A 64158-nucleotide genomic window follows, 5' to 3' on the forward strand; every position below is an offset into this window, starting at 1 on the left:
CACATCTAAATTTTTTATGATTTAAGATTTTCCTATATTTTAAAATTAACATATATTATATAAAGTTTTTTAAATTTTCATATAAACTAAATATTGTAACTTAAAACGAGTCATTTCTTCTAAAATTTATTACTTGTAAAAAAAAAATGAATTTCAAAATTTAAAAAAAAAAAGTCTTTAAAGCATATATTTAGTGGATCAAAATATTATTAAATTCATACTTTGTAAATAATATGTAATGTTTTAGAAGAATTTTTTTTATAATGATTTTTTTCCCATTCGATGCTTGAGAATTAGAGCCAACGGGTACTCGTGATGTTTGGTGATTCTGGTTTCACTTATTTTAAGACCGGAACTGACCCATTGATACCCCTAGTTACGAGCTTGGATTTGTAGTAATTTTAAATACACATGGCATCATGCCATTGATTCATCAGTTTAGCATAGAAATTCCTTAACAGAAAATTCGTACTCCCGAACAACAAGAAATTTTTGCTCACATCCCAATAACCATTTGAGAAAGTTTCTCTTTGCTACCCGTACATCCTCTACCACAAATTTTAATTTTAAGATTTCAAATCTTAAAATAAATTGTTGGGTCATATAAGCAATCCAACACCACAACCTTTTAAATTTTATGAAAAAACTCATATTAAAAAAAATAAAAAATTTCGAGCTTCCATTGAATTGAAAGTGAACGGCTACTGAGAAACCAAATCTAAAAATAAATTTCAATGGTGATTTGTTTTTTTTTTTTTTTAAGTTCATAGAATTTCGTTCTCTACAACCTCATGGCATCGAATCATATTTTTAAATGCCAAAGGGTGATCCGATTAAGAAATTTTCTTTTTCTCCTGTTGGGAGGAGAGATAAATTTTGAGAGTTGCTATTTATTCCACACCAATTAAGGATATAGACACATTCATTAGGCCTCTTCCCACTGAATGATTTTTTGCTCAGAGGACCGGGAGAAAATTTGCTCACCGCCCAACAATCGTTTTACATGTGGTGTAATTGACATCAACAATAGAGAGAAAAAATTTCAATTTTACGATTTAAAATTTTAAAATTAATCATTGAGACCACATGTATTATCATATTGTCAATCTAACACCATAACCTTCTAGATTTTATGAAAAAAAACATATTAAAAGAAAAATATTTTTCAAACTTGATACATAAAATTGAAAATGGATGGCTACTAAGTACCCAAACTTAAAATTAAAATTCAACAGTAAAAAATAATTTTTTTTTTCTTTTTAATTTAATTCATAGAATTTCCCCTTCCACAACCCTATGACATTAGATCGTGTTTTTTAATGTCACAAGGTGATTCCATTAGGAAATTTTCGTTTTCCACCGTGAGCAGGAGAGAAATTTTTTCTGATTTGTGCCACATGTCTAATAGTTGTTGGACGGGAATTGGATCCTCTGTAGCGCCATTTTTATTACCTCTGTAACTCTTGTTCTACAGTCCATAAAACATCAGATTGAATAAAAATAACTAGTCAATCTTCTTTTGCTCATGGTTTAGATCAGATTTGAGAAAATAAATCTATTAAAAAAAAAAAAAAACTTTTTTTTTACGCCTATTCAAGTGTTTGAAAATCGACGCTCAACATTCGTTTAATTTTAACGACTGGATGTAACTGTCTTGCTGATATGGCACATCCTCCCCCGTTGATGAAAGCTACAGAGAGCTAAGAAAAATCCGGGTACAGATTATCTGCCCCACTATTGGATTCGGAGCACAAACACTAATGCTGGAGTAACATTAGATTTATTGCGAGTTTTACATTTCTGACGTGGAGGTACGCATATAACCGTAGATGTGTAAACTCGTATCGCGAGGAACTAGAATCTACGGTTATGTGTGCACCTCCACGTCAAAAATGTAAAAACCGCAGTAAATCTAAAGTCACTCCAGCACGACTCGAGCAAAAAAGCACTCTCACGCACACGTGACACGTGGCCTTTCACTCAAAGAAACTCCTCGGCGCCATTTCTCCGCGTATATCGCCTCTCCATGTGTAACACTGTAAGACCGTACATATAGAACTAAAACAGAACACGACCTCCTCTCTCTCTCTATAGTCTATATGCGATTTCACAGAGTTTCTATAATGGCGGATATCTTTAATCTGCATCGCGGAACAGAAATCTAAAGTTACTGTATTGCTCTGTCTAGAAGGTAAGATTTCTACTAAAAACGCTCTCTCCATTGCTGAATCTTCTATCAATTATTAACCGATTTAAACTCTCGTGATTACTGATCGAATCGAAGTTCGTTGTTGATTTCTGAGTTGATCTTGTTTTTTTATATATGATTGTTAATTTTTAATTGAAATCTGATCATGTATTTGTAATTTTATTTATTTATGTAATTTTGATTACATGTTATTACTCGTGATGTTTTCTGATTTGATCTTGTTTTATATGTGATTTTCGGATTTTTATTTATTTGAATCTAATTATCTATTTCTAATTTTATAAGGTCTCTATGTTATTTTGACTAGGTGTTAGTTATTCGTGATGTTTCTAGAGTTCTAAAGAGATCTTTTTTTAAAGATTAGTTTTCCAGATCTTAGTAAGCATTTCTTACAAAGGAAAGAAAGAAAGAAGAAAGAAGAAAGAGGTTTCAATTGGACATTTTTACATCAAAATTAGACATCAATTGTTGTTACAAAACAGCAGAAGGGTTCAATCCCAAGTCTATATTGTCTTGAATTAGTTTTTGATCATTTTGTGGTAATGTTGCGAAGAGCTGCTAGGGATTGGCAATTGAGAGTTCAGTTGTTGCAGTATGATTGGATATCACATAGCATTTTGATATGTTTAGTTTTTGTGCTTAAGTGATCTTTCCAAGATGTTTCAATTCCAACAACCAGTATATGTTTATATTTCCATCCTCTCATATCGATAGGACCTTTGATTGTTATTTTCAAATGTTCTTCCAGCATTAAGACCAATGGATTCTGAACTGGTTGCTGGTTTGAATGAAAGTGTCCAAAATAATTTTTGTGGAGATGAAACATTTGGGTCGGAGGATAAAGTCCATCGTAAAGTACCTTTCATAATTGGTAAGTTTTTGCTCTCGTTTTTTTGTTTTTATGGTACTTGTGTTGGTCGTGTAAAAGAACACGCAAGAATGAACTCGCATTCAGCAGAGAATCCGTATTATTATAGTTCTTTGCCATCCCCACCCACTGTGCACAATAACTATTATTTCATTTGCAAGTTCATTTTGTTCTCCCATTCCATAATATTTGTTTTTGAATCCTCTGCCAGAAACATTTTTCTAAATCTTGATCATTGCTTCTTATTATACCAAAATTTATTGGCTCTTGTTAATTTTTTTAATGTATTTACAGGTGTTTGTGGTGGCACTGCATCTGGAAAGACAACTGTTTGTGATCTGATTATTTCTCAGCTCCATGATCAACGGGTTGTTCTTGTGAATCAAGTAAATCTCTTCTTCTCCTTGATCCATAGCTTTATCTGGAACATGTATCAATTTTAAAATTTAGTGGACATAGCACCAGGGCATGCTCTGATTGCTTTTTTTTTTGTTGGTCCCATCAATGTTTTGATGAATTTCTGCTTTAGAAGAATTTAAGAAATTTGAAAAAAAAATAAAAAATGGTTCTGTCAGAAATTGCCAAGGTCCTTGATTCTTGAAGCACATTGTCATTGTTGTTGATAAATGCATTGACCTGGTCCTAAATTGAGTTGTCACTGTACCATTTAAATTTTTGCCTCAACTTTTTGTGCTAATAATTCTGTTCCAATCAACCAGTTAGTAGTCATAGAACCCAGGAAATTCCATCAGGAGAGCAATTTCTGAATATTGTAGCTTGTGTATGACATGTGCATAAAATCATTTCCATTAGGAGATCAACTTATATATGCTGTCTAATTTGTTTCTTCTTTACAAATGATGAATTGTATGTGCATAAAAATATTTCCATTAGATACTGAGAAGCACCACTTATGTGAATAGTATCACATAACTATTTCCATTATAGATTTGCAACCCAGGACATATGCCAAAGGAGCGTATATGTAAAATATTTTCAATATTCGAATGGGACCCACCAAGAAATTGAGTGGGTTCACTCAAAGGTTCCATGAAGCCATCTTGTCCATAGAAAATTGTTTTGTTCACAGCAATTCATCATCATTGACTATCTTTTGTTGATATGTAACAGGATACCAACACCAATCTTTTCGTACGCAAATCTTCAGGCGGTTGTGAAAAGAATCCCCCACAATTATATTATTATTTCTGGTCATCTAAGCATTACATAGTTTATATTTAAAGAATTTACTGTAACGTTACGTTCGCGAGTTTTGTGTACCATCCTGTCTTGTAAAATTTGTTTGTTCCGTCAACTTATCAATAAACTAAATGAGATAGGCATAAATAACATTTAAAATTACTATATTTACAGGACACTTTTTAATTGTTGAGTGTTGAAGGCATGCACCTAAGGACCACATAAAGATGGGAGAAGCATATTTAGCACTTTTCTTTGTCAAAATGATTTTGTTTTTTATTTATTTTCGGTCCTTAAAAATATCCCTTTATTTTCTTAAGTTCTTTTACATTGTTATAATGACAATTTGGATTCTTTCTCTTACTCATTAAAAAACATACCTCAGATTATATGATGCTTACGATGATTCTTCTGCTCTTCATGGATCTATAAATGTTTCTGATTTTGTAGGATTCATTTTACCTCAAGTTAAGTGATGAGAAATTAGAACAAGTTCATGAGCACAACTTTGACCATCCTGGTAAGCATCTCTTTTACCTCTTATACTGTTAAGAGGTGGCGAATTTTTAGAATGTCTGCCAACCTGACATAACCCTCCTTTATCCGGGCTCGGGATTTCCAATGTAGTGCAAAAGAAACACTACAGGTGGATTTTACCTCTTAAATTGTACACCTTAAATTTCCAATTAAAATATCTCATATCTAGTATAGGGTACCAAATACAATTGCTTTACAAAAAGTGTTCAAGCTATTTGTTCATGATGTGTTTGATAGTAGCACTAGCACATGTCCTCAATTTTCACCATACAATTCTATCAGGGTTAATCATGTCTTTGAAGCATCTAACCAATTCAAAATGGCTTTAAAGATGCTCCAGTGATAACAAAATTTATATATTGTCATCCAAGAATGAATTCAGCTGTCATGAATTACAGGTCTATCATATATGTTGATTATTGTACCGATGATAAAATTTTAGTTGGAAACTTCTATTTCTTCTTGTATTTTGCAAAGGAGGAATTTCAAATGTAATATTTTATGACCTTTGGATGTGTAGTTTTGTAAACTTCATTATATATTCTCAAATAGCTTAAGATACCAATTGAACAATTACACAAGGCATGGTCTTCTCTATCATCATTGTCTACACTTCATCCCAATTCTATTTCACCATTTAATCCTATATATGGACTTCAGTAATTTTGACTTACTATGACAATAATTTAATTAGCAAGAGCTTGAATTTTTTTTAACAAGGTGTTGGATGTAAGCAGTTTAGTAGGCTTGCATTGCCAGGTTGGGAGCTGATATAAAACTTGTTCCAAATTTTTTCTCACGAATCTTAATTTGTTCTCATACTATCACGGCACTACTACTTATTGATGTGCATATTGGGATTAAAATATTTTTGTGTTTGTTCGTGGATTTACAATCCTACAAATGCTTCTTTTCACAATTCACCAAATTATATATGCTTTATTTCTGCATTTTCTTCAGATGCCTTTGACACTGAGCAGTTGGTTTCTTGCATGGAGAAATTAAAACTTGGGCAGGCAATTGATATCCCGAACTATGATTTCAAGAGGCATATGAAGCTACCATCCCGCAAGGTACTAATACACATTTAATGGACATAGGTTTTCTTGAACAGATTTGGAAGAAATTACCATGATGACTTTCTGACTAATTATTTCATGAAGTTCTTGAGACTTAACTATTTTAAAAGCTTTTGTAAGGTTTTTCTTTTTTTTAACCAAGCACTGTCTTCCATCCCTCTACATTGAGAAATTTAGACATTGAAACCAAATACTGGTAAAATGATTGTGCTCTATCTTATTATAACTTGACCTAATTTGTAAATACTTCAATGTGAGTGTTGACATAGTATATTCTTACTCCAATATTGTTATTATTTCCGGTTTTCTGGGTTTTGTTCTTGTTCCACACCCTTTCTGCTCTTAAGAATTTACTGATTAAAAAGAAAGCAGCTGTTAAACCTTACCCCAATCATGTTCTTTGGATACCCTTTCCATCTATGCAACTAGATTCTCAACAAATTGCTGAGTTGTACCCATAACATAAAATTTTATCCGATGCAATTGGATTCTGGCTCCCTATTTTTATATGGTTTTGTGCTATGCTGTTGCAATGTTTCTTTTAGTACTATTTATTATAGTTTTAATGAAGGAGCTGCTTTGATTCCAATTAATAATCTGCCGATGTTGAATATATGTAGGTTAACCCATCAGATGTCATAATTTTAGAAGGAATACTAGTCCTTCATGAACCGCGTGTCCGTGATCTTATGAACTTGAAGATCTTTGTTGATACAGGTTCTGTTCTTCAATTTCCTTCTGTTTGATGTCATTTAAAGAGTGCATAGCTCCATGACAATGAATTTGGCAAAATAGTGAGGAAGAAAGTGATGAGGAATTTTTTCCATGGGTTGGCATTATAATGATGCTTGAATTATTTTAACCTTGTCTCTAAAAATGAAAAGTTATGAAAGAATCAAATCAATATCATCCTAGCTCAAAGATGGCATTGGCCCTTCTTAACCATGTAAAACATTGTAGTATTGGAAACTATAGATACATTCTGTCTATTGAACATGGTGATCGAAATAAAATTTTAATTTCTTGTGAGATATTTTTCAAAATACCCCAAAGAGTAACATTCTATTCTTTCTACTAAGTTCGCTAAAAATAGTCTTTTGATTACTTATAATTCCTCTTCTTAATTAGGGGGAAAAATCTTTTGGGAAGCTTGGACATTTTCTGAAAAGAGAAGTGTTACTCTCATTTAAGTCACCTGTGTATATAGCCTCTTAACCTGAATATCATATTTGTTAATGAGTAAATGATTGGTCAATATTCTTGATCTGGAAGTGATACTGATGAGAATATTCGTAACTTTGCACCAAAGGAAGATGAGATATGATCTTTCTCCATTTGTTGTCAAAATTCATAATTCTTTCTCAATTGTTTGCATTAGTGGATAAGGTTGAATTTGTAGTTTGATTCCATCATTAACCTGCTCATTTGTATTTGGGGCCTTCAAGTGTGGACCCTTACCCTGATAGTCTTCGTGAACAATTCTTCTAGTGCAGATTCTGATTTGCGGCTGGCAAGGAGGATAAAGCGTGATACTGTTGAGAGAGGCAGAGACATTCAAGCTGTGCTTAACCAAGTTAGTGGACTTTTGAAAGTTATTATTATTGAATAAAAGATATAGTAACTTAATCTTATGTTCTTACAAATTTTTTGGTGAGAAATATAGCTAAAGTTTCACAGTTAGTGTGAGGTCCTGGATTATTTGGCATTCCTAATTTGTTATATGAAGATAATTCATACACAGTAAATATTGCAATTTTATATTTCCGCAAGAAAAAAACGTTTTATATCTGAATATTGAAAGTTCCTGCAGTAAATAATTACTTTGTTTCTTGCAAAATTATAACTAAATATTGTTTTTCGACAACTTTCTCTATTTAACACTAATTATTACAAAAAATTATTTATGAACCATTTGTATGGTTATTTTATACATTGTTACTTTATACCAAGTAGACTCCAAAATTGAAATTTATACCTCACTTTGAGCATGTCGTATATTTAAATGACTATGATATTATTTGTTTATAAATGTTTTTTTTTCCTGTGATCTGCAGTATGCTGAGTTTGTGAAGCCTGGATTTGATGAGTTCATACTTCCATCAAAGAAATATGCGGACATCATCATCCCTCGAGGGGGTGACAATGATGTTGCAATTGACTTGATAGTGCAACATATTCGTACAAAACTTTGTCAGCATGATCTATGTAAAATATACCCAAATGTTTGTGTTATTCATTCAACGCTCCAGGTAACTTCGGCTTCATACTTGCTCGCGTACCATTTTTATGTTCTCTTATTTTTTTTCTTCTCCTGGAATTACTATTGAGTATCCTTTTGACTTTATGTATTTAATATGTTAGCCTGCAGTTTTCTGGATAATTTACTTCAAAAATTGTCATCCATACCTTCAATGATGTTTTCCAGTTTCATCCAGATACGTGAAATGCATACACGTATACGTGATATTAGGACAACGAAGCATGACTTTGTCTTTTATGCAGACCGACTGATACGCCTGGTATAACTCCGTATGAGAAGAATTGTAAAGTAATGTTTGATTTTTTTTTCTTTTTTTCTTTGCCCATATGATTGTATGATGGTTCTAAATGTTTGTAGGTTGTGGAGCACGGTCTAGGTCACCTTCCATTTACTGAAAAACAAATTTTCACCCCAACAGGTAATCATGCCAATTTCATTTGTTTCTCTGTGTATCTGGGATTTTGCTGGTTCTTTTGAACATAAACCAGATACTTGTGTTTTTTACAAATATTTGAGTACGTTGTTTCACGAACCCTTCTGCTCACACAAGGAAGCAAGAGCAACCAACTCAGAACCACACAACAAAGTGCTATGAAACATAGTTGAGAATTGTTATCCTCCACCAATTCCTTTGGAAATGCATTAATACATAATTCTTGAGTCCTCTTGGTTGCTCCATCCTCCATCATTGTGCCCACAGAGAGAGAAGAATTACATGGGTAAGCAATCAACAGAACAGTTTGGAATATTTCAGGAAGCAACAAGCGGAACAACAAACATGACAAAAAAAAAAAAAAAAACTAATTAACTAAATACCATATATATACTATAACATCAGAGTGAATAATCTTTAAGTACAGCATTTTATTTACCTTACTATGGAAAAAAGTCTGCGCTTTCAATTGAGTTCGTCAATCATCGACTATATATTTATTTCTTCTATGAACTGCAGGAAATGTTTATACTGGAGTGGCTTTCTGTAGAAAATTATGTGGGGTCTCAATAATTAGAAGGTAAATATTTTTTCGGGGGGTGTGTTCTATGTAACATGTCAACATATACAAGATGACTCCATCTCCGATCACTTGACATTATAATGAACTTCTTAAATTTCGTATTTCTAGGGTTGCATGCATGCATGGATGTGTGATATTTGTTTGTCACATTCATACACAACACCAGTCCATAATATCTCTTTTAAGTGAATACCTGTCCTCACTATAGTTTCTCTGCATATGTCAGTGGAGAAAGCATGGAGAATGCCCTAAGAGCATGTTGTAAGGGGATCAAAATAGGAAAAATCCTTATCTATGGGGTGCATAACAACAGTAGACAGGTTCGTGGGGTTGATTACTATATCCCATGTACCATTCACTTTTGCCAAACCTTACTTTCTTAGAATTTCGCATATGGTCACAACCTACTGCAGCTATTATATGAGAAGCTACCCACGGACATTTCAGGCCGTCGTGTGTTATTGCTTGACCCAGTTCTCGCAACAGGTTTGAAACATACACCAAATTTATAATTTTCTCTAAGAAAATATACCTAAAAAAAGAAATTCTACCATCTTATAGGAAATTCTGCTGTCAAAGCTATATCTCTACTGGTCAGTAAGGGCGTACCGGAGTCAAACATCATCTTCCTTAATCTTATAGCGGTAAGGTAGTATTGACGTGTTGTTTATTAGTGTGTACTCTTCTATTCTTTGTTTGATTGTTTCTGATAATTGGTTTTGTAATGCAGTCTCCTGAAGGCATACATAATGTTTGTAAGAAATTTCCAACACTTACACTTGTGACATCGGAGATTGACGTCTCATTGGACAAGGAGTTGCGTGTGATTCCTGGTATGGGTGAATTCGGTGGTGATCGTTACTTTGGCACAGATTAGAATGCCATCACCATAACCAAGATTACAAACTTGAGGAGAACATTTCCTTCTTCTTCAATCGAGAACACTTTGTATCCTGCAGCCCAGATAAGTACTATTCAAATTTCAGTTTAATTAGTACCTAATAATCCTCTTCATTTATAGGAGAATCATATGAAAAAAAAAACATGACTTGGATGAACTTTTCAAAAAGAAAAATAAGATTAAGGTAGAATTGCCACAAAGGATTTCAGCTGAAGGATAATTCTCAAGGCTGCTTGGTAGGGTTAGTGGTTAGCATAAGGAGTTCAAGAGGTATGAACCTAAGACCTTTGTACAACCTCCACAAGTTCTTACCTCTTAGCTAAGTTTATTGGTATGATTGCACTCAAAAAAAAAAAAAAAAAGTTTACATTCCTTTTAAAACTCAATTCAATCTAATACTATTTTATCTTCTTTAGAAATTGCACTCTTTCTTTATAAGTTTAAATCTTTTTCACTACTTGAGATTGGTGCAGTAAGTAAGAGAGAGGGTAATAGAAGTGAGTTGCAATTGATAGGGATTTTAATAAGAGAAATTTGTCAAAATGGACAACTTTTCAAATTTATTTACCAAAATGGAATACTATACATCTTATTTATCAAAATGGTAAAAATAGTAATTTCCAAATTTTGCTATTGAAAATATCTTTTTATCGGGAGGAACGTTCTAACATTATATAAAATACATTCTAATCTCGTATTCGAAAGATCCTTCTAACATTGTATAAAATACATTCTAATCTCATATCAGAAAGATCATTTTAACAAAAAAGATATTTTCGATAGCAAAAATATGAAAATTATTATTTTTACTATTTTGATAAATAAGATGTATAGTGCTCCGTTTTGATAAATAATCGAATGTTTTGGTAAACTTGCCTTTTAATAAAATATTTTTTAAAGATTTGAATGCAACCAATGACTTGTAATTTGTAAGCATGACTTGTAATCTGTAACTAGCCTGTGTATAATAGCATCATAGCCCAATAATTTTAGTCATTGCAATTCAACCACAGGAGGTTTTTTACAAGGAAAAAAAATTATAAAATCAAAAGGTTGAATTATCCAATATAATATATATAATTTTTGTCGGCACGCCAAGAGAATAATTATATTTTTCTATAATGTCTATGAGGGACGTAGACTCAAACTCCGCACACAAAAAAAAAAAAAACTTGATCGGATTCCAGATAAATGTACCTCACAGAATTATAATAATAATAAAAAATTGTATTTTTCACTATTAATCAACATTTTTTAATTTGGGAGTTCAATGACTCAATTTTTGAAGTCTTTGATTAGGTAAGGAGAAGTTATCCTAAAAAGATTATAATAATAATTAACCATGAACTCTAGATGGTTGAAGGCTTGGAGCGTCAGTTGTGTTAAATTAGATGAGACGCTTCAAAACGTTTAGGGAGAATTACTTAAAGGACCCTGATGAAAGGATTTATTTCTAAGTAGTCCCTAAGTTTTGCACGATAACTTGATAGGACATTTAGTAAATTTTTATTTCTTAATAGTCCCTCATTATTGGTAAATTCACCATTTTTTATTTATTTTTGAACTCAGATGCTTTTTAATTTAGTGTCAAGTTCACAATTTTTACTATCGAACTCACCACTATTTACTGTTGAGTTCACCACTTTTTATTTATTATTGAACACTTTTTTATTTAGTATCAAGTTCACAATTTTTATTGTCGAACTCACCACTATTTATTGTTAGTTCACTACATTTTAAATAAAAAGTGATGAACTCAACATCGATAAAATCTACCCATTTTCAATTTTTGAATTTTTTCGACTAAAATACATGAAAAGATCGACTAAAACTTGAGATAAGGACTTGTTTAAATGATTTCAACCCAAGAGAACCATTCTTAATTTATTTTTATCAAAAATTAAGGAAAAAAAAATCTTAATTTACATACATCTTCAAAATATTTGAAAAAATCCTTAATAATGGCCTCTTCTTCGTTCTTAAATCCTTTCTAACGGAGTGGAGTCTTCAAAACTCGATCAAGATGTCAAAAATCCAATTTTTTTTTTTATGAAAAATGATGAATTCAAAAGGTTAGGATATTCAATCGTGATAAATATGGGAGATGAGGTCTAGGGACTGTTAAGAAAAGAAGAATTTACTAAATGGACTATTGAGAGACCGCCCAAAATTTAGAGACTATTTAGAATAAATTTCCTCCACCAAGGTCCTTTAAGTAATTTTTCCAAACATTTATCTCGTCTAAAATAAGGGCAAAAGCATTTGGGGCTGGGGAAAATATTTCCCTCTAATATTTGGACAGTGGACATAAAGATTAACAAGTCACATGATTCTGAAAATTGGATTTTGAGATTCTCAAAGTCTGATTTCTGTTTACCTTTGTCAAATCTAAAAATTAAAAAATAAAATATTTTATTTGAGTCACATGTAGGAATGATATTCTTAACATGACCAAAAACATGGGATTTTATTAACATGTGCCCTAACGGCACACGTTAAGGTGCATTAAGTACACTTTGGAGCAGGTGCCAACTAGTTTAGTTAGTAAAGTTTTAGGTGATGATCCTAGAGACTTGGGTTCGAAACTTCAAATCCCGCTACCACCGAGTTACTGAATTTATTAAAAATAAACTTACCAATATATATACCTTGAAAATAAGCACTTGAGAGTATTTGTTGTTAAAAAAAAATTGAACATCTTTTGAGGGTATTTTTGGTAGGAAATTGAATTTCTAAGTTATTTAATGCACCTAAACATGTCTCCTTAGGGCACATGTTTACAAAACCCAACAACACAATGTAAGAGGGTTCAGATGGAGTTTAATTGTGTTCCGATCATAATTGTGTCAATCTGTCTAATATGATTATCGAATGGGATTTATTTAAATTAGGGACATCAACTCATTTTAATTTATTTAATTATTGTATCATTAATACATGTTAACCCATGTATAATTCATTTAAATCATCAAACATAGGAGCTATCCCAAATAGTAATAAGTATTTGATTTTTTTTTTTTTTTATTTAATTTGGTATTAGTTTTGGCGGATATTGGTTTACAGTTGTGTGACTTGTACCAATGGTATTTTGTTTTTGGTTTTTGAAAATGAAAACTTTTTTCTTCCACTTGATTAGAAGTTTATAGAGAAGTAAAAGAAGATTATAATCGTGTCATATTCACATGTTAGGCATGTCAACTTGAACATGACACAACTCAACCTATTTATTAAATGAGTTTGTGTTGGTTTTTTTTTTTTTTTTTTTTTTTGGGGGGGGGGGGGGGGGGGGGGGGTCATGCTAGAGTAACATTGAAATGTACATCATGAGGGGATATTTCTGACATGAATGTGTGTCAGAACCATATATACTTTCATTGAGATACGAGTAGTGATAATCTGACTTAGGCACGTGACATATTCAATCGACACCTTTGACATGACAGGATCAAAAATCATAGATCTGCTCTTCTTAAGATACAAAACTACATCTTTTTATGGGGAATCGTAGTTTTGTATCTCGAGGAGAGGAGATCTACAATTTTCGAATATGTCACTTCAAGGGTGTCAATTGAATATGCCACGTGGGTAAATCAGATTATCATGATTCTTAATAGTAAGGTCGGATTCAAGTCTAAGGTTTTGACACAAACATTAAACTTATGAATAATGATTTTCTAACTAGAAAGCCTTCACTCCATCAATACTCGTCTAACGTGGCATGGACACGGAATCATATGGAGATATATAATTGTGTATCTCGAGAAAAAATATACATGATTTCAAATCCATCCCACATCGGCCGAGTATTGATGGAGTGAAGACTTTCTTGTTAAAAAATCAGCATTTTAAACTTATTGAGTTTAATTTGGGTAAAGACTTATAGTTTTTCTTGAACAAGACACAACATGATCCGTTGCCATTCCTACTCACACATATAAATCTTTGTAATTTATGGATAAAAAAGATGCAACATGTCAAGATACACGTGGACACTTGTCAATTTTGAATTTCTATACTAAAATATGCCCACGTGTAATCTTTTTGTGTGATTAATACAACTTTATGATATATGATGGGAATATCTGTCATTTAGTAGGGGTAGAGTGGTCCACCTGGTTATACAATTGAGAATTTAAGAACGATTATTGATTTTTTATAAGATCCAATTACTCTCTAAGGGATAATAAAACTTACCAAAATACCCTTGCCGAGCCTCCTCGAGGCAGCAACCCTTTACTTTTCTTGTTGGCATGTCATGACTAATCAGTTTGAGAAAACAGGGGTTTTCTACATTTTTTATCAAAACGTGGAGGGGTGTGTATAAATAAGGCAAAATTTAAAAGATTTATACACGTGTCAATATCTGAGTATCTGCGATTGATAACATCCATGAACAGCCTTTCCGTGCCATAGCATAAAACGTACACGTATAGTCCTCAAAAGATTGTGACGTTTTTTCTGTTTTTTTCCTGAAAAGGACTAAAGTTAATTTGTCCGAAAGAGTTGTGATAGATGGCCAATGATTGGTCCAAGTTTGCCACATCAGCTAGCAAAACTGTCCACTCCACGATATTTGTGAAATTTTATGATAGATTTACTGACGTACGGCCATATTCTTTGGTCATGGGGGTATAAATAAAAAAATAAAAAAAAATAAAAAAATATTATTAAAAAAAATTAAAATTAAAAAAGAATGTGAAAAATTAAAAAGTGAATTAAAAGAATAATATAAGAAATATAGTAAAATTAGAGAAGATGATGAAGAAATGCATTAAAGTGACTCTCACAAAAAAATTATACTTAGATTAGACATTTATCTCCCAACAAAAATATAGTTGAAAGATGTTTATCCTAAAAAAATTGTAATAAACATAGACTCCACAATTGTGTTTTATCATATAATTTTTAAGTCTTAGTACAACCTTTTAAATTTCATCAAAAAATTCAAATAAAAAATAGTCAAAAAATAATTTTTTGAATTTGATATAAGGGTTTGAAAATGGATGGGCATCGATCTTCCAACTAACTCCAAAATTTAAAATGAAAATTCAATGGTAAAAATAACATTTTTTTTTTTTTTTTTTTTTTTTTTTTCTGAAAGTTCATAGAATTTTGTCTACTACAACTCTAAAGCATCATTGGATCATGTCTTTTGATATCACAAGGTGAGCCCAAGGACCCTTAGGAGGGTGAAATCATTGCTAACTTAGTAAAGTTAGTCGGATTCAAATATAAAAAAATGGAATTTTGAGAAAAGTATTCTTGATTTTCTATCAAAGATTAAGTTGAAAATGTCAAGTCGAAGACAAGGTTGAATAAGTTAAAAAAATACATATAGATGTTAAGGGACCTTGAAGATCTGATTTTAGATGGAAAACCTTAATTTTGTCAAGAAAACGAGATTTTTTGGCAAAAATTTGAAGGTGGGGGTATTCATATTATTTAATATTCTCCTATGAAATTTGATCCTGACAAGTTAGTTTCAACTAGGACCGGTAATGAACCAAGTATTATTCGGTATCCGATCCAAAAAAATAGGATTTTGATTGAGAATTTTGTTATTTGGAATGAAATATACAAATCCAGGAAATTTTAATTCGGTTGCTGATTAACCCCAGTCTAATCAGATGAATATTCATCCGATTTTAAAATATAAATTTTATTTTATATAAATCTCCTCAAATCTAATAAAGAATCCCAAAGTTTCTTCTACAAACCCATCATCTTTCATGGTTTCTTCCCCAAATCCATCTTCTTCAACATCCTTTCTTTAAAAAAATTATCCTGAAATCTGTTCATCCTCAAGTAAGAACTTAGAGTTTCTTCCCCAAATCCATCTTCAACATCCTGTATGGTTCCACACGGCTCCACCTTGATTTTTCTCCTAGTATATTTTTTTTCTTTCTCTCTCTCTCTCTCTCTCTCTCTCTCTCTCAAATCCTAGGTTTTTCCCCCCAAAATCCATATTTTTCAACCTCCACTTCTTTCTCTTTCAAACCCTAGCCCTTCTTCAAACTCCTTTGTCCATTATTCTTTTGATTTCATAAATGTCCAAAGAAAAAAAATATTGAAATTTGAAACCATAGTCAAGGGGCATGTCACTATTTTGAAAATATAAAGAAATATCACAAGTCTTCACAAAAATCACAACAATAAAAATAGAATCTTAGTCTTTTCTATTAAATAGCATGCTCACATAATGGAGAGTGCAACAACCACGATCCTTACTGGAATCGTGGGGCTAACATTCTCTTAGGGTTAAGGGGATAAAAGAGGGAAGACAATATGTTGTAGGATTCATAACTAATATTATTTATTGGGTTTTGTTGGGGGCAAGATTTGAACTCAAAACATTCTTTTCTCTTGAGTGTTGTTGGTATAGGGTTTTTCCATTTCTGATGAAACTTTAGCAAAAAGAACACTCTCTTTATTTGTCATAATTGAAAAGTTAAAGATTTTTTGATTTGCTTTTTCTTGAAAGTTGTAGAGATAACTCTCTAAATCTTTAGTCCCATATCGGGTAAATATAAGACTTGTACTCAACTTATAAATGTTTTTACTTTCCTACTTATTTGAGTGTAAGTGAAAAAGAAAGTGGGTTTCGCACACACATAAAGACCCAAGGCACTATGGGACTGCAGCCCATTGTGTTTGGCGGTCAACCCGTCAAAAAATCTTAACACGCATGTGATGCATATGTAGAGGGGGTGCAAATCTCTGATTTAAGCCTCATATGATTGCGCGTGTGTGAAAGACCCACTTTTGTTGATCGTTTTGATCCTCCAACGTTCATAAACAGGCCAATTAAGGCCCAAATGTCTCTCTCTTTAATCCGTTAGGCTTCAACTATTATAAAAGAGAAGTATGCCCTAGAGTTTTGTATGTAGAAACATAGAATGCAAACAGAAATATTGTTATGATCTCACTCTCTTCTAATTTCCAATGCTCATACACTAACTGATTCGATCAAGTTTGGTGAAGATTTGTTATTTCTAAGTGCACGATTAGTAGACTTATGATTGTTGAATCTTGGAAACCAATCGCCTAAGATTGACTATATTGTAGATATCATCTTAAGGAGATGAAATTGATTTTAAGGACAACAACTTCTCTGTGTTTCAGTCACTTAATCAAACGGATAAGTTCATTCCAACTATTCTTACTGTCTGATTTAACATAACTTATTTTTTATTTAGATTTATACATTAAGTCCAACACAATAAAGTTGGAGTATTATTTGAAAAGGAGTATAAGGGTAAAGACAATAAAATTTGAGGGTTGAAAATTGGAGAAAAAGGAAATAAAATAGAGTTAAAGGGATATTATTAGAAATGGGTAGAAGAAAAAAGACAATAAAATTAAATGAGTATTCTTGAAAAGGGAGGAGGGAAAAAGGAATAAAGTTGAAATTGCTCATAATACGTGCAAGATTAAATCTGAACCGCTCTTTATGAAGGATAAACATTATATATATAATCCTTTAAAAGTACTTTAAATTTATCTTTTTATTCAAAACATTCAAAAACAAGGATCTTATTGCCATTCTCCAAAGAAAAAGATCTATGGTTGTGTGCACTTACCACGTCACCCGGGTATAGACTGAGTACAATTTTTCAGGTTATATTATATGACTTATTAAAAAAATATGTTAAGCGAGAATGCCAACATCTTAGCATTCCATATGTGTATAAATGCTAGGGATGGGATATGGTTAATAGATCTTAGATTAATGATAAATCGACGCAATAAAACATACATGACTAATGTGGCAAGGGCGGGCACAAAACCGTTGATCTTTTTCTTTGTGTATCCCGAAAAAAAAAAGATCTAAGATCAAATCTATTACACCACACTACTCCCACCCACCTTTTCATAATTCATAAAAACCTTCCAGATCAATTCTATTACACCACACTACTCCCACCCACCTTTTCATAATTCATAAAAACCTTCCAGTACAACAATAATCAAACAAACAAAATCTAAGACTCACCTTTCCTTACCAACCTTTTCACAAACACCTTCCAAAAAAAAAATAATCAAATAGACAAAATCTAAGACTCCCCTTCCTTAATATATATCTATCCTCACTAATGCTGGGGTGACTCGTGGAAATGCATTTACAATTTTATGCTCACCCCATGTCAGAAATATAGAAATCTCGATAAATCCCAATGCCACCTCAACATAACTCATCTATTATTATATAAAAAAGAGTCATGTTGGGATGACAAAGGAGTGACACAATGATGTGGTGGTGAACAAATTTTTAAGCATGCCATTAGGAGCTCTAAAACCAGCAATAAAGTCAGTTTAGACTAGACAAACCTGAGGTTCTAATCTGTTAAAAAGTAGTCACTTCAAAGTTCTAGGCAAAAACTAGACATAAAGATACAAGCAAAAGTTCGGTGTATGCTGATAGGTGAGTTCGAAGTCCCCCCCGACGGGGTTTTTGGATGAGTTTTGAGGTTTCCGTGTTGAAAACCTCAATTTGTTGTTTACCGCCCCATATATCTAAAAAAAAGGTAAGGACGTGCTCGTACGGTTCAAAGAAGGGTATGATCAACTCGTTGATTAAGCACCCAACCTTCCTTTTGCTCTTCCTAAGATCTAAAACAGAGGCGGGCTTGCCTGCGCTGCCCGGTCTATTCGGCTCGGCGAACCTATTCTCTTCTCTACTAAACTAACCAAGACGTGCCAGAGTAGGACCTTGTCTCCTGGATCGAAGTTCTTCTGTTTGGCATGCTTGTCAAAGGATTTCTTCATTCGATTTGGATGTTACTGAATATATCTTTCGATAAGCTTTTTTGAAGCCCTGACGGAACTACATGAAACCTAAGTAGTTGCCAAAATCTACGGGCTAGATCGATGCTTTATCATCCTGGATGCTGAGGTGCCGATAGTGACTCAGGATTTGAAACAGAAGCAGTTGATCGCGTTGAAGCAGCTGTGGCTTCTGTTGATTCTGAAGATTCCGTTTCAGCAGTTTCTTCTGTTGAGTCAGCAGCAGTTGATTCAGTTTCTTCTGTGCACATTATGCGGATGCTTTTCCGTGAGATACGAGTAAAAAGCATCTACCATCTACCGTAACATGTGTACCACCACATCATTTGTGGCTCCGTTTGTGTCATTCCAGCATTTTCCTATAAAAAATGCATAACCAAACAAGAAATGAGAACCAAAACATACAACACTCATTTCAAAAAAAAAAAAAAAAATTGGGATAAGCTTATCCTTATTTTATTGTCCGAAATTGGAATTCTGTTTTTGAAGCTGTCCATGCATGGCCAGCGCATGCCGCATGCGATGCGAGACATCAAACTTCGGTTTTCTTTGACTAAAATCAGCAAAATCAAACTTGACCACTCCTGCAATCCCTCCCACTCCCGGGGTGGCTTTCCACTTTGTCTCTCCATCATTGACTACTGACTACTGAGGGGATGCGCACTATAAGGATCGCCACCTTTAATCTCACCCACAGCTCATTTTAGCAATCTCTCTCTCTCTCTCTCTCTGTGATGGACTCTGCAACCATGGCGATGAGGGCTTCATCTTCACCGTACCTCGCATCAAACCCTAGCTCGAAATCGTCTCCTTTAAGGCTGAATAAGAGAATTTCGTTCTTCAAGTCTCTGAATTGCGTTCAAAGCTCTAACCTTAATCTCAATTCCTCACCATCTTCGAATTCTTCGTCATCTTCGTATCCTTTAAAATCGAACATTCGAAACCCTAGCTATTCTGCTTCTTGTTCAGCGATGACTGAAACTCCATTAGGGGTATCTGAACCTGCGATTTACAAGCTGCAACGCCTTGTATCCGAGTTTCAATCTCTGTCTGAATCGATCGATAGGGTTAAATACCTCTTACATTATGCGACTCTTCTTCCTCGATTCGATGAATCGAAGCGTGTGCCTTTGAATCGAGTCATGGGCTGTACCGCTCAGGTGTGGTTGGACGCGAGCATGGATGAGTTGGGAAGGATGAGGTTTTCGGCTGATAGTGATTCGGAGATCACGAAAGGGTTTTGTTCGTGTTTGGTTTCGATTCTTGATGGGGCGTTTCCAGAGGAGGTATTGAAATTGAAGACTGATGATTTGGGTTCGATAAATGTTGGATTGCCTGGTCGTGCAAATTCGAGGGCGAATACTTGGCATAATGTGTTGGTAAGTATGCAGAAGAGGACTAAAGCTATTGTAGCGGAGAGAGAGGGGAAGCCGCGTGGAGATCCTTTCCCCTCTTTGATTATCACTGCTGACAATATCGTCCCAAAGGGAAGCTACGCCGAAGCACAGGTTAGCAACCAATTGTCTTCTCTGCTTCGCTTTCTGTCTCTGTTTTTCTTAGTTTTGTGGTATATATGATATGCTCTTTTGATGGAAAATATGATAGAGGGAACTTGAACCGCGTAGCTTATAGTTAATAGGATTTTTATAAACAACAACTTGGTAATTTTGAGATTATCGTGAAAAAATAGATCACAAAAGAACTCGGGAGTAAGGATGGAATGAATGAGGGACATTTTTCATAGAATTTGAGTGGATGGAGGTGTGTTTCACACACCCAAACTCAATGGGAAAGAAATTAGACCAGCTATGCTCAATGGAACTAAATGTTGGCAATCCAAAAATGACATGTTCATAGATGATGAGTGTAGCAGAGATGAGGATACCGAAATGAATCAGTGGAAATACTAGGGAGGATAAGATTTGAAACGTTTAGATTCATGAAAATGCTGTAGCCATAATAGACGATAATTTAATGAAATTTGATGGAGATGGTTTGGCCATGCGCAACAAAGACCAAGGCAATCCCAACGAGAAGGAATGCGCAACTTGAAGGTTCAAAAAGAGCAAGAGAAAGACCAAGATGGGATAATGTTTTGATAGTGTTGTGATATTTGCATATTTGTGTATATCGAGACATCATTTTTTGTTTCATCTCTTCATGATTAAATGTTCCCTTCTGTCAGTGTCAGCTTATTTAGATGTGAAATGAGCTCTAGATGTTAAACCTTGATGTTTATTTATGTTAGAGACCCTTTGTTGGCACTTGGCAATTGTAGGAAAGAGTGATTTGGATTTGAACCTAGTGAGATTCTTGAATCAAATGAAACATTTGATACCTTATGAATGCAGTCTCACCATTTTCAGATCCAAACCCAATTTTCATATCAGTTTTACTTGTCTAGAAAGCATTCATGAATTGTATAAGCCATGATTTTTCAGTTATGAACTTTGGTCTATGTATAGTTGCAGGCACTGTTAATTTCACAAAGACATTCCTAGGGATGGAACTTGTGCTGCTTGGGTGTCTAAGCGGAACCCTACCAAGCTTTAAAGCAGTCACTCCAAGCCCAACCCAACTTAATATCGGACCCAAGATACATACTTAGCCCAACCCGACCCAAGATACTCATTAAGCGTCTAAACCCAAGTCCATCTTGGGATTTTAACAGTTAAATTGGTTCGTTGGGCCTGTTTAACTCATTGAATTTAATTACTGTTTTCACTAATCCTCCTATAATTATTTTAAAAATCTTTACTCAGAATTGTTAAAAAAAAGTTTATTTCTGAAAAAAAAAAAATACAAGATTAGATAACTTAAGATAGGTATTGACTTAGAAGGAGGATGAAACATATATACTAGAAATGTCACTACCTGAGTGGTGGAGCAGTGGTTAGCTGCCTTGCGTTGCTCTCTAGAGATGTGTGATAGAGTCTCTTCAACCCCTTCCCTTGATTACTCCTGATGCTCCAGTTTGTGGTGATTGGGAGGATCCAGAGGTACTAGTCCTACTTCCAAAGAGGGTGGGGACACCCTACCTCATCAGAAAAAAAATAGAAATGTACTATGCATCTGGAACATAATGATTAGGTTCATGTTGGCAAAGGCCTTAGCCCAAGCCCTGCCTAGATTTTGGTTGTAAAAAACCCAAGACCAAACCATGCCTGTTGTTCTGCATGCCTATAGTAGAGTTCTTTTAATTCTGCTATGTTGTTTTACTATGATGGATTTCTTGCCAATATGAGAAGTGTAAGTTTCCATTGTAGTGTAATTGCAGGCCAAGTTTTTGTTCCCCGATGAGTCAAAGGTTAAAGAACTTGTCAATGTGCTGAAGGAGAAGAAAATTGGCATTGTTGCACATTTTTACATGGACCCAGAGGTCCAAGGCGTCTTAACTGCTGCACAAAAGCAGTGGCCTCACATCCAGATATCTGATTCCTTGGTTATGGCAGATATGGCTGTCAAGATGGCTGAAGCTGGATGTGAATTTATCACAGTTCTTGGTGTAGATTTCATGTCTGAAAATGTGCGTGCAATCCTTGATCAGGCTGGCTTTGGAAAGGTATTTCTCTCATCTTGCTCTCATTTTTACTGTTAAAGTTAGTTGTTGCCTCATTTTTATCCTTTCAAATGCCTCAACATTGATTCTTCTTTGTTCTGTTGTTTCTAATTCCCCCCCCCCCCCCCCCCCCCCCCCAAAAAAAAAAAAAAGCTTGTTGCTTCTAATTCCTAAGAGGTTTCTTGACCAAGCATTGGACAAGTTAACCACAGTTTGCTGACAACACATTTAGTACCAACGATTTTGAGAAAATAGTTTTATTCCCCCTCTGCCATGGTATAACATAATAGTAGACAGTTTGCATGTTTGGTTTATCAATTTTAATGTGATTACAAGAATATTATGTGTTAGGATTCACAAATCAATGTTTTATCCAAAGTTTGCATAAATTTCCCTCACACTATAGCCTCAATAATACTCCTTTTGTTGAGTTCAATGCTTCTTTTACTTCATTGAAAAAGATCGACAGATTGAAACTAGATAACCTTCTAGGTCTTGGATCTTCTCAAGATGTTCTTCTAAGCTTGTTGCGTTTAAATACATGTCTTTACACACAAAGGAGAGCTTACGAGAAGGCAGGACAAATTGCAATCTACTTGACCACGATGATGTCTTTTTCAAAGAAAAAAAATTATATGTATACTTTTAAAAATAAAGTCTTGACTAACCCAATCAAATCCCCATTTAACTAGTTGGAAGATTCACAGGGTTCAGTCCCCATTCTTGTGCCAACATGGTCCTCAGATTTCAGGCTAAAATGGTTACCTGTTCTCTTCGAAACTGATTGTTGTGATTTGTGAGCAATCAGAGCATTTAGATGAACAATGGTATTGATGATACAACTTTTTTTTGTATCATTTTATACCATTTTGATATCTCTCTTCCTCTTCCTTTTGGAAAACTGTGGAATGCAAAGCTATTCCCTTTACTAGGGGAATTTTTTCTTCCAATTAGGTTGGCTTCACAACAAAGCTGGTATTAAGATATGTGCTTTAACCAATTACTTCCTCAGGCAGTGCTGTAACAGTTTTTAATAACTATTTCTTTGTGAAGGGATTGGAAGAAGCATATTTTATCCAATAAATTTTTTTTTTCCTTCAATATTTAAATATGAACTTTGGCATTACAAGCATGCAACTACTACGTCAAGTGGTATTTCTATTTGTAAGACAAACGACACTCTTTAGGTATAAGTTTCTTTGCAGTATCTTGATGGTGACAGGTATTATGCAGATTGGTGTGTACAGAATGTCAAACGAACGCATTGGTTGCTCTTTGGCAGATGCGGCAGCAAATCCTGCATATACGAGTTATCTTGAAGCAGCTTCTAAGTCTCTTCCTTCCTTGCATGTTGTCTACATAAACACTTCGCTAGAAACGAAGGCGCGTGCTCACGAACTTGTGCCAACAATTACTTGCACTTCCTCTAATGTTGTGCAAACTATTCTGCAGGTTCGTAGCATTGTCGACTATGTCATCCTCCTAACTTTAATACCCGTTGTATGTTTTTGCTCACTGTTCATTGTGTATTTTACAGGCATTTTCTCAAATACCGGATTTAAACATATGGTATGGCCCTGATTCCTACATGGGTGCAAATATAGCAGAGTTGTTTCAGCAGATAGCTAGCATGACAAATGAAGAGATTACTGATATACATCCAAAACATGATAGGGATTCCATAAGATCATTGTTACCTCACCTGCACTATTATCAGGTGACTTCTCTTTCATTTTTTTGAGGCTTAACCTGAGGGCTTTCATTTGCTTAAACTATTTAAACAAATTTCTTTGACTGGTTTTGAATCTCAGCTGCGGAAATGACATTGATTTTGCATCTGTGTTTATTTTCTTTTCCGGCCATTCCTTCATATGTGCTAGTATTTTGAACACAGGGCTCTTTATCCATGAAATAAAAGAACATTGGGAATCTTATCATCTGGTTTTTTACTCCAACGATTCCACATTAAAGCACTATCTATCTTCCTCAATCAACTGGGTGTAATTTTCATTTACCTAATTTAATTATTGGTTCTTTGCTTACATATTTAGTAACTAGTTGATTTTTATATTGGTAATCATATCTTTTTTGTCACTGAGAATGAAATAATTCTTAGAGAAGATAATATTTTTGAAGTGTTCTGAATATTTCTAATCAAATCTTTTTCCTCCATTACTGAATAATTTATATTCTCATCATCCTATAGTTCTCGTCAGATGATTTGAGGATTAGGGCAGTTCTTGCAATCATGGTTCAAAGTTCCATATTATTTTGGATTGCTTCACCATAATACTCTAGTTTCAGCTTGTGAAACATTAACCCCAAAATATTGAATTTTTGGTTGAGACTGTTTCGGTTTGTTTCATGACCAAAACATTGCATCGAAATGAGATTCTAAAGCTTGCTTGTAATCGCAATATTAAACTTCACTTATCAAAAACAATATTAAACTTTGAAATATTTCCACAAAATATACTGCAATATTTTCATTTCCATAAAGTCCGACACAAAATTTAACCAACAATTTCTTTTTGTATAGATTTCAGTGGAAATCTCTTTTCACGAAATATTTTGATGAATAGTAAATTCTGACCAAAACAATCAAATTTTAATAATACAGATGCAATATTTTGGTGAAATAGCAAACTTTGACCGAAATATTCTCCTTTTGAAAAATTATTGATAAAAAATTGTAATTTGCTTGTAGAAGGGACTTGTAAATTACACGTGATTATGATATTCATTAATAAAAAATGCATATTAATATTCAACCTTTAGTATAAATGAATTATGATTCGTTAACTATCTATATTCTCTTCTTTTTTGCTAAAGAAAGATGTCTTATGCTGCAAGAAAGGCGATCAATCTTACTTTCATCTAGCTGATCCTCCGTACATAATATTATCATTTTCAAAATGTTATAGATATACAACCTAGTATCTCTTCTATTACGTTATGTATTTACCGTCTTGCATTTGCAGATTGTAATGTAAATTTATTTTACTACTTATCTTTCTTACAGTGCGGCTTATGAATTTTCTGTACCAGGATGGAACTTGCATTGTGCATGACCTTTTTGGACACGAAGTTGTAGAAAAGATAACCGAATTGTACTGTGATGCATACCTAACAGCTCATTTAGAAGTCCCAGGAGAAATGTTTTCTCTTGCAATGGAAGCAAAGAGAAGAGGAATGGGGGTGGTGGGTTCCACCCAAAACATCTTAGATTTCATCAAACATAGGGTTCAAGAGGCTTTGGACAGGAATGTTGATGAAAACCTTCAATTTGTATTAGGAACGGAATCAGGAATGGTGACTTCAATTGTTGCGGCAGTTCGTAGTTTATTAGGTTCCGTTGAGTCTCCTTCTGGGAGAGCAAAAATCAACGTTGAGATCATATTTCCAGTCTCCTTGGACTCCTTATCAAGAACATCTAGGAATTCATCTCAGGGCCCACATCATGTTGAAGCAAGCGATCTCATTGAACTCTCAGTCATTCCTGGAGTAACAGCGGGAGAAGGGTGCTCCATTCATGGTGGCTGTGCTTCCTGTCCATACATGAAGGTTAGCAAATTCTTGACCATTTGACTTACATTGCTCCTTAACTCTTAACTTTGCCTATTACAGTGGATAATCTGTCTAGACAGTCACCAGCATGTAATGTATACATACATATAGGATCGGATCCCTTGACTCATGAAGAATGACTTTTGAAAAAATCACATGATCCTAACCGTGTAAACATAAAATCCAACGGTTGAGATTTATCCTTGAAATAAATATCCTTGAGATTTGAACCATAATAACTCTCTCTCTCTCTCTCTCTCTCTCTTCTAACTTGTATGGGTGCCTTCTCATTTGAATTTTGTGCAACTTGCCAGATGAATTCTCTTACCTCTCTCCTGAACGTTTGTCACCACCTTCCCGATGACAAAAATATCATTTCAGCCTATGAAGCGGGACGATTCAAATCAAAAACTCCACTTGGAAAGTCCATTGCAGATGTTGGGTGTGAGCCGATTTTGCATATGCGACACTTCCAGGTCAACTTCTTTTTATTTATTTAATTTTTAAGTTCTCCTTGACACTTAAAACTCCCGTTCAGAGCATTTTTGGGCGTTTGTTTCACATAAAATGGTCTATGAATGTGCAGGCAACAGGAAAATTACCAGAGAAGCTCGTCCGTCAGGTCCTTGATACAACCGAGAATGGAAGATGGATGCCTTAATGAGCAAGTTGAAGTGAACTTATGGGATCCAAATGTAAACCTGTTCTACACATTACTAACAGAGCATGGGTAATGCACATGCACCAGCTTGAGTTCCAACTTCTTGAGAAGAAGATGTTGGCCATTCATCTTATTAGTTACAGCTACGAAAATGTGCTGTACTACAAAATGGTATTATATTTCCTTTAGTTTTCTTTTTTTCAGTATGTTAGTCTCCCAAATAATTCAGGTTACAAAACAATATTTATACAAAAAAAAGGAATAAAGTCATTCAGTTAAATTGAGTCGTGCTGGAGTGACCTCAAGCTGGAACCTCATATTGCACTTCTTGACGTGAATGTGGATAAGAGCCATAGATGCTTTTTCACTGGTATCTTGATGAAAAGCATATATAGTTCCTATACACTTTTCACGTCAAGAAGTGCAATATGAGGTTCCTGACTGAGGTCACTTCAGCATTATTCTTCAGTTTTTTAACCTTTCCATTGTGCTGTTGTTCACACTAAACATTCATCTTATATTTGAAAGGTTGATTTAGACATCCATCCCACTTTTCCTTCTGAAGACTAAACATAAAATGACTTAAATGCCCTTGCCTTTAAAATCTTGCCTAAGAATCATTACTTTCCCCCTAAATTCTGTCTTCAACCGCTATTGTAAATTATTTTAACCAATTCAACCTCATTTTTAATCCATCATCTTCTACTTTTCCAAAATTCCAAAAAAATAAAAGAAATTCTAAAAGGTGAGATTTTAGTGAGAGAATTTATGGGAAACAAAAATATATCAAGGGCTCCTCCTTATACACATAATGAAACATAGAAAGTTTTATATAAAAAATATTTCCTTAAAAACTAATTCTACTACCCGTCTTGGATTTATTATTTTATTTGTTGGAAGTTATTAAAAAGTAGAATATTAATTTAATATATAATTATATTTTTAGTAAAATTCAATTAATTTAAATTCTAGGTTCCTACTTGCATGATGCATCAATAAAATATATATTTAAAATAAATGAAAATAGAAACTTTTATTTCCACCTTCTCTTTAAATATCAGTCTCTTAGTTTTTTACATATCTCACATTTTTTAATTAGTTTTGTTATCTTTCTTTCTCGTTCATTCAATGAAGAGGGTACCCTAACAAGGGTTAGGAGTTAGGACTCATTCAAGCCCAGTCCGAACCCACCTATTGATTAGGGTATAAAATGGGTCAGACCTAGGTCTGATATAAGTATATTCATACTAAGATTCAAATAAAAAATTTCAGATTTTGAACCAAATCCCCATTTTGAACATACTCTTCTTAAGATATTTATACATAAATTACAATATAAGACACGAGGCAAGATTCTTTAATATCGGCCCAGCCCGATTACGAAACATCCCTAATAACACTACTACACAAAGCCCAGCCCATTAATTAATAAACTATTAAATCACCATCATACAGGAATGTAGGCAGAGAAACAAGTAGAGCATAAAAGAAATTTAATAAGTCTATCTCAACTTACATCTCCCAACTTATTTTGATCCCTTGGACTTCCTCTTCTCCATATAGAAAAACCCAAAGAGTGATACAACAGAGAAACCAGAGAAACAAGCAGCAGCTATATCTAGTGACACGTGGCGCCCGCTGATACTTTGAACATCAAACAAGTTGGTTGTCTTTGTAGTATCCGTAGTTTGACCATAAGCCACCTCGTGACCTGCAGAGTTGAAAACGTAAACTCTCACGAAGTAAGTTGCAGTTGGGACGTCTTTCTCTATCGTCCACTCGACGCTTTGTTCTGCTTTGTTGGTAGACGAGTTGTAAGGTCTATCAACTATTTCATGCTGGCAAGTCTTGTCCTTGGTCAAATCTTCTTTGGTCTTCCTCCATGAACGGTCTTTTTGGCTTATGGGTGCGTAGCATAGCTTAACCTTCACCTTCTTGTAAGCTTCATCTGTTCCTGAAGGGAGGGTCTGATTTAGTACCCACTTCACAGTTATCTGGTTTTCTCCAGCTTTCAGCACTGCAAGTTCAATAAATAAATAATTGAGAATCCAATAAATGTGTGTGAATAAAATCTGGGTTCTTTGATTTTTCTGATCTTTTAGGAACCCTTTGATTAGTATAGAGTGGGTCTTATTGGAATTTCTTGGATTTTAACCAGCAATCCAACTGCATGATTTAGGAGAAAAATTAAAATGAAAAATAATCGGGTTTTTGTTTTTGGACGAAATCCTCTAATGGGCATCAGAAATTTCTGATTTTTTAATTAAATAAAATTTGGGTTTTTCTTTTTGGGCGAAATCCACTAATGGGAATCTGAAATTTCTGATTTTTTAGCACCCCTTTTGATCAAATACTAGCTGTATTGTTGGCATGGCTTCTGTTAAAGGAAACGGCGCAAGTTAGTTGAGAAGACCACGTTAGAATCTAGTTGGACAAGAATCCAAGAAGATATGGGTAATTGGGTATCCGATTCCTTAGACCATTAGTACATTTAGGATCCAGGATGCATCCAATAACAGGAATCGGTCTAATACAAACACCCCCCCCCCCCCCCCCCCACACCCCACACGCCGGTGCACGTTAGCAAATCAAGAAAAAAAAAAAAATTCAGAAACCAAGGTTTCCTTGTCTACTTCCTTGAGAAATATAATATAAAAACTATGAAAGTAAGAAATTTTGGTAAAGATGAGGTTTGTTAGATCATACCATCTCCTTGTTTGGGTGAAGCTTGCACCACCAGAGTTCTTTGAAGGGAAGAGAAGAGCACAGCTCCATAACAAGTCCCAGAGAAGCTCAAGAGAAGAAGAATAGAGATTAGAAGAGGGGAAGCCATGAATCTTTGTTAGTAGACTAGAAACCAAGGAAGAAGAGGAAGAGATGAAGTTGCAGAGACTGCTTTTGTCCTTAAATATAACACACAAGTGTTGCCAATTGAAATATCAAAGTCAAATCTATGAATGGCTCAAGCATTTTGAAGAGCCGTTAGCGAGGTTTTAAAGAAAAAAAGTTTAAAAAATTGGGTTAGATCTCTTTGAGATTGGTTCTTAACTAGTTGACTTTCATAGGTGTGAGGGAGATGGATAAGTACATGGTTGCCTCCATTTCATTCTTTTTGGACTCGTTATAATTTAATTTTTATTTCCGTCTGTCCCTCTAGGTGATGCAACGAGCAAAACATAAAGAAAGAAAATCTAATGGGGTGGATTAAGAGCCAGATGAAACAAAAGAACATGCCTCCACAGCCCATATTGGCCTCATCAAACATAGGGGGTGTAATATCGAATTCAGAATCGAAGTATATTATACATAATGGTTTCAATTCTCATCAGTTTTGATTTTACAAGTAAAATAGGAGGATTTAGTAGAATCAACAGAAATCCCAATTCCCTGGTTGGTTCTATTGTACTAAAAGTTGAAAAAATAAATTAAATGGTATCTTAAATAACTTGAAACCAGGATAATTGGTTGACGTTGAAATTGGGTTCTGTGGAATTGGGTACAAGGTCATCCTGAATGATCCCTCATCCTAACTACATGTATGGTAAGGATATAACCACCGACTTGTCGATACAAGATCATTCAATCAATGGGGGATATCTATGATAGATCATATTAATCATCCAACTGGAAATGTTATCCAAAGATAACCCAAATGAGGATGTTTTGCAAGTTACACCATATGTGAAATATCATGTGATGTTATGGATTGGAAAATGCTAGAATGACACAAACGGAGACACAGAGGTGACAAAAATGATGTGGTGGCACGCACATAAGGGTAGATGCTTTTTACTCTTATCTCGTGGAAAAGCATCTACAGTAATGTGCGTCACACCACGCATTTTTGTCACCTTTGTGTCATTCCATCATGATTCTTATGGATTTTGTAAGTTAATGAGAAGTTTTTGAATTGAACCATTATTAAATGGTATTATGGGATTTATATGGCCAGCCTCCGTGTTTATGGCATATATTCTTAGGGATTGCAATGGGGTGGGTTTAGTTAAATCTGTCATCGGCCCCAATAACAATTGTTTACCTTGAACCTGCCTCGATCCCAACTCGAATTTGATTTTTTGACACATCACCGCCATTAAGAGTTTTTCTAAGCCTCGGCCACACCCCTTTTTAATGTTGTGTTTAATCTTTAATTGGGGTGTGATAAATAATTTAAGAATTTGAGGTATAATTAGTCAAAGTTTGGTGCCAAATAGTAGTTCTAATATTTCTTTATTTTTAGATAAAGAAGTATGGGTTCAAGAGGGTTTGAATCTAGAATAGGAGAATAACTTTTCAAAATCGAATCGATTTTTCATTTTCAATATTAAAACTGTCCCAGAATTGTATAAAATTGTGAAAACCTAATTCTATAGGGGTGTGTCGCGGTGAAGCATCAACAGGGCGGAGCAAAATGGTCATCCTTATCAATTCTTCTATTTGGCAAAAAATATTGCTGAAGTGATCTCAAAGATTGACCTAATTTCACACTTTCCTTGATGTGAAGGTGTGTGTACAAACCATAGATGCTTTCCATCGAAATATTAGTGAAAAGCATCTATGGTTCTATGTGCACCTCCACTAAAGTGCAAAATAAGGTCAAACTAAAGGTCACTCGAGCACTACTCTTTAGTAAATAGTTGACATTACACTTTCTTTCAATCTAAATTATCTATCAAATATAAAATAATTATCTCTTAAAAATAAAATATTATGTAACGTATATGTGACATCGGGTTGCATTGACTAAAAGATCAACTATCAATATAGATCGTACATCATGTAGTACCTGAAAACATGAGGTGTCACACTGATCTAGAGCACAAAACTTTAAGAAAAAAAATTCACCATTAATTAATGTATTGTAAGTTTGAGAGTTCATAAGCCTTAATTTAGGGTGTGTTTGATAAGAGATAGTTGGTCATGCGATTTAGCAACTCACGCAAATTGCTAAAGCTTTTGTGTTTGGAAAGCTCAACTCACCGACTCTCTAACTTTTCAAAATTAAAACATTTCAAATTTCACCCAAAGAGGTGAAAGTTGGCAACTCTCACTCTCATGTCATTTTTTTAATTTTATTTATTATTTTGATAATATGAAAATAAAATAAATAATAATAACTTAAAAACTAAATAATAATAATAATAAAACTTATATATAAAATAGTAATGAGAAAAGAAAAGATAAAAAAAGAATTACGAATAATAAAATAAATAATAAATAATTATAATAATAAAATTAAAAATAAAAATAATTAATAACAATATAGGTTTTATTGTTATTTTATTATATAATAAGAAAAGAAAAGGTAATAAAAATAAAACAATGAAATAATTATTATTATAATAAAGCCTATATTACTATTTTTTGTAAAAATGAGAAAAGTCATTAATAGTTAAAAAAAATACTAATAAATAATTAATAGAAATTAAAATTAAAATTTTAAAAATAAAAAAATTAATAATAATAATAAATTATCTTTAACCTCAATTAGGAAATTGGATTTTTTTAATAAAAAGTTTCCTCTTATCTCTCAATGGAGTAGGAGCTCTATATAACTTCAAGATAAATTCTTCCAGGCACCAAACAAAAAAGTTATAATTGACATTCACTGTCAACTTTTAAAAGTTAAACACTTGAAATTCCAACTCTCATGGTGAACTTTCACTTATCAAACAAATCCTCAAGTAAAAAAAAAATACTTTATTTTTTCTTTTATTTAATCTAGTCAATAAGTTTTTACAATAATGATTAGTCACGTGTAAAATTTTAAATCCAACAATTAGAAATCTAGGAGAAAAAAAAATAAATGAGAAAGCTTTTATTGGTATCACCCCAACTTATACTTATTCACAACTATTTACCTATTTTCTTTATTTGTAGTGGTAATTTATTTTTATGAATCTTACGTGTCCTACTATCTAGATGTCTCTGTCGATATTGTACTCCTAAGATGAGATCTGACTTTCTACTCTTCTGTGTTCATGCTCCTTATGATTCTAGTCCTAATTTTAGAGACATACTTCTCGGTTTGTAGAAGTCTAGTTAAGTTGAATCTTTATTTTCACTATCGTTACATGCATTCCTATCGCGTGGTATGACAAATATGGTCCCCCAGACAAACCTGCAAAATTCCTTTTTTAATCACTCGGAATTTAGATCAAATCCAACCCATTTTAATATAGATTTACAATTATCAATGAGTTGGCTGATAATCAGGCCAATGCTATTTGGACATCAAAATCCTAGCTCAAATAAAAAAAATGGTCGAAGCTCGCCTCATAAGTATTGAGCCTATTTACAGGCTGTATCAAGCCATGCGTCATTGATTGTAGGGATCCAGTCAGGTGACCCAGTCCTAACCTATGTCATGTGGCACCTCACCTCACTGTGACCCACTAACCTTATAGATATGTGGTCCATCCCTTGGTGAATCTACACACAAAAAGATCAGTTTAATCATTGATGTGCATCCATTGATTATAGCGTTGTCTTATTAAGAATACTTTTTAATGGTTGGATTTAAATTCTTTTTCAAGAGATTAGATTTAGTGGATACAAGTTATCAAACATTACGATTTTTGGTACATAGGTTCACCAATCAACGGATGGATCAATATCCATATGGCCGGTGGGTCCTCAAAAATGCCATGTGGCATAAAATAGGATTCCACCCAACTTGGGTTAGGAATGGGACACCTGACTGGATCCTTATTCTATAAATTATGAGTTAGGATCCAAAATGGTGTCCCATTCCTATATTAAATGTAAGGTGTTTGGATGACACTTTTTTGCTGGGGTTTAAGATATTAATCAGTTGTGCACGCAATATGATGCATTTGAACTCCAATAAAAATGTGGCAGATAGACACCTAACATTGCATTGGAAGGGGACACTGTTCTGGATTGCGACTCATAAATGGGCAAGATCTGCATTTGGTCCAACTCCCAAACTGACCCAGCCCGATTACTAAACGGGCCTATGATCACTAAACAAAGCTCGGCCCATTAGTACTGATTATTAAATCACTCATAAATGTAGGCAGAGCATAAGAAGTGACAAGAATGCCATAATTTTCATTTTCATTTCAAAACAGCAAAGAAGAAATTTAATACGTCTATCTTAACTTACATCTCCCAACTTATTTTGATCCCTTGGACTTCCTCTTCTCTATATAGAAAAATCCAAAGAGTGACACAACAGAGAAACCAGAGAAACAAGCAGCAGCTATATCTAGTGACACGTGGCGCCCGCTGATACTTTGAACATCAAACAAGTTGGTTGTCTTTGTAGTATCCGTAGTTTGACCATAAGCCACCTCGTGACCAGCAGAGTTGAAAACGTAAACTCTCACGAAGTAAGTTGCAGTTGGGACGTCTTTCTCTATCGTCCACTCGACGCTTTGTTCTGCTTTGTTGGTAGATGAGTTGTAAGGTCTATCAACGATGTCGTGCTGGCAAGTCTTGTCCTTGGTCAACTCTTCTTTGGTCTTCCTCCATGAACGGTCTTTTTGGCTTATGGGTGCGTAGCATAGCTTAACCTTCACCTTCTTGTAAGCTTCATCTGTTCCTGAAGGGAGGGTCTGATTTAGTACCCACTTCACAGTTATCTTGTTTTCTCCAGCTTTCAGCACTGCAAGTTCAATAAATAAATAAACAAATAATTGAGAATCCAATAGACGTGTGTGAATAAGATTTGGGTTCTTTGATTTTTCTGATTTTTTTGGAACCCTTTGATTAGTACTGAGTGGGTCTCCTAAAAAATTGAGAATCTAATAGATGTGTGCGAATAAAATCTGGGGTTTTTTTTTTTTTCTTCTAAATTTTTAGGAACCCTTTGATTAGTACAGAGTGGGTCTCCTTGGAATTTCTTGGATTTTAAGCAGCAATCCAACTGCATGATTTAGCAGAAAAATTAAATAAAAATAAATTTTGGGTTTTTGTTTTGGGGCGAAATCCTATAATGGGAGTCAAAAATTTCTGATTTTTTAGCACCCCTTTTGATCAAATACTAGATGTATTATTGCTAGTTGGACAAGAATCCAAGAAGATATGGTAATTGGGCATCTGATTCCTTGGACCATTAATACATGAAGGATGCATCAAATAGCAGGAATTAATCTACTATACCAACCCACCGACGCACTTTAGCAAATCAAGAAAAAAAATCAGAAGCCAAGGATGGCTACCTAGATAAGTATAAAAAATAAGAAAAATAAGAAAATTTGACAAAGATGAGTTTGTAGATCGTACCATCTCCTTGTTTGGGTGAAGCTTGCACCACCAGAGTTCTTTGAAGGGAAGAGAAGAGCACAGCTCCATAACAAGTCCCAGAGAAGCTCAAGAGAAGAAGAAAAAAGATTAGAAGAGGAGAACCCATTGATCTTGGTTTGAAGTAGCAAAGGAAGAAGAGGAAGAGATGGTGATGAAGTTGCAGAGACTGCTTTTCTCCTTAAATATAAACACGCCAAGGTGTTGCCACTTGAAGTCAAAAGTAAAAAATCTATAAACGGCTCTAAAGCATTTTGAAGAGGCGTAATGTCGAAATTTCACATAAAAAGTTGGATTAGATCTCTTTGAAATTGATTGTTAATTAGTTGACTTTGTTAGTTTAAGGGTGATGAAGAGGATGTACATGGTTGCCTTAATTTCATTCTTTTTGGACTCTTTTTTATTTCCTTCTGTCCCTCTAGGTGATGCAAAGAGCAAAACAAAAAAAGAAAAAAAATCTAATGGGGGTGGATTAAGAGCCAAATGAAACATAAGAACATGTCCCATTCATTGCCCCATAGTCTATATTGGCCTCATCCAACATAGAGGGTGTCAATCAAGTATAACAAATTCAAAATCAAAATATATTAGACTTAATGGTTTTGATTCTTATCAGTTTTGATTTTAGAAGTAAATTGGGAGGATTCGGAAGACAAAAATCCCAATTCCATGTCGGTATTGGTTTTGTTCCATTGTATTAAAATTTGAAGAAATAAATTAAAGAGTATCTTAAATAACTTGGAATCGACCAAAATCCCAATCCCCTGTCGGTATCGTTTCGTTCTATGGTCTTAAATTTTTAAGAAATAAATTAAAGAGTATCTTAAATAACTTGGAACCAAGATAATTGGTTGAAGTTGTAATTGGGTTTTGTGGAATTGGGCACCATCGACATTCACATTGAAATGGACTTCAAATCATCCTGAATGATCTGTCAACCTCACTACTTGAATGCCAAGCATATAGACTAATGCTGGAATGACGCAAACGGGGACAAAAAGGGTGACAAAAATGATGTGGTATACTCACATAACCGTAGATACTTTTTACTTGTATCTCATGGAAAAGCATCTATGGTTATATGTGTGCCACCACGTCATTGTTTCACCTCTGTGTCATCCCAGCACGACTCCGTTTTTCACTGTGTTTCACTGTACGCTGGCAAGAAGGTGTGCATATAATCATAAATGTTTTTCACTCATATCTCAAGGAAACACGTCTATAGCAACCACATCAATGCAGTGTGAAACAAGTGAAAAACAAAATCCCTCTACGATTTTCCTATAATTTAACAACTTGACGATAAGAGATCATTCAATCAATGGGAGATATTTATGATAGACCATATTAATCATCCAACTGCATGACATCCACAGGTGATGAGAAGGTTTAGAAATGAAACATTATTAAATGGTATTATGGGATTTATGTGGTCAGCCTCCATGTCCATGATATCTATTCTGATATTTAGTAAATAGTTGGATTGGAAGCTGAGACTAGGATATAGTAACATCATACTTGTTCTTTCAGTTTAAATTATCTACCAAATATAAGAAGGATAAATTCTCAAATAATTATAAAAGTTTTTTATATTTTTCAAATGTTATTAATGTTGACAAAATTATCACGTAATGTTAATAATTTAATAATATTTTATGATAGTTGTATCAACACATGTAACACTTTTGATATTTTAAAAACTTTGGTAATTATTTGAGAATTTACCCAAATAACTACTGAAAATGAGAAGAGAAATCATCCCCTAGAAATAAAATAATATGTAACTTGTACATGAGATTGGGTTGCATTCACTATAGGACCAACTATCTACTATGGATCATACATCACGTGGCACCCGAAAATTTGATTTGGTACCACGTTGATCTAGAGCACAAAATTTTAAGAAAATATAAATAAATAAATAACATTAATTAATGTATTGTAAATTTGTGAGTTCAATTACCACCCAATTTTGAAACATTTAATCAAATAAAAATAAAATCTTTATTTATTTTTATTTTTTTCTAAACCAAGAACTTTAAGGGATGAGGTGTTATTTGGGCCAACATGACAGTCCACGTGACCCAAAAGAGGACATGAGTCCTGCTTTATGTGGCTCATCGGTTCATATAACCTTTTTTCTACGTATATGAATTTTCATTTGATATTAATTAAAGGTATATTTTTTGAGATAAATTTTAAACTAGGATATCTTTTACCACGCGCTGATCCATTTAATGCTCTAAGATGATGCTTGGTAGCATTTTAGATATGGTTATTTTTAAGATCTTGTCATTGTTGTCAAGCCCTTGGGGTGGAAACCTCAGTTGAATTTAGTCAAATTTAACTAAATTTGATGGACCTTAGCGTCAAATTTACCCTTTTTCACGTAGAGATAAGTATTTTTTATTTTATGCAGAAATATTGTCTATAAAAAGAAACATTTTGTCAAATTATACGTAGATTAAGATAGACTTTAATAGTTAAGAAGTGTATAATTTTTATCTTAAAAAAATGACTAAATAAAGATGAAATAGTTGTACCGTCAACAAAATTAGATTATTTTGTCGCTTGTGCGAAAAACCCCAAAATCTTAAAAGTGGTTGAGTTTCATCTAGAAAAGTAACGCCTCCACCGCACACCAAACAACTCCCAAGTGTAAATGCCTTTTCGAATATGTCCATCTCAGGTTGCCACACCACTAGAACTCGCGACAATTTTTAGTTTTGTCTTTTTTTTTTCTCATTTTCTTTAAATTATAGTTTACTTAATACTTACATGAAAATAAATAAAGTCACACCACTTCACACCATTTTCTTCTTCTACTGAAAATCGGAAGAGAGAACACTCATCCTCCTTACCCCTTTCAATGGCTACTTGTGCGATAATCACTCTTGTTTTCCTCTTTTCTTTCTTAGTAAGGCCTACTGTTGGAGGTGTGCTTTTCCCCTCTCTTCCTCGGACTCTAAACGTACACACATCAATAGAACACAAAGCGAGTAAGAAATTAATAAGTCACTCTCTCTTAATTTATACCATGTATACCAAAGTACTAATGATTTCGATATGGGATTTTCATTAAATAAAGTTTTAAAACACATTGATTCATCGAGTTTTCTATGAATTATGTAACAATTTCTTGAATTTCCTACTATTATTTTTGGTAAGTTACCATCCTCGAGTCCTATTAATCAAACTATGTTGCATTAAATTTGCCCAAATTACACCACATAAATTACCAAGATCAAAGATTAATCCATGATCATATGTTACTTTATTTTTATTGGGACTTGTGACTCTAAATTTCATTTAATTTCTTCCCAATTGTAGTACTAAAAGCAGGGGAAGACAATATAACCGTGGTATGGGCTTTGAATGAAACCTTCCCAGAAGGGATCGATGACATGTACGAGTTGGTTCAACTTAAGCTATGTTATGCACCCATCAGCCAACACAATCGTCCATGGAGAAAGCTTAAAGATGATCTTAGCATGGACAAAGCGTGCAAATTCGACATCATTTTTAAACCTTATTCTAAAAACAACGAAGAGATCTTCGATTGGACGATCAAGAGAAATGTGCCCACGGCTGTTTATTTTGTAAGAGCCTATGCTTACAACTCTACTGGTGAAGAGGTGGCTTTTGGACAAACTTACGATGATCACAAAACTGGTAAATTGGTCAAGGTTAGAGGTGCTCCAGAGCAATACCTTTCGGTCGAAATTGCAGATCTCAATCTCGCACTAGTTTGTTTCTTCGTCTTTTGTTTTGCTTCTCTCTTTGGGTTGTTCAAGGTGTAAAGCAAAGCTAAGAGTCCTCAAGAGTACTGTGAAATGAGGTTATGGGAACTCTTTCTACTATAGTTATATCATGTTATAACTAATGAATCCTAATGAATAAATCAATCGTTGAATGAAGTTGCATCCGTTTATTATTTATCTCTTATCGATTATCAATCTCCCGTAATTCGCTCATCATAGTCCTTCGTACTCCTTCAATTATTAACGGGTCTGTGAATTTGTTTTTTTTTTCCTTCGAATTACAATAACATGTAAATATCAATTGTCGTGTAACCATCTTTGCCGAATAATGGTAACGATAAACTATGTACAAGATAACATGCCTTTGTCCATCGTTAGAGGTCACAATTAAGAGTTCTCTTATTTGAAAGAAGACGGCGAAATACCTTCAAAAGATCATCATTTGGGTTGTAATCAACACCGTCAACATATGGATTTAACGTTTACAAGTCCGATATCACACCACCAAAGTTGCAATTGAAAATGGCCTTTAAAAGGAATTGGTATGTTATATATCTTTTATCTTGTTTGTATGGAAGAAAGAAAAAAAATCAAAAAAACTCTTGTCCTACTCCCAAATGTGAGAGGGAGACAAAGGAAAGCCAGCCATGTGAAAGACCCTTGACACAAATATTCCATAATGTAAAGCTTTGGAATAAAACTAACTACTGTATTATATCAATTTTGTTACTAATTATAGAACTTAGAAGTGATCATGATTTCACCTTATCCCAATGCTACCACATTATATCAAATTTAAAGTTTTGGACGCTAGTCATCCTAAAATAAATGTTTCATAAAAATAAAAATAAAAATTAGCCCTTTTTTAAAACTCCAAATAATAAAACTTGCTCTCACGAGCACTGTGATGGGACCAACCAAGCGAAGATAAATGTCATTTTGCATCAATAACAATTCAAATAATTTTTTTTTTTAATAAAATGCATTTTAAAATATCTTCTTAGAAATATATTTTCGTGATAAACTATGTTAAGAAAACATACTCAAAACATGACATTATTCTTTTTAAGGAAATTTTTATTTTTTCAAGTCATTTTGGGATGAGTTGTGATGGAGTGACCTCAAAATTGGACCTCATATGGCACATCTTGACATGAAAGTGGATAGGAATCATATATGCTTTTTCACTTGTATCTCGAGGAAATAATATATGGTTCCCATACACTTTCACGTCATGGTGTGCGATGTGAGGTCCACCAACCTTGAGGTCACTTCAGGATTATTCTTTTGGGATTAGATATGATGGAGGTGAATGGGTCAGCATCCCCTTCGAGTGGGGGCAGAGCTAGTAAGAAGCTTTTGGGGGCAATTGACCTCATAGAATTTTAAGATACCCCCATATTTTTCAACTAATAACATACCCCATTTGTACTTCACAACACAAGTGATGCCAAGTTATATATGTTGACACACCAAGTACGATGAGATGTAGACCAATCAACAACTTTAATTTTTGGGGTATCATATTATTTAGGTTTGTTGATTGTGTGCGACAATGAACTTTTCTTCTTCTCTCCCTTTTTGGGAGGCAATTGGGTTGAATTCTAGAGTTCATCTATTGCTCATATTCTGATTCGAGAATCATATGTTACATTTAGTTAGATTATGAAAATGATCATCTCATAATCAACTTTTGCTAACGCCACCCCAATTCATGTGTAAACCACCAAAAAATTAGCACACATATTGGGATGGCATTAGTAAAAGTTGGGATGATAATAGAAGTTCTTTAAAAAAAATGATATAAGCATTTTTGCACTATATTGATATTGTTGTACTTAAAATTATAATATTTAGAGAAATAAACACGGTCAGAAGAAAGTAGATTATGATTCTAGATTCTGAAATCAGTTTTCATAAACAGTACATAACAAAATGAGATTCAAGACTTTGAACGTCATTAAAATGCACATCGATTGAAAATCATTTATAGTTATGTGTGCACCACCACATCAAAATGTCAAAATCGATGTCCATTTCAATGTTACTTCAACACGACTCTTTCTATTATCTCATTCATACATTTTGAGATCATAATCTAATAAAATCCAAACCAAGATCTCCTTTTTCCTAGTTTAATTGATCATAGCTACTAAACTAATTAGGAACATGTTTGTTTGATTGATTGAAAATCCACGAAGAAAATCTATTTTTAGTAAATTATAATTTTTTGGTGGGCACGTCTATTTGTGAACCCCATAGCACGATGTGTGGCATGAGAGACAAAATGGCAAATAGAGTACTTTAGGTGGGGTGAGAGACTCACCCACCATAGCCTACCACACAAGAAAAATAAAATAAAATAAAATAAAAAAACACATACTTTGAACGTAAGGTAGGATGTGGAGGCTTTTTTAAGAGTGCGTGGAGCATTTGTACTTTGGAATTCCACTACTACAATCCATACTCGATACAACAACGTTAAGGGGAAATAAAATATTTGGTACTTTAAAGTCTCAAAGAAAAAAAAAAGCCACGTCACTCTCTTGTACCCACTAATTTTGTATGATTGGCCAACCTTTTAGGGGATTTAAAATGAGTTTGATTGGTGATTTTTCTTAAAATATCTCATGATTGGGTTACAAGTCCCAAAGAATTAGTTGGCTTTTCGTGTGTGCTACAGCCATTAAAGGGAGAAAAATGTTTGTGGTGGAGTAGGCGCAAAAGAGTGACATATGAAATTTGGGTGACATCTTAATCAAACTTTGAAGAAAGGGTTTTTACATATATTAAAAATGAAAAAATTTGAAGTGACCTCTAGATTGTACCTCATATCGCACATCTTGACGGGAAAGTGTATAGTAACCATAGATGTATTTGACTTGTATCTCGATGAAACATCTATGACTCATTAAAAATAGTTCCAAGGTGGGCTACAGGTCAAAGCAATATGTAACATTAGGTTTAATTTAATTTTTAAAAAAGTAACATTGTATTGTTTTTACACCATTTTACTTTTGATAATAATTTTTATTTTTTGATCGACTCTCCAAAATCCAAAATTTGAACCCTTATGATTGTAAAGTAAAAATAAATAAGAGCGTGATAAGCTGACTATCCCATGTGGCAAACTCAATTGACTATTTGACGTGACAAGTTCAAGATTCGTAGATCAACACTCCTTGGGATACACAATTCCCTTGAGATACACTTTTTATAGGGAAGAGCAGACGTGTATTTCGAAGAGAGTAGATCTACAGTTCCCAAACTTATCACATCAAGGTAGTCAATTGAGTTTGCCACGTGAGGTAGTCAGATCATCATGATTCAATAAATAAATCATCTATGATTGTTGTAATATCAAATTCGAAATAAGTATAATTTCACTCAACTGTTATCATTAGTAAGATTACTTTAAACTCTTTTTTATAGACATTAAATGCTTATGATGACCAATGTGGTTGATTTCTCGATCAAAAGTTCTAATTGGATCTTTCATTTTCGATAGAGTTGGTAAGTGAATCAATCGAAGAATTGCACAATCGTTTTCCATAAATGTACTTACATCACAACCTTGAATAGGAGGCCCCACATCTTGACACCACCTGTCCATCATCGGATGGTCAAATCATCCCTTGCAACCAAACATATCAAGTCAAATCCATCTAATAGGATTATTGGTGTTGGTGGTGTTGTTGCTCTTTTTAAGTCGAGTTTAATAAGGATTGATTTGGGTCCATTAGAGACTTGGTTGACATCTAAAAAAAAAAAAGTTTTAAGTGGTGAACTTTTTTGCCCATTGACCCATACTTTGTTAGCAATCTCTTGTTTAATTCTTAAAAAAATTATGAATTTTTCATTTTTTTTTTTCAATTAAAGTATTATTCTTCGGATTATTGAACTATTTTGAATGATTCACAGATTTTAAGTTTGAAAAAAATAAAACACGATTTTGATGAATTTTATGAATTTTTATAAAACTCAATGGAAAAATAAAAATATTTCTCTAATTTATTGTATGTTGCAAAGTGTAAACTTGTAAGTTATGACATGTAACATAAGTTCACTTTGAAATGGTCATACTTCAAAATTACGGGAGAATTCACAATTTTACATGACAAATGTTCTTTTTATTTAAAAAATAATAATGACATGATCCTCTACATTTATTTGAGATTACACATTAATTTTTCAAATTGATGATTATCCTTTGACTTTGGTCTTCTTTTAAAAACCAATTAAACAATAACTTCAATGTCTTCATTATCACCACCATCATTATTACCATCACCATTAATATCACCGTCACTATTAACATCACTATCAAATAGTCAAATTGTTTATTTTCAAAATTTTGAAGCATATTTTGCATATTTTTCATTTATCAAAATTTTGACCAAATTTTTACAATTCAAAATCAAATAGAACTCGAATTTTTCACGAATTAAATTTTTGTCGTATTCTGAATTGCTAACAAGGGACCCATCAACACTTAATCCAACTCTGACAGATCTTTTGATTAGACGTATTTTAAACCTATAATTCTATCAATGGTCTTAGCCCATGAAGTAAAGTGTTGAAATTCTAAGTCAAAAAATTACCAATACCTAATTTTTGATGCAAGGGGTCCACGTGGTGGGCCCAAAATACATTGGTTCAAACTTCAAACACCCTAATAGTTATGCCACGTGTATTTCGAGTGTGAAACCAGTGAATATTAAAAGGCTTAAGGCCTACAACTCTTTAGAAGTAATTAATGAGTAATAATTGGTCGTTAGAAATAATTTAATTATAAATTACAAACTCTTTATAAACTAGACTTGTAAAGTACAAACTATTTGAATAGTACAAAGAGAGAACTCTTGATTCGCAGATGTGTGAAACTCTGAATATGTGTTGGATTCCAGATGGGCAAGGCTTAGACCGATTCAGCTCCTTATATAAATAATTATTTTTTAGTTACCTCCCTCACTGACTTACTATGGTAATCTTACGTTTCAAGATTTAAAATTAGTATTCTTGACCCTTGAATTTGATGTAAACGGACCAAATTTCGTCTATCAAATTGTTTATAGATTAATTATATCCAAATCCAATAAATTGTGAGAAAATATATAAATTATATTATATATTTTATTTGAATGTATAATTTTTTAATTATATAAATATTTTTGATATTATGGGTATTTCCACCCAGTTACAAAATTGGAGTACAAGTTTAAATCGATAAGAAAAACTTAAAAAAAAAAATAAATGAAAAAAAGAAGATAAAAATATATATTAAAAATTATGAAAAATTACATGTATAATCAAAATTCATAAAATCAAGTTATTATCATTCAATTTCATATTTTTACATTTATGAATTATCAAATTCTATTATACATCAAATCTCACATTAAAAAAAAAAAAAGAAAATATTTATAATTTTGCATATGTGAAAAAATGAAAAAAAAAAAAATGATTTTTGTGACTAAGAAAAATTGTGTTTTTTATTTTTATTTTTTTAACATTTTAATCGTTAGGGATGTAAGTTGTATTTTAATTATAATTTTTTCAAAAAATTACTGATTTTTGTAGCTATGGGTTACTTTCTACTTGTAAGGGTTTCGAACAATTGATTATATAAAATCAGGTTTGGCCTGATCAAAAATCAATCCTATTATAAAATCTGATTTGGATATTAATGTGGAGGTTCTGTAAATCTGGATTTGTAAGAGTCAGATCCAATGTTTATCGGATCGGTTTCTGATTCTAATCTGATCCATATCGGACTGCTACCAAGTACCAAATAAATTCGGATATGTTCTGGATTCAACTATAGATACCTTCTTAGTGAGGGAGTTATTTCTAAAATAAAAGAAAAACAATATTCATGTTAGATTCGAACTAGAATTGTTGGCTTTTGTAATTATATAGAAATAAAAGAAAAACAATATTCATCTTAGATTCGAACTAGAATTGTTGGCTTTATTTATATAATTATCGTCTATCTTTATTTATTTATTTTTCTCTCGCTTTCTACCCATAAAGAAGCAGTAACCCTCGTTGAGCGCATGTTAGCTGAGCTCCGGCTCCTTTGAAGGAGCCCTTGCTCTCTATCTCTCTCTCTCTCACAGAATATTAGGGTTTTTTTTTTCTCTCGCGAAGAATTTTAGGGTTTTTTTTGTCTCCCACCGAGAATATTAGGGTTTGTTCGCCCTTTTGGATCAGTTTCAGATCTTTGCAATTAGAATGTCGAAACCATGGGGAGGAATCGGTGCTTGGGCTGCGGATGTCGAACGCGAAGAGGAAGAGCGCGAAGCCGCTGCAATACCTCAACTACTTGGCGCGGGTGGGTCTCAGAGCTTCCCAAGCCTCAAAGAAGCCGCTGCTGCGAAGCCCAAGAAGAAGAAACCCATGACTCTATCTGAGTTCACAACCGGATCTTACGTCGGCCATGGTGCAGCGAGGCGCGATTCATCGATGGAATCTAAGGGATTAACGGCTGATGAGATGCTTCGATTGCCGACTGGGCCAAAGGAGAGGTCGGCTGAGGAGATGGAGTTTGGTCGGCTCGGTGGCGGCTTCAAATCTTATGGGCGAACTTCGGGTCCTCCTGGAGGTAATAGGGGGAGAGGTGACGATGGTGATGGGTCTTGGGGTGGTGGACGAAGATCTTACGGAGGTTTCGATGACGAACGAAGGGCTCCACCACCTAGGGTTTCTGATTTTGATCAACCTTCGAGGGCTGACGAGGTTGATAATTGGGCAATGGGGAAGAAATCTCTTCCTTCTATGGATTCTGGACGGCAAGATCGATATAGTTCGCTTGGTAGCGGTAGCGGTGGTGGGTCTAGGGCTGATGAAGTTGATAATTGGGCAATTGGTAAAAAGGCGCCACCTTCAAGATCCACGGGGTTTGGTTCGGGTTTCAGGGAATCGGGTGCTCCGGAAGCCGATCGATGGAGTAGGGGAGGACCACGAGAGGGGGATCGGGAGAGACCCCGACTCGTATTCAATCCTCCACAAGGGGATGGAAGTTTGAATGAGCCGACAAAAACGACTAAACCCAGTCCATTTGGTGCTGCTCGTCCAAGGAGGAGGTATTGGCTGAAAAGGGTTTGGATTGGAGGAAGGTTGATTCTGAGAATGAGATTAGGAAGACGAGTAGACCTACAAGTTCTCATTCTAGCAGGCCTTCAAGCGCTCATTCAAGTAGGGCTGAGAGTGAGAGCCCGCATGTGTTAGAAGGAGCACCAAAGGCCCGACCAAAAGTGAACCCATTTGGAGATGCGAAACCTAGAGAAATATTGCTGCAAGAGCAGGGGAAGGATTGGCGGAAGATTGATCTTGAGTTGGAGCACCGCAGCGTTGATAGGTTCGCATTCTTACACCATACTTATCTTTATTATACATTTCTGGTGATGTTTTATTTTTATAAAATGTTTTTTCTTGAGCAATTTATGCAGGTTGAGTTTGTTTGCAATGAGATGGGGTAATATTGCTTATTTTCCTTTTTTATTGCTCTGTGGTTATATTATGGAGTATCTGTTATAGTTTATATAATTTTTTTGCTAGAATTGAATATTTTCATCTTTGGTGGTTTTATAATTACTTTTCTTTATTCTGTTCTTTAGTACCCTTTCGACTAAATCCTATTGGTTGAGAGATTAGGGAGATGTTTGTAAAATTATTACCATTTATTACTACTAGAAATAGAAATTAGTTTGTTACCATTAAAAAAAGGATTAAGCGAATAAAATTACTTTGGAACAGGGGGATTTCATCATTGAAGCCTTATCCCAAAAATTTGGGAATAGTGGGAAATTAAGGGACCTAGATATGGAAAAGATACTGCTATGGGAATTCCGTTCAATATTTTGATGCCATTTTCCAAGTTGTATTTTATTCTTTTAATTAAGTTTCATGTTGAGTATTTACATCAATGGAAGTTTTGATATCTGTGTGGTTATTCTCACTATGATTTGCTACAATACACATTTATCAATTGGTTGTCAAACAAATTTGCGAATTGCTAAGTCTTAACTTTCTATATTTTCTGTAGAGTCTGAATGTCGATGCAATTTTTGTAATACCGAATTTCAGCAATTTTGCTACATTTATCATTTCTCCCAGTCTTAATTTTGGTATATTCTTTAAAATATATGCTTTTCAATCAAATACAATCTTTGTACCTTGTTACAAAGGGCTTACCCTCTATTGTGATTTCACATGAACCACTTTGAGAGTGTGGAATATCTTAATGGTTAGTTGTAGTGGTTAAAGTGATATGGGATCAGAGGGTACTTGAAGGCTTCTGATACTTCAATGGGTGCTTCCATTTGTATTGAGCTGTTGCATTTTAAAAGTGAGGATGACCTTATTTTAAGGACATGTGTAAAAATTTGATACTTTATGGACAAGTGAAGCATTTGATGTTATCATCACGGAGGTGAAAATCATCACTCTTGTCACCTATTCTTAAATAGCTTAAAGTAGTTAAATTTGTCGACCTTTTCTAGTTGGGACGTTAGAATCAATGGACTCACTTCTTGGCTGCTTTAATGGGGAAGATGCAACAAGGGAAGCAAAACACAATGTTCAGAGTCATTAATTCATTATTGCTTAGGAAAAGGATATGATAGAGTTCTTAGAGGATCAATTTGGCAAGTAGTGGAGAAAAAGGAGTCCTAAGTAAATATATATGTTGATTTATGTACGTTGAATTTATAAGATAATAGCTAGTCGAAGTCTAATAGTTGCTCACTTGCAATAGCTATAACAAAAAGATTAGCATACCTGAGGTCATACATGTGTTGTGGTAAATGGTTGATGATGACACAAGTGAGTTTCTGATTTTGAACAAATTAGATTTTATCGATTCTAGATCTGTTCTGGGAAGAGTGGCGAAAAGGCCAATTAGGTGAAGAAGATTGGAGGGTTAAAAGGTGAAAGATTTAGGCCTAAAGTGTTAACAGGTGAAAGATTTATGCCTAAAGGGTTTACTGGTAGAGGAAAAATGCAATTTTTTGCAATGGAGTGTTGTGATTAGGTTTAGTGGTACTTACATTAGTTTCCGTTTTTGTGGATTGCACTAGGAGTCTGTCTCAAGTCCATAGCTTTTGCAGAACTATGGATTAATTAAATGTCCGTACTAAAGAGGGAGGTAACTTGGGTGTGCTATTTAAAAATGCTGCTGCTTATTGCTTAGGAAAGAAGGGTATGAATATGATAGAGCCTTAGGGTTAGTTTGGTGGATGTTGGGGAAAAAGATTCCTATGAGGATCAATACAACATGATATTATGTTGCGATGAATAGATGAAACAGTAGCTGGCAAAATAGTTACTTCAGTTGCTGCAAGCCTTCAATGGCTATAAAAAATTGTAGGCATAATTAAGGTCATATTGGGGGGGGGGGATTAAATAGTATGAAAATGGTTGATGTGGCACAAGTAAGTTCCTGTTTATAGTGGGTTACAACATGAGTAGGCCCTAACTCTGGTTCTTTTTGCTCTAATTATGGATTAATTAGCTGTCCATACTCCATACTTGAGACGAGGCACCTTGGTGTATGCTATTTACAAATGTAGCATTGGTCGATGAGACTAGAGAGGGAGTAACTGCAAAGCTAGAGCTAGGGAAGGATAACATTAGACCTTTCGGAATTCTAACTAAGTAGGGTCAAGCAAGTATTTTCAATGCAACTTTGGAAAGGGCATGGAAAACATGTGAGGATAGATAAGATTGATGGGCAATAAATTACCACAAAGTGATCATTTAGATTATATACCATCAGTTATCAATAAAAGGGGAAGGTGGTGGCTGTAGTGTTAGAGACATATGGTTAAAGTTGAGATGCATTTTTGGACTGTTTCACGACCAACACTTTCTAACTTAATTACCAAAAACACTTCTTTTTCTAAGAATTTGTTTGGTTATATATCTTCTTGTACCACATGTTAGATACATGCCTACAGGCAGAAAAATCTTTAATTTTTTATTTTTTCAAACATTCATTTACAGATTTATTTACCATTGTTTATATGATTTATTTTATATTTTCTTATTTAAAAACATTCTTTATTTTATAATCAAATGAACTAAGATAGATTAAAATGTATATTTCTTGACACATGGAGTAAGCTGTGCCGGAGTGATATCACATTGATTTTATGGGGATCGTTTTTTTTTTTCTGATATAAAAGTATTGGTATCAGCACTGATGGACACTTGCCTGTGCCTTTGCTGCATAGTTTCTAATCAAACTAAAGTGAAAAATTTACAAAACAACAAAAAGGACAATTATGCCTTACAAAAGCGGGATGTTGGGATATTGAAGCAACATTATTGAAATTGACGAGTAGAAAAATTAAGAAAATAAAATGAGCACATTTGAAGGAGTGTATGAGTATCCTAGTGGTTGGTGTGATAAAAGGTCGTTGACATAGGTATAGACTTAAAGCTCAACCAATTCTTTGGTTAACACATTTCAAATTTTTTTGAAAATATGAAATTTAAAAAAAAAAAATCTAACAGAAGGTAATCTTTAGGGCAACATGTGCATGAATATATTATATGTTAAAGCATCTGAATAAGTAAAGCAATCCAAATTTTGCAATTTAGACTATTATGTATTTTGTTGCAAAGTATTTATTATTTTAACATAAAAAATTGCAAACAAAAAAGAAAATATTATTATTATTAGTCCTTTTTGATGGATAAGCTGGACTGGACTTGAACCCATGACCTCAAAGTTGATGGAAAACAATACCTTGACAAATAATTGGAAAAAAAATTCTCAAACAGATTGAAATGCAATTATTATTATTATTACTTTTTGATGGATAAGCTGGACTTGAACCCGTGACCTCAAAGTTGATGGAAAACATTACCTTGACAAATAATTGGAAAAAATATTGAAGTGCACTTATCACCTTTATTTATTTATGTTATTATTATATGGAGGCAATGAAGAAAGCTTATTAAAATGCACTTATGATCATCTTACCAAGATGTACATATTATCTTTATGGCATTTGGATCAAGTAATTAGTATTTTCCTTGAAAATTTTAATTAGAAATGCATGAATGCTCTCATTAAGTTGCTATAACATAAAATAAGTTTTGTGCATAACCTTTTTCTATTGTCTAGTTTAATTCCTTGTTGAAATAGATTCTTGTTAAGTTGTTTAGCCGACATATAGTAAGGACCGTGTTTAGTCATGATCTACTCAGGTCGTATATCAATTGTCTGTTGCTCTTATGTGCATTTCACATGCTTATTGGCATTTAAACATGCAACCCATTATTGGCTCCTAAGAATCTTAGGTGCTTGAAAATCATGTACTCGATGCTATTGATTTTTCTTACTCTCAATGGTTGTTTATTGTAATATAATAAAATATTAGTGTGCTTTTATGCTTGTTTTGTTAATACTTTAATTTCTATTCCCATTTCTGTAATATTTCTATAATTTTCTTCATTTCAAAAAGTTTTATATTTTTATGATGGTTAAAATAGACATTATTTAGCTTGACTGAAGTAATCATCAAATTCAAAAGTTAACCATTTTTTTATAGAATTGAATGTAGGAAATAGAAATTGGACTTATTTTACCGATCTCGAATAGTTGGGACAAGGCATTGTGAATAGAATTATAACGATGCATTGTGATGGATATTACAACTAGACAATGAAATTGAAGAAACACTTTTGACGTCTTGTTAATACTTAATAGTGTAGATGCATGGTGATGAGGTCACATTTAATTGGAACTTTAAGTGAAACATTGGACCAAAGTGTTGATGTCATCCTCTATCATATTTTCTGCATGGTAAAAATTGTTTAATTTGTTAGATCTTGCCATGGTTACCTTGGTGTACTTGACTGGCATCCCATTTACTCGTACATCAATTTGTCTGACCTATGGTGGGATTTTTCTTTGTAAATAGCAATGCATCCGAGTGCCTTAGTAGCAATTTTGGTGAGGTTCAGGGTCTGAACTGTCCTGTCGCACATTCTCCTAGTATATGGCTAAGTGTTGTCAAATCCTATAGTTTATGCTTCAGGCTGAATGTTTTAGTAATGTACATTGAAGGAAAAACCTATTTATGTTGAATTGTTAGCCAAAAGCAAAATATTGAACAGGGATTTGAAAGCAATTGGTGGTTTTAAGTTCTTCGCTTATGTAAAATGATGTGGTCAAGAAGGGCAGGGTGAGTAAAAAGAAATTAAGATTTGCAGTCTGTTAGTGATGCCCCACTGTTGGATCTAAGTGACAAGATTCCATGTCAGAGCATCTTGGAATGTGCATAAATTCATTAAGATTAGCTATGCTTGTAGTCTTTATTCTTCAGGGATTTCAAGTCGACTTTGTATCTTTGGGAGTTTAGTGGCTTTTATAAGTATGCTCCATCTTTTATACTTTTGAGAAGTTCCATTATCTCAGGTTCTTCTCAGTAGAAGATGTTTTAGACAAGATCATTTTTCAGATATTCAATGTTGTGCAGTTGCATTTGTGTTGTGAAGAAAATGTGTTTTGTGTTCATATAATGTGGATTGTAATGGTTTCTGATCAAATGTTCCATTGATTCTTCCTTGGTGGATTAAATCTACATTACATATTTGCATGAAAATTCTTCTATTATCTTTTCTGTAACTTTCCATGTTCTTTTGCCTGCCTATTGTTAAAATTTTGTTTTTTATTGTCATGTTACAAAAGAAATGGCAAAAATCTTTCCCTCCTTTTAATATTTTATAAATTATGAATTATGAATTTATATTGTTCATAAAGAATCCAAAAGCTTTTGATTGTATTTGTAAGCCAGTCATGTTTGTGAATAGTTTTGCACGCCTGTTTCTTTTATTTATTTATTTTAATTACCTCACCTTTCTTCCCTTGCTTTGACGGCCTGTCTGTTTTATGTCAAATTTCTGATACTTTGCTGGAATTTACATTGGTGGTAATCGGCATGTGATTTTTGCTTTGCTGGGATGATTTAAATCTCTGATTACATAATTCATTTCAATATAGTAGGATGATCTTATTGTGAGGAGCATTTATTTAGCTATATATATATTTAGTGCTTCTCTAGGCGTCGCCCAGCCAGGACCCCTAGTGCCCAAAACAGGGTCCAGGTAGGTTAGTACGAAAGTGGTGTAAGCAGTCTAGACTTTGGTATGGTTTGATTGGTGGACCACATAGCATGGGATGCCTTGTAGAATTCTTTGTGGACCAGAAACACAAGTGAGATCACCCTTGACAAACAATGAGAAAAGAGGGGACAGGGCAATGGGGGGATTGACGAAGTGAGGATGAGAGGAGAGGAAAAATGTAGAGTCTCAAGAGGGTTGTACTTGCTCTCCCATTGCTTGTGTAGTTTTCTGTCTTCCCTTTTACCAGTATTTGTAGGGTGGAGGAGAGGAACAAGAAGAGAGGGGGAAACCCCCATGGGTTCACTCGCCCTCTTTCCTTATCATTGCTGGCCACTGAGATTTGGTAACGTCCCCGTAGGACACCTAACTTATCCTTTGTTCATGTGTCGTCAGTTACAAGATCCGGTGCATGGGACCCATGTGCATCTTCTCTCGAAACGAGCCTTCTTTACCCCATTTTAAGTATCCCTAGCACTTGATGGGTTTCTTTTATTGTTGTGGATTTGTGTCAGAATCCAGCGTCCAGACGATGTCTTTTTAGAGGCCTAGTTAATAAGCAACAAAGAGAGAGGAGCAATAGATTGTATGAACTGATCCGGCATGCGACAAAGAAAGGGGAGGTGTGAGCACTCAATCCACGAATTTCCTCATGGAGGCTCCCGAATTTTTTTTTGGAGCCAACCCTCCAGACATTTAGCATTAATTCCAATCAATCTATTGAACTAGCTAATATTCCATCAGTGGGCATCATGGTCCTATAGCCACCATTTAATTATTCTTTGTGATTGTTTTTGACATTTTTTCAGTTAATGGTCCAAGTACCTCAATCATCGTGGGAAATATAGCTTCCATACGGTTGGAGGATTTCCAATATTTGTTTCAAGATAGAGCTTCCTGAAAATTGTCTTGCTAGACCACACATAATTCTAACATGGAGATCACATTCACCACTTTTTTTAGGATTAATAGTTCAACACTGAGATACTAGCTAGAAATGTTAAACCTTCATTCTCGCCTTTCCTTGGGATGGTAAAAAATATTTTTGAGGCTCTTCTATTGAATTGCCCTTGGGAATTTTATTTTATTTTATGTTTTTATCATCTTTCCCTCCATGCTGATATGCATAAACATGTACATCGGCCATGCACATGGAACTTGTGCAGATGCATAGATTGTCTTCTCGACAAGTTTGGACCCATAGATTATCTTTACGTGATAGTAGTTGATGCTATGTTATTTTTTTTTTTTTTAAAGTCTTAGGTGGTGATGTATGTCACTTTTTATCTCGACAAATGTTTCAGGCCTGAGACAGAGGAAGAGAAGAAGCTGAAGGAACAAATAGTTCATCTAGAGAAGGAACAGGAGAACGAAGCTGCAAAAAATGGTAATGGTGAATCTGTACAAGGGTCTGGTGGAGAGCAAACTAGCCTTCATGAGCTGATATTAAGCAGAAAAAGGGATCTGGAACTTCTAACCCGTGAGTTGGATGACAAAATTCGCTTTGGCCAGAAATCCACTGACAGACCTGGTTCTGGAGCTGGCAGGGTTGGATTTCCTGATAGGCCACCTTCTCAGTCCGGCGTACCAGAGGAGACAAGAAATTTTGAGTTCATGGATAGGCCTCGATCACGTGGGAAGGGGGATGCGTGGGCCAGGCCAGCAGATGACAGAAGAGCTTTCCAGGGTGGTGGGAGGGAAAGAGGATTTTTTAACAACAGAGATATCGACAGGTATATATCTATATAACCTTTCTAAATTTTTGTTGTATAGATGCAATTGATTAAGTTGTACCCATTTGGTGTTGCATTGCTCTGATGATACCTTGTTTGTTTAATTTTGGCTGGCAGGCCCAGGTCTCGGGAGAGATGGTGAAGCTATAGGTGTGAATTCATTGGGTTTTCTTTCTTTTTTCACTTTGACACCAAAAAACAGAATAACATTTGGATTTCTTTTTTCTTATTATTGTTCTTTATTTTTCCTCTGGGTTTTGCACTGAGGCAAGAAACATGTTAGGAAATCCTTTGATGAGTAATTTATTGTTAACTCTAATTCTCCTGATAACAGTGTAAAATTGCATTTATTTTTCCACTCCGAATGTTTAGGCGAGAGCCTCTATTTGCTTATCAAGACTTATCAGTTTTTTGTTGCAGTAATTCCAACTATCTTGTTAACAATTACACTGATTAGGATTTTTTTCTATGTATGTCAGACTTTGGCTAATAAGCATCCACAGCCCATTTAGCCTTTCCCCCGTGTGGCACACTTTTGGATTGTGAAATATTCTTTAAAAAAAAAAAAAATCAAGTTCAAAGTAGTTCTCTTTCTTGTAGTTATTCCACTTTTGTGAGTTTATGAACCATTTTTTTCACTGCTGAATCCTTTTATAAGTTGATCTTCAATTTGAGCAGAATGAAAGCTCAACTTAGTGTAGCTATTTTCAAGTTGATCTTGCATCTGTGGTAAACATTAACATTGTCGAACCTGTTTTTTTTTTTTAAAGATCTTAACCAAATCCAAAAACTAGGTAAGTGTGTTATGAGTTATATGGTGAATGTTTTGAAGACGAGAGAGAGAACTGATATATAAATGCTGCTGCGTTTTTTTTTTTTTTTTCTCTTTTTCTGGAAAGGTATAATTTTATTTATAAAATATATAGCATGGTAGAATGGAAAAATATATAATTGTAGACAGGTTAGCCCTCTGAAGTATAAATTGAGTCCCAGTTGAATAATAAATCTTCAGAGAGTAGACACCGTTAAAACTTTTTAAATTCCTTGAACCTATTGTAAGAGTGTACATTTTACCCAAAAATCGCACGAAAAAGGTGGACCGAACACAAACTGAAATTTTTTGGTTTGAGTTTAGTTTGACCCCTCAAAAACCGGACCGAAGCTGAACCAGACCGAATGAAAATCAAACTGATTCAAAAATTCTGAAATAACCCCACCCCCACCCCACCTTCTATCTTTATAATTATACAATTGGCAACAAATAAAAAAGTAACTAGTTACCAAATTGAAGAAAAAAGAGTTCTATCTTCATATTTTATAATTCATACAATAGAAAACATAATAATTATTTTATAATAATAAATAATTATCAATCAAAAAATTTGTTTCTATCTTTATGTTTTATACTTTATATAATGGGCAACAACACAATAACTATTTTTCTTCATATTTGTATAGTTTGAACAATTGAAAACAAAGTAACTATTTTATAGTAACAAATAGTTACCAGATAGAAAACAAAATATTCTATCTTTATATTTTATACCTTACATATACAAAATATAAAATGTTCTTCACTAAGCAGGTAAGGTGTCCAGTTCCAATAGAATAGGATCAGTGCCTACATGGCACGTTTTTGGTTGGAATTTATTTAAAAAATATCGGACTCCTAATCAAGCCATTTTCTACATGGCGTGCAGCTTGATGTGTAATCTCCAACCAAAATGTGTCACGTGGACCGTATGCTGCTAATGGAACAAGACACCAATCTGGGTCGCGAATAGATAATTGGTAACTTGTTGACACGGGGAAGTTAATACAATTGAGAGGAGATTTCAAATCCTACAAATTTTTCTCCATTTCAATCCATCCACTTAAAATGAGAGTATTCTTATTTATTAGGACGCTATCAACCCCCAAGAGTTTGGCCGCAAGCCAAGCCTTGCTAAGCTCCTCAAGAAGAGTATGTCAAAGTGTTCTAAACTCCACGAAGCAATGAATTCTTTGGGGCCACCATCCAGGGTTGGTTGACCCTCAACTCAACAAGTTGCACTTCGAGCGACTTGTGTGTGTGTGTGACCGTGGGTGATTATGGGATTAGTCTCACCCATAAGATGGGGATGCCCACAATAAGTGTGATACCTTAAAAAATAATTAAGTGTATAAATATAATATTATATGTATAAAGATATGTTTGGTAAAACATAGTTGATAATATATAGATATAAACTTTATTCTTTTAATTTTTGTCGTTATAATTTTTTTTCTATTTAATGGTAAAAATGTAATTTTAACCCGAGATTGTTTAGCCAGTTTGAAAATATCATTATCAGAAAAATATTTATCCTTTGACACAAATTTAATGAACTCTTAAATTTGAAAAACCACAATTTAATCGAAAAATGAAAATTTCTTTATATTAAGGACGTAACCATCATTTTCATTTGAATAATTTATATTTTTGGGCACCCAATTGAAAAAAATATCATTTTGGCCAAAAAATAAAAGATGCTTAGAATATAATTTTACAAAACATATCAGATTTTCTAAATTTTTGGAGACAGAAGATTTTTGGATTATTTTGCCCTTCACATTTTATTTATTTATGACTTCTTTGTTTTTTATATGATTTACTTTGTGATAATCTTATATTTTATCATGATATAAAATAGAGTTTTAAAAATAATATGATGATATTAATGACCTTATTGGTTAAAAGTTGAGAAAATTTTGAAAAATGGTATGCTTATCTTTTTTTCGCAAGGTCCAATGATGAGATTTTTTTTAAAAATTTTCAAAAGTCAAAAGGTGCCTTAAAATATTATATTTTCAATTTAAATTGTTGAATTATGAGAGAGAAAATGGTGTTGTTAATTGATGTTTATCTAATAAATTTGAAATTTTAAATTTGTAAAACTCTTTTATGTCATGTGTCACTCTCCTATTACACCGAATCATATTTATTTTGATAAAAAATGTGACATGTGTTTTAATATTATTTGTTGATTACATTGACCTCTAAGATATTTTCATATGACTCAAAAACCAATAATTAATGACCATGATAAAGTAAGAAGTATTTTAACATAAATGGGTGCAAACTATAGTATCAAAGACCACATCAGTTTTTCGAAACCTTGGCTTCTATTGGGGATCATAAAAAAAAACTTTTGAAATTTTAAAAACTCTAAAGGTCTTCCCAAATTCATGGTCACCTCATCCCACACTAGAATATTTAGATAAATACCATTATTTGCTATAAAAAAAATACAATTGGAGAAGTCCTTGAAACTTTTATCTATTAAAGTTTTGTACTCTCGGACAAAATATGAAAGTTCTCCATCTAATCAAGGTCTTTCAAGGCCAAAATATTAAGTAGGTGTACACCTAAATTTTTTTCTTGATCTTTTCGTTATAATGACATTATTTTATTTTTTAAGTTTATTGTGCATCTTTTCTTGATGTAAGAAAAATATAAGTGTTTTTTTAATTTTTATATATGTCATTTATAGAAGAAGAATTCGTTAATGATGAATAGATCATAATAATGATGTTTGGAAAATTATATTTTTGCATTGGTACAATAGATTGCTAAAAATCATGATTAAGTAAGAATGAGCCAGAATACCTTAGGGTGAATGGCCCCAAATGTCCTGTAGAAAGCGTTGTGTTATGTGAGTGTATGACCTACTAATGCATGTCTTATGTTATGTGGGTGAAACTTTTGCATATAATATGTATTGCATGTGCATGTTATTAATTTTTGATACTTAATAGAAGATTTACAATATTTTTCTGTTACTTAATACGATTATTATATTATTATTACATTTTTACGTTCTTCTTATTTCAATTTTGATTTATGTCAAAATAAATGATAAAAACATTGATAAATATGTGGTGGTTCATTTATTTGTTTTATTTTATTTTATTCGTGAACTCTATGTAATAAATCAATCAAGAGGAAAGCTAAGTTGATTTTATTAACTTTTTTTAAATAATGGGTTGATGTTATATTTGATTATTATTTAATTTCGAACTTGGAGTAAATTATAATTAAATTTTATTTAATAAATTATTAGTTTTAGAATATGCCACTATTGTGGTTTGATAGAAACATAATATATCTTTCTAAAATGGCTAAAATCATCCAAATTGGATGAATATTAAATTTTTTTTTTTTTTTTTTGAAATAAACTATGACAATATGAATTTCTGCTATCTTCGCAAACAAACTTTGTTTCGACCTATTTTTTTCTTAAAATATTCTTTTTCTATAAATAGTCACAACACGATACTTTTAGGTTTATGTGTTAATTTTCTAACTCCACCAATTGTTAACGAAAATGCTGATCGTGTAACCCGCAATGATCATTTATTTAAAATGTGTCTGTTATGTTTATAGTAAGACAACATACATCTGTTAACTTCTCCTGAACTGTTCTCTTGTGTTTTCTTCTTTAATGTGTAATTATTATATTTTTTTAATGAAAAATATATTGAATTGAGAATCTAATAGTTTAGAGAACGCATCATATCGAGATATCTCGATAATCATATAAAATCATATATTTTAGATTGTTAATGTTTATTACTAATATTGATTATTATACAGAGTTTTTAAACGTTTATCATGAAATACTTTTACCAGAAATCACACATATATTTTATATATCATAAAAAATTTATAATTTTCTGATCTTCAATATTTATATCTACAACCTGACCTAGGGGTTTTGAGTCGGATCGTGGGCTCGAATTTTGGGACATCACGATAAGAATATATATATGACTCAATTTTTTTTTCACTCGTTCAATACTCGACTGAGTTTAAGATACACAAGGAAAACGATCTACGCTTTTGTGCCCTTGCCACCTCAATCGAGTATTAACTGAATGAAAAAAATCAAGTTAGAAAATCATTAGCCATATATATATATATATATATATATATATATATATATATATATAATAATAATAATAATAAAGATACAAAGCCATCAAGTAATATCAATATTCATTAAAATAATACAAAGGTTTAGAGAGCCCTAATCACTCTAATAGGAACTAGAGGACAGCAAATATAGAGGCCAAACTTTTAAGTTCCCTTTAATTAAAAAGTCTTACCCACTGAGGGTTAGAATTTCAATTTACAAACACAAACTAAACAGAAATGTCTGGAACTGGCATTAACCCTAATTTCTATCTCTATCAGAAATTCAACAAACACTAATTTCTTCTCCAAGAATAAGATAAAAAATAATTACTTTCTCATCCATAAGTATTTCCAACCATAACAGTAGCAACAGCAATAGCTCCACCAATCAAACCGATTAAAAAACTCTTCAACTTATTGGACTCATCCGGCATTGGAGGTGCTGATGGGACCACATCAATACATCTAGATTCCAACGTATTCATCTGATCAAGAGTCAACGGTGGTAGATGTATCGAGTTGGAATCTACAGGAATTCCAGTAACGCATCCAGAGTATGTAACATACCGTAAATTACACTCAGTTCTAGCGGATACTCTAAGCAAACCGTACGCCCGTCCAGATGGTCTCCATAGCTGCAATGTGAACAAATCCTCTTCAAATCGAACCTCAGAGAGCGAGAGAATTGTGGATCCGATCACTCTCTCTCGGTGGATAGGAGAAGAAGGAGAAATGATTTGGATCGTAATACATGAATTAGGGTTTTGTAGGGTTTGGAGAGATAATGGGAAGGAGAGATCAGAGTTCCAATTAGGGTTTGTGGTGGTGGGAGTGGTTAGGGTTTTAGTAGATTTTTTGAGGTGTGGATCGATCCAAGCGACTGCAAATGATTTCATCTTTCCAAGAAATCTAATGTCCTTTATGCCTTCTGCGCTGAGAATTTTGAGTTTCAGTGTTGCTTCGCTCTGCTCTTCCACCATGTTTGCAAGTTACGATTGTTACCGTGAATCGGTAAATCGTTCGTTTATAGGCCAGACTCGGAATCGACTCGTGCGGGTTCCACTTTCATTACTCCCACCATAACAAGAGCCCCAATAACGAAGAAAGAGCGGTTTCTTATTATGATAATGTAAATGACTTAAATGCCCTTGTCCTCAATTCCTAGAGGTTGAAGTTTAAGCTTATAGAAGAAGAAAGAAAGGAAAATGCTGGAATGACACAAAGGTGACAAAAATGATGTGGTGGCGCGCACATTAGTTGATGCTTTTCGTTGGTATCTCGTAGAAAAGCATCCTTACGGCAATTTGTGCGACACTGCGTTATTTTATCACCTTACCCTGACTTGACTTGGAAAGAACATATGAACTAATGATTTTTGGTCTCAATCTAACAGCCGGCCTCAAAACTCAGTGATGTGTCATGTGCAAAGAATCATAGATTCTTTTGTAGGAGGCAGGTCGATTGTGTATCTCGAGGGATAGAATTTATAGTTCCTTGCCCATGCCACACCGGTGAGTTTTGAATCCTCTTGTCAAGTCGACTTAAAAAATCAGCACTTAAATACAAAAGAGTGCTGATTTTCTAACTAGAAATGTTTCACTTGGCTGATGTGACATAGACACGGAACTATAGATCTTTTTACTCATGATATACTACTGCACATCCCCATAAAAGATGTGGAGTAGTGTATCATGAGGAAAAAGATCTATGGTTCCTTGTCCATGCCACATCAGTCAAGTATTGATTGGGCGAAGACTTTCTAGTTAGAAAATCATAATTCAATATAAAAAAAAGTTAAAGAGTCATGATAATCTAACTTCCTCACGTGGCATACTCAAAATACTTTCATATGCTAGAACCATAGATTTGATGCCTCGGGATACACAACCACACATTCCCATAAATATGTGCAGTTGGGTATTTCGATGAAAAAAATCTATGGTTCTGACACATCTCACATCAAGAGAGTGTTTTGAGTATGCACGTGGGGGGCGTCAGATTATCATTACTCAAAGGTAAAAAGTATCATTGAGAAAGAGGGAGAAGACGAAAGATGATAATTTTCCTAGGAAATTTTTTTTAAGGGTATTTTAGGTGATAAAATGAGTACTAAAGTGATATATAATGCATCTTTACTTTTGCCCTTAGAGACACGTTTGCAAGACCCAAGAAGAAATACTTAAAGTTGAAAGGGACATTTTTGTAAAACATTTAAAAAAGGGGAAAAAAAGGGAGAATGACTTTGAAGGACTCTTTATTGAGAATATATACTCAGTAGTCCCCTAGCAAAAAATACGGAACATTTAAGTCCTACTTAATAAAATATTAGTCTATTAAGGATTTTTTAAAGATTTTTTTAAAGAAAAATACCTGAAATACCCTTTTAACAATGAGTCAAATAAAAAACTTAGACCAATTAATTTAGTTATTAATATTTCTATAAAAAATAAAAAATAAATATTTTATTTATTAAAAACTAAATTCAATATAATTTTATTTGATTCATTAGTATCGACATGCTAATTTTTGAGTTGAATCAACATTTAAGTCGAGTCTTAAAAGTATGTTTTAATTATTTATATATTTTAATAAATCTAATATACATAGACCAAACCAGTTTGATGACGATTATACTCGTCTCCATCATCATCATCTGTAGTCATCACCATCTATGTGATTTAAAGATTACTAATTTTGGTAAGATAAACAATATTTTTTAGATGATCTATAAGAGATGACCATAGTTAAGGGGCATGTCATTATAAACTTTTTTTTTTAAAGTTGATTTATAAGAGATGACCATAGTTAAGGGGCGTGTCATTATAAAATATAGGAGTAGCTCAAATATTCTCAAATAAATATGTTTCTTTAAACTTCAAAAATCATTGAAAGGGTAATTATGATATTTTTATTTTAAAAATCCTTTTTAGAATAATATTTAATAAATTGGGTATTAGGTCCATAATTTCAAATAAACAATTTATCAGTTGAAATTTCAAACATTTTTGTTTTTATTTTAATTTTTGTTTTTTTTAAACAAGTGTACATATTTGATAAACAAATTTGTTTACAAACCCCGAGGGGTTGGTTCAATGGCAATTTCAACATTAGTTCGATACACAAATATGACCATTAATTCCTCACGGGCCACCCGTGAGGGCGCACCCTCATTTACCTAGTGCGTGTAATGTGTTTGGGGTTTCACATGCCCCTTAGTCTAAGGTGTTGTTTGTTAAACTGAAAAAAATAAGTGCTGAATAGCATTAAGTGCTGAAACTTATAAGCGCTGAATTTAAGTGCTGAAAAAGTTATTTGTTTAGATGCTGAATCATGTTTGTTACATATTGCTGAAGCTGATAAATTGTCATTGTTACCCTTACAATCATATTATACATTGTTTGTATGTTCCAAATGCCTATTTCTTATCAAACACAATAAAATATATTATTATTTTTTTATAAAATTAAGATACAATTCATTTTTAAATTATAAGTAATACTCAAATCTTCAATTTATAAATATTAATTTCTATTTATAAAAGCCCACAAATTTCAAATTAAAAATAATAATGTCATATAAGTCACCAAAATTTAAATTCAACATTAAAAGAACTTAATTTTGGATAAATAATTTTCGATGAAAATGAGGGATGTGTAATTATAAAAGCACCCTATGAATTAATAAGGGCAATCCACACCATAGCCAATTTTTTTTGTTTTATATGGGTTAAAAATTTTGGAATTTGCAAAATTTTAGTGAGGATGGTTTAGAGATCATCCTCACAAAAAATCAGTCTATTTTGAAACTTTTAACTGGTCAAAAATAATTTTTTTTTAAAAATGGGACGATTTACGGTTCTTGATCTTGTTTTCATAGGATTAGAAATTTTAGGATGTGCTGATTTTTGGTGAGATGATCTCCTCATTATAGAGATCATTCTCATCAAAAATCAACTTATTCTAAAACTATTAACCCATATAAGACAAAATAATTTAGCCATGGTGTGGGTTTATTAATTTGTGGGGTGCTTATATACTAATGAGGAGATCATCCCCACCAAAAATCAATTCATTCCAAAACTTTTAACCCATATAAAACAAAATAATTTAGCCATGGTGTGGATTTATTAATTTGTGGGGTGCTTATATACTAATGAGGAGATCATCCTCACCAAAAGTCAATTCATTCCAAAACTTTTAACCTATATAAAACAAAATAATTTAGCCATGGTGTGGGTTTAGTAATTTGTGAGGTGCTTATATACTTATCCATGAGATATAAGAGGTAATATCCTTTTAAGATAAGGGTATACTTATCTATGCTCAAAAAAATAAATGGCATACTTGTTCGTGTCGAAAAAACGAAGTGCTTACCGCTTCAGCACTTTTTTTTAGCATCAAAATAGTGTTGAATTTTTTTCACTTATTTTCAGCAATAAGCACTGAAAATATAGAGTAAACAAACGCGCTATTTTGACAAAAAGTACTGAATTTAATTTTTTTCAACAATAAGCGTTGGAAAATAGCGCAAACAAACACTGCCTAAGACTAGTCCTTGGACAAGACCATATTCTATGGATTGGATAAAGCCTAGATATAGGCTTGGTGCCCTGTCTATTGGGATACTCGATTATCAAAAATAAAAAAATAAACAAATAAATTGATAGCTATACCATTGAAAAAAATTAAAAATATTACTAACTTTTTCAAAACTGTTATTTATAAATAAGTATAGAAAAAAGAAATACAAGCACATGTTCTTAGCAAATATTTTCAGAAAAATAATAGCATTTGAAAAAAAAAGAGGCATATACATTAGTGTTGCTTGCCAAATTCACTTTCTAATACTACCTCTCTTCATTTTGTCTTTTAGTAAAAAAATATAAGAGTATGTTGGTCTTTTATATAATAAATATTTATTTACATAATAATATATTAAGGATATTTTAGTATTTTGATTTAAATACCTTTTATGGTAGTAAATACTTTGGCAATCAATACTAACATGATAAATGCATTTATTAAGGTCTTAATAAATATATTTATTATTTAAAAAATTAACATATCCTTATTTTTTTCACTAAAGACAAAATAAAAAAAATGTATTATTTGAAGAAAAAAAATATGATGGACAATGCTAACGTCCTCATGACTCACGAAGTTTTGGACGTTAACATTCCCCATTCTTAAATCAATGATAATGATCATCATACGCTAGTTTTAGATATATTGACACAAATCGATGGCGATCATCATCTAATTGCATTTGGATATACTTGTTGTAGATTCAAATCTGTGTAGCTCCGAAAATGTGCTCGTAGCTCCTCTATGATGGCATCGGTGTGATACCTATCAATAATCCTCTGACAATCTAGATAGAGTTGTAGAAAGGATTGATAAATATTTACTTGAATTGAGAGACAGCCAAAAAGATCCCTAGCTCTAGCTTGATCCTCCCAATGATCAGGGTTTTCCCTTATTTCGGGATTTGATAATGAAGGATCTCATGATCATAGGGATTCTAAAATGAATTAGAATCTCCCTTATCGTGCCCCTAGATCCTTGGGATCTCTCTTAGAATCCTGAAGCGCAACATGGGATTGTGTGAATATACTAATTTACTTTGCCCAAACGTCTATCTTTGCCCATTCTACTAGATAAGATTGAATTATTGACTTGTTCCGAG

The 64158-nt window shown here is 33.4% G+C and overlaps 5 protein-coding genes and 1 long non-coding RNA gene across 6 annotated transcripts; 4 read left to right on the plus strand and 2 right to left on the minus strand.

The window, feature by feature from the left end:
* Positions 1-2030: 2030 nt before the first annotated feature.
* Positions 2031-10721, plus strand: LOC147398705 (uridine kinase-like protein 4). The gene is made up of 15 exons (XM_086447961.1): positions 2031-2191; positions 2958-3080; positions 3372-3463; positions 4728-4797; positions 5775-5887; positions 6514-6610; positions 7387-7466; positions 7948-8142; positions 8329-8412; positions 8511-8571; positions 9106-9166; positions 9396-9489; positions 9583-9655; positions 9731-9813; positions 9900-10721. Exons 2-15 carry the CDS (start codon positions 2969-2971, stop codon positions 10044-10046), a joined length of 1362 nt encoding a protein of 453 aa, XP_086304087.1. The 5' UTR covers positions 2031-2191; positions 2958-2968; the 3' UTR covers positions 10047-10721.
* An 8614-nt stretch (positions 10722-19335) lies between these two features.
* QS (quinolinate synthase) lies at positions 19336-26844 on the plus strand. The gene is made up of 7 exons (XM_086447962.1): positions 19336-20362; positions 22132-22416; positions 23647-23865; positions 23951-24130; positions 25462-25977; positions 26295-26456; positions 26567-26844. The coding sequence occupies exons 1-7, from the start codon at positions 19589-19591 to the stop codon at positions 26639-26641; spliced, it is 2211 nt and encodes a 736-aa protein (XP_086304088.1). The 5' UTR covers positions 19336-19588; the 3' UTR covers positions 26642-26844.
* Positions 26845-27995: 1151 nt separating this feature from the next.
* On the minus strand, positions 27996-29623 carry LOC147398707 (high-affinity nitrate transporter 3.2-like). The gene is made up of 2 exons (XM_086447963.1): positions 29348-29623; positions 27996-28658 (listed from the first exon to the last, which is right to left on the minus strand). Exons 1-2 carry the CDS (start codon positions 29472-29474, stop codon positions 28168-28170), a joined length of 618 nt encoding a protein of 205 aa, XP_086304089.1. The 5' UTR covers positions 29475-29623; the 3' UTR covers positions 27996-28167.
* A 4074-nt stretch (positions 29624-33697) lies between these two features.
* Positions 33698-35227, minus strand: LOC147398708 (high-affinity nitrate transporter 3.2-like). The gene is made up of 2 exons (XM_086447964.1): positions 34892-35227; positions 33698-34271 (listed from the first exon to the last, which is right to left on the minus strand). The coding sequence occupies exons 1-2, from the start codon at positions 35016-35018 to the stop codon at positions 33781-33783; spliced, it is 618 nt and encodes a 205-aa protein (XP_086304090.1). The 5' UTR covers positions 35019-35227; the 3' UTR covers positions 33698-33780.
* Positions 35228-37373: 2146 nt separating this feature from the next.
* Positions 37374-38826, plus strand: LOC147398709 (uncharacterized). Its single transcript, XR_015179979.1, has 2 exons — positions 37374-37908; positions 38240-38826. It is a non-coding gene; the product is annotated as an uncharacterized LOC147398709 (long non-coding RNA).
* Positions 38827-44668: 5842 nt separating this feature from the next.
* Positions 44669-53928, plus strand: LOC147398710 (eukaryotic translation initiation factor 4B2-like). Its single transcript, XM_086447966.1, is given in 4 exon segments — positions 44669-45745; positions 45748-46030; positions 53109-53537; positions 53655-53928. Coding segments are annotated over 4 exon segments (1578 nt in total). The 5' UTR covers positions 44669-44904; the 3' UTR covers positions 53680-53928.
* Positions 53929-64158: the final 10230 nt, after the last annotated feature.

This window comes from Akebia trifoliata, chromosome 7 (assembly GCF_017979445.1).
Source record: "Akebia trifoliata isolate Shusen 1 chromosome 7, ASM1797944v1, whole genome shotgun sequence".
Taxonomy (NCBI): Eukaryota; Viridiplantae; Streptophyta; class Magnoliopsida; order Ranunculales; family Lardizabalaceae; genus Akebia; species Akebia trifoliata.

Coding starts and splice junctions, on each gene's coding strand:
- LOC147398707 (XM_086447963.1), bottom strand. CDS start 29,474: ATGGCTTCCCCTCTTCTAATCTCTATTCTTCTTCTCTTGAGCTTCTCT. Junction 28,659..29,347: donor TTCACCCAAACAAGGAGATG/GTATGATCTAAC, acceptor TTGAACTTGCAG/TGCTGAAAGCTGGAGAAAAC.
- QS (XM_086447962.1), top strand. CDS start 19,589: ATGGACTCTGCAACCATGGCGATGAGGGCTTCATCTTCACCGTACCTC. Junction 22,417..23,646: donor ATCAGGCTGGCTTTGGAAAG/GTATTTCTCTCA, acceptor GGTATTATGCAG/ATTGGTGTGTACAGAATGTC. Junction 26,457..26,566: donor TGCATATGCGACACTTCCAG/GTCAACTTCTTT, acceptor ATGAATGTGCAG/GCAACAGGAAAATTACCAGA.
- LOC147398708 (XM_086447964.1), bottom strand. CDS start 35,018: ATGGGTTCTCCTCTTCTAATCTTTTTTCTTCTTCTCTTGAGCTTCTCT. Junction 34,272..34,891: donor TTCACCCAAACAAGGAGATG/GTACGATCTACA, acceptor TTGAACTTGCAG/TGCTGAAAGCTGGAGAAAAC.
- LOC147398705 (XM_086447961.1), top strand. CDS start 2,969: ATGGATTCTGAACTGGTTGCTGGTTTGAATGAAAGTGTCCAAAATAAT. Junction 4,798..5,774: donor GCACAACTTTGACCATCCTG/GTAAGCATCTCT, acceptor CATTTTCTTCAG/ATGCCTTTGACACTGAGCAG. Junction 8,572..9,105: donor ACAAATTTTCACCCCAACAG/GTAATCATGCCA, acceptor TATGAACTGCAG/GAAATGTTTATACTGGAGTG.